The sequence below is a fragment of the Peromyscus maniculatus genome, chromosome 14, assembly GCF_049852395.1.
Source record: "Peromyscus maniculatus bairdii isolate BWxNUB_F1_BW_parent chromosome 14, HU_Pman_BW_mat_3.1, whole genome shotgun sequence".
NCBI classification, from domain to species: Eukaryota; Metazoa; Chordata; class Mammalia; order Rodentia; family Cricetidae; genus Peromyscus; species Peromyscus maniculatus.
Genome location: NC_134865.1, coordinates 87,251,024 through 87,323,112, shown reverse-complemented (window position 1 = coordinate 87,323,112; position 72,089 = coordinate 87,251,024). Strand labels below are relative to the sequence as shown.

At 39.9% G+C, this 72,089-nt stretch overlaps 2 pseudogenes and 1 gene segment (V, D, J or C); all 3 read left to right on the top strand.

Moving 5' to 3' along the window:
• The first annotated feature begins 33,681 nt into the window (after nt 1-33,681).
• LOC102905784 (Ig heavy chain V region 3 pseudogene) lies at nt 33,682-34,089 on the top strand (annotated as a pseudogene).
• Nucleotides 34,090-42,317: 8,228 nt separating this feature from the next.
• On the top strand, nt 42,318-44,060 carry LOC121822276 (Ig heavy chain V-III region ABE-47N pseudogene; annotated as a pseudogene).
• Nucleotides 44,061-68,902: 24,842 nt separating this feature from the next.
• Nucleotides 68,903-69,247, top strand: LOC102906402 (Ig heavy chain V-III region ABE-47N-like). The segment is given in 1 exon segment: nt 68,903-69,247. A coding segment is annotated over 1 exon segment (345 nt).
• Nucleotides 69,248-72,089: the final 2,842 nt, after the last annotated feature.

Below are 72,089 nucleotides of genomic sequence, written 5' to 3'. Positions count from 1 at the left end.
TTGGGTTGGGAGACTTTTAATGACTCTTTAATTTCCTTAGTGGTTATTTGTCTATTTAAATTGTTTATCTGGTCTTGATTTAACTTTGGCATGTGGTGCCTATCCAGAAGATTGTCCATTTCTTTTTAGATTTTTCAATTTTGTGGTGTACAGGTTTTTGAAATATGACCTGAAGATTCTCTGGATTTATTCATTGTCTGTTATTATACTCCTTTTTCATTTCTGATTTTCTTAATTTGGATGCTCTCTCTCTCTCTTTCTCTCTCTCTGCCTTTTGTTTAGTTTGGATAAGGGCTTGTCTATCTTGTTGAGTTTGTCAAAGAACCAAGTCTTTGTTTCATCGATTCTTTGTACTGTTCTCTGTTTCTATTTCATTGATTTCAGCTCTCAATTTGATTATTTCCTGGCATTATTCCTTCTGGGTGACTTTGCTTCTTTTTGTTCTAGAGCTTTCAAGTGTGCTGTTAAGTCACTAGTGTGAGATTTCTCCAACTTCTTTATGTGGGCATTTAGTGCTATGAATTTTTGTAGCGCTGCTTTCATAGCATCCCATAAGTTTGGGTATGTAGTACATTTATTTTCATTGAATTCTAGGAAGCTTTTGATTTCTTTCTTTCTTAACCCACCTATGGTTCAATGGAGCATTATGCAGTTTCCATGAGATTGTAGGCTTTTTGTAATTTTTTTTTTGTTGTTGAAATCTAACTTTAAGCCATGGTGGTTCGATAGAATATGAGAGGTTATTCTAATTTTTTTGTATCTGTTGAGATTTGCTTTGTGACTGAGTATGTGGTCAATTTTAGAGAAAGTTCAATGGGGTTCTGAAAAGAAGGTATATTCTTTTTTGTTAGGGTGGAATGTTCTGTAGATATCTATTTAGTCCAATTGAGTCATATCATCTGTTATGTCCCTTATTTCTCTGTTAAGTTTCAGTCTGGCAGGTCTGTACAGTGGTGAGAATGGGTGTTGAAGTCTACCAATATTAATGTGTGGGGTTTGATGTGTGATTTAAGCTTTAGTAATGTTTCTTTTATATATGTGGGCACCCTTTTATTTGGGACATAAATATTCAGAATTGAAACTTCATCTTGGTGGATCTTTCCTGTAATGAGTATGAAATGTCCTTTTTGATCTCTTTCAGTTCATTTTAGTCTGAAGTCTATTTTGTTTGATATTAGCATAGCTACACCGACTTACTTCTTAAGTCCATTTGATTGGAAAGTCTTTTCCCAGTCTTTTACTCTGAGGTCATGTCTGTCTTTGAAGTTGAGGTGTGTTTCTGGTATGCAGCAGAAGTAGATGTCCTGATTTCATATCCATTCTGTTAGTCTTTGTCTTTTTATAGGTGAATTGAGTCCATTGATATTAAGGGATATTAATGACCAGTGATTGCTAATTCCTGTTATTCTTTTGGTGGTAATGTGTGTGTATTTCTCTTCTTTGGGATTTACTGCTTGTGTGTTATCTATTGCCTGTGTTTTCATGGGTATATCTGTCTTAAGTTCATGTTTTTCTTCTAGTGCTATCTGTAGGGCTGGATTTTTAGATAGGTGAATAGGTATTGTTTAAATCTGGTTTTGCTTTGGAATGTCTTGTTTACTCCATCTATGGTGATTGAAAGTTTTGCTGGGTATAGTATTCTAGGCTGGCATTCATGGTCTCTTAGTATCTGCATTATATCTGTGTAGGACCTTCTGTCTTTCAGAGTCTCCATTGAGATGTCGAGTATTATTCTGATAGGTCTGCCTTTATAAATTACTTGGCCTTTTTCCTTTGCTGCTCTTAATATTCTTTCTTTATTCTGTATATTTATTAATGTAATTTTCATGTGGTGAGGGGACATTTTGGGTGTGGTCTAGTCTATTTGGTATTCTATAAGCTTCTTGTGTTTTCATAGGTATTTTCTTCTTTAAGTTGGGAAAGTTTTCTTCTATAATTTTGTTAAGTATATTTTTTGTGCTTTCAAGTTGGTATTCTTATTCTTCTTCTATCTGAATTATTCTTAGGTTTGGCCTTTTTCATGGCGTCCCAGATTACCTAGACATTTTATATTATAACTGTTTTGGGTTTGGTGATTTCTTTGACTGACAAATCTATTTCCTCTATTCTACACAAGACATTATTTCTTTCATCTCTTGTGTTCTGTTGGTTATGCTTGCATGTGTGTTTCCTGTTCATTTACTCATATTTTCTATTTCCAGCCTTCCCTCTGTTTGTATCTCCTTCATTGTTTCTATGCCACTTGTCATATCTTGAACTGCTTTCTTCACATGTTTAATTGCTTTTTGATGGTTTTCTTGGGTTTCTTTAAGGGATTAATTGATTTTTTCCCAATTTTCTTTTCTTTCTTTCTTTCTTCTTCTTCTTCTTCTTCTTCTTCTTCTTCTTCTTCTTCTTCTTCTTCTTCTTCTCCTTTTTCTTTTTTTTTTTTTTTTGATTTTTCGAGACAGGGTTTCTCTGTGTAGCTTTGCACCTTTCCTGGAACTAACTTGGTATCCCAGGCTGGCCTCGAACTCACAGAGATCCACCTGGTTCTGCCTCCCGAGTGCTGGGATTAATGGCATGTGCCACCACCGCCAGGACTTTTCCTCAATTTCTTTAAGGGAATTTTTCATTTCCTCTTTAAATGCCTCTAACATCTCCTGAAATTTATTTTAAAGTCACTTTCTTCTGCTTCTTCTACATTATGAGGTTTAGGTCTTTCTGTTGTAGAAGGGAGAGTTTCTGGTGATGCCATATGGCTCTTTATGCTGTTGTATGTATTTTTGCACTGGTATCTACCCATCTCTTCCTCCAACAGAGTCAAGAGGTGCCTGTGTCTGAGAAAGCTGCTATTGGTCCAGTCTGTGCTTGCTGTGTCTGGGTCTCAAGGGGCTCCTTTGGGTCATAACTTAGCTCTTGGTCTAAGTGGAGCTGGCATATTCTGTATCTCAGGGAGCTGCTCTTGGTCCAATCCAAGTTGGCGGGTTCTGTGGCTCAGGGAGCTGCTCTTAGTCTTATCAGGGCTCTTGGTCCAGTCAAAGCTGGCAGATTCTGTGTCTCAGGAAGCCACTGGTGTTGCAGGGGGATGGATATTGGGGCAGGACATGGGTCTTGCAAATCAGTATGTCCAATGGAGGGTTTTGATGGGAGAGCCTGCCCCCAGGATTCTTCCCTGCTGGTCAGCAAATCTTGGTCCAATGAGATCAGGGAGATTCTGTCTCAGGAAGCCACTGGGATCACATGGGGATAGGTATTGGTTTTGGACATGGGTCCTGTAGATTACAGTGTCTGACAGGGGGGTTGGTGGAAGAGCCTGCCCACTGGAGTTTTCCCTGCTGGCAGGCAACTGGGGCAGAGATGAGTGGGGGTTCCTGGGTACTGGCTGTATCCCAGGGCCTAGGCCCTTGAAGCAGGACTCTCTGGGTTACAGAAGAGTCACTCAACTTTTGGTCCAATCCACTTCACAGTCTTATGGAGTCTATGTAAACTTTTCAAAAGGACTGCTTGAAGTAAAGTGAGGCTGATTCAGAATGCTCCTAGAGTGCACCATACCTTGACCAGATCTTTCTCACTGACCAAGTATTGACATGACCCTTCATTAATAAAACAAAAAAAGCTGTGGCAACACATTATCATTTATATATGGTAATATATTATATATTATAAAAATCAGATATGTATAATTACATGATATGTGAAATATCAGATATGTAAGACAATAGGAATGTTGCTGGAGTAGTTGTGAATAAACTATAATATTATTTTGGCCAGTAAAATACAAATCAATCAACAATATCAGCACAAACAAAAATCCCCTTTCAAAATTTAGTTTGATTTACTGACATATCAAATACTTTGTTGAAAGTTCTCTCCATAGTTTTGTAAGTGGTCAGTTTTCCTTTCATAATAAATGTCATTTTATAGATTTATTAATAGGTAAGTCTAATCCTGAATTGCTTTTGGTAGTAGCAGTCACATTCCTTATTATTGTAGGGTTAGAGATGGAGCTGGATGTCATGGAGTAGAGTCCTCGGGGTGTGGAAATTGCTGCTTTGGCAACAAGCTGGGCTCCTACTAAGATAACATTAGGGCCAAAGCAGTGTGATTCCAGCTGGGAATGTAAGAGCCTTCTTCATGCCATCAAGAGCACTGGGTGCTCATTCCTCTGTTTTCTAAAATTGTACTGTCTTTGTCACAAGCTCTAGATTGACACTGACTAGACATCAGTATATAGTGCACAAATTCCATCCATATACTTTATTATTTTCTTAGAGGCAGCGAGGGCAACCTAGGATCTACCTTAATTTTTAGTTCTGTTATAACTTTAACATGTCTGAATCCAATCATCTGTCTAAATATGCTTTTTTTGTATTGTTTGATTTTGTTTTCGTTTAGGATAACACACACTTGGGGTATACAAAGTCTGAATGGCAAGAAAAGAAATAATTCTGCCACTGATAGCATGACTACAATTTACTTTGGTTAAAACAACAATAACAAAATAGGATTCTCTGGTTTAAAGTTTTTTTTTTTTCTCAGATCAAACCCAATAAGCTGTGGAAACAAAACCTTGTGATTGCAAATTAGTTTTGCATCTGACTTGGCTCTTCTCAAATACATGAACACCTTCAGTTTGAGATTTGTTTGAGATGTCTGTTTTCCATCCAGTGCATTTAATTTTCTATTTTCTCCTGGTATTTATTCTCACAGTTCTTCATTATCATTCCTTATCTTCTGGACCTTTTCCTGCACATGTTACTCAGGAAATGTTCCCTGCACCAGGTAATGGTGGACAGAACTTTCTTATCTTCCAAGTCCTAGTGCTCTTTCACTGTCCTCTGTGCAATGTAAAGTGTCAATATCATCATAAGCTCTCTTGTTCAAATGAAAACCACAGAGTCAGGATAGGAAGCAAAGAGGGCCTCCCTTATCTGTGAATTTTGGAAAACCATTTATCAAAAGACTAAGAGTGATAATGAATGTTGGGTTGCTGTTAGAATTGAAATAGCCAGACCCATGCATATTTCAAAGGGCTGATTTCCAATGGGACAGGCTGGATTTCTCAAGGAGAGAAAAAGCTTCCATCCTTCATAGAATTCCATGGTTTGGCTGTCCTGATGCATCACAGTAACACAAGGTTCCTAGGACATCCTTCCTGACTTGTACAGAATTGCTGAGAGATTATAAAACTGACTACAAACATTTCAGAGCATTCCCTACATGGGAGTGAGATTAATCAGTTGGAGATCATGTCCTGTTAAAGTAATCACAGAGGTACACAGTCAGAAATTGTATATTATCATTTTCAAATGACATCAAGTTCATGTAATCAATAGTGTTGCTAAATACTTTTGCCATGAGACAGCAAAAAGAGAACACCAAAATGTAGCAGGAATCTTAAAGGTACTTATTAATAAAATCAAACCCAAGGCCAGTTATTGGGGTGAATACTGGAAGGTCAGAGAGACAGAACAAGCCACAGCTATCTCACCTCATCAGTTCCTCAGCTGGTCCTGTTTCCTCAGACTGCAAGCCTCTGAGTCCTCATCCAGAATGAATCCCAGCTGAACTGCGTTGCTTCAAAGCCTTAAAGCTTAACCAGCCGAATGCTTAACGAGCCACATGCTTAACCAGCCAAATGCTTCTAGTTTCTGGTCCTCACGCCTTATATACCTTTCTGCTTTCTGCCATCACTCCCTAGGATTAAAGGCTTGCTTCCTGGGATTAAAGGCGTGAGTCACCATGCCTGGCTGTTTCCAATGTGGCCTTGAACTCACAGAGATCCCATATGGATTTCTGCCTCTGGAATGATAGGATTAAAGGCGTGTGCTATCACTGCCTAACTAGTGGCTTTTCTGTTCTCTGACCCCAGATAAGTTTATTAAGGTACACAATATTTTGGGGAACACAATACCACCACACCAAAATAAATTAGTTATACAGAGTCTGGGGAGTAAGTGCAGAGGGGCCAGAAAGGGTGTTTCCTGACTCCAGTCAAAGCTTTTACTCTCATTTAAATACACATGAGGACTAGGAGACCATCTCTTATGGCAGTTACAAGTCTCCTCTAGAAGGAATCAACATCTGACAGGGAGAAATTCAGGTAAGTCCTAGAATCTAGGTTAATTGCCTGGGAATGCTACAGAAATGGAAATGACATAATTCAAAGGCCTTCTTAAGTCACCATGAAGACAATTTATCTCATAGTAGAACAAATTCCTCAGTTGGGAAACTAGAGCCTAACAATCTTGTATCATGGAGAGGAAATTTGAAATCTTTTCATGCTGATTCTTATTCCAAGTCAGTATGGAGTGTCATGTCCTAGGGAGGATGCAGGACTGGAGAGAAAGAGGACATCAGAGCAAAGCCCTAGAGTGGAGGCTCTACATTTCTCTGCATTTTTTGGAAGTCACAGACATGGTTCCTTTATTGCTCTGAAAATGCTGAAAGATAGTGATCTGACATATAGGAGCACTACACCAAACACTGTCCACACCAGACTGATAATAAATATAAAATTATTCAAATTTTAGAAGTCCTTTTTCCAGAAAAATAATACTCTATAGAATTTACATTGTTTTTCAATACTGGGTATCACACATAAGTCATTTTGTATGAATCTATACTAAGCTACATCCTTGAAATTAATTTCTTCAATTTAATATCAGGATTCAATATTCATAAACTTTGTTAGTCCTTCCAAAATTATCAAAATTTTATCCTAATGAACTCTGTGGAAGAAATAAGACAAGGGTGAGTGTGTGGTAAAAAGCACAATGATATAAAACATTTAATTATACCACAAATATGAACTAAATAATAGGTAATTATTTAATTTTTCCCCAATAACTCAGGTATATCTGTTTTGTTTGCTCTAGGCAATCAGATGTCTAATAATTCCACCACAAAACTCCTTATACAACAGCAGGAGATGCAAACAAAGCCTCCCCCTGAACACTCAGCTCTGGCTGAGGACCCAGCCCTGGATACTGCAGTTTCTCCATTCCGTGTTTAGCACTGAACAAACACCACTTACCAAGGAATTGTGTGTGAGAATAGATTTCCTTGTGGCTTTAAATAAAATATTTTTTGAGAATTTTCTTAACCCTAATACTGTACACATGAATATACCCACTCAAATTCCTCCCATGTCCAACTCTCACCCCCAAATTCACAAGTTGTTCAACTTAATAAATATTTTTACCTCTCTCTCTCTCTCTCTCTCTCTCTCTCTCTCTCTCTCTCTCTCTCTCTCTCTTTCTCTCTCTCCCTCTGTGTGTTTGTGTGTGTGTGTGTGTGTGTGTGTGTGTGTGTGTGTGTGTGTGTAACATACTAAGCCTGGTTATGGTTATGTATTTGCACAAGTGTTTAGAGCAGTAAACTTGGAATTGAATAACCCATAAGGGAGCTTGTCTTTGAAGAAAAAATATTCTCCCTCTCTTAGCAGTCATAGATTACCTGTAGTTCCTCATTTAGGGGTGGGGAACTACAGGTTTTCTCCTATATATGGAGGTCTAGTTTAGGCATCAATATTGTTGAGATTTCATGGGTGCCACATCTCTGTCTTGCACAAAAGATACAATCTCACAGTGGCATCCAGGTCCACTAGACCTTACAATCTTTTTGTCTTCTCCTCAGTACTTTCCCTGAACCGTCAGTGTAGGATTTACATTGAAGATGTATGATGTGTATGTAGTTGGCCATCCCAGAATCACTTGTTCTCTGCATGTTTACCTGATATGGATCTCTGTAATAGTCTCCATCTGCAATTAAAAACAAGAGCTTCATTCATGAGGGAGATAGAGCTTTCTTCTGAGGGTATAAAGATATTTTTTTAAAACACAGTTAGAAAACATATTTGTGTCTTGAAGGAAGGGCACCATTGTAGGTCAAAGTGTTTGTAGCTGGGTTGGTGTTTACCTTTCTGCTTTGATACCATGCAGGCAGAGTACGTTTTGCTGGACTAACAATAATATCTGTTTGTACTTTAGGACTATTCCATGACTGTGTGCCCATTCTACATTGTAGATGGGGAAGATCAGTCCTGATGGAGCTAAATGGTAAACACAGGTCTTCAGAATGAGTTTTATCATTAAGAAAAAAAATAATCTCAGGTGATATGTATATTTATATAATAGTTCTTTTATTGTTTGAGGATAAATCTTCAAACTTTATGTATGATATACTATACCATTGAGTTATGGCCTCAACCACAGTTGGTTAATTACAGTAAATGAATGCATTCATGATTTTCTGAACCTTATACAACATTTCTTTCTTTTTTTTTGAAACAGGTTTCTCTGTGCTTTGGATCCTGTCCTGGAATTCCCTCTGTATACCACACTAGCCTGGAAGCCTGGAACTAACTGAGTTTCATCTGCTTCTGCCTCCTAAGTGCTTGGATTAAAAGTATGGGCCAACACCACCTAACTAATGTAACATTTCTTAAATGTTTATATTTTAGTTTTTCTGATCTTAATTTCCTAAGAATTAATTTAATAATTTATGAAAACACAGCAGAAACTTTTACAACTACACAGCATAATAAAGTAAGGCAAGGAAATACATCATTTGGTATCATGATTAAAAACATCATACTAAATAATTATTAGCGTACACACTGATAATTAATGTTTTTTAAATTGTATTCAAGAAGAATCCAATTCTTATGCAGAAGAGACCTGAAAATTATGCATGCAGATACACCTTCCCCTGCACAAATCGATTTTGGTCTGTGTTGTGTGATGTCTTCCTACAGAGTGTCATAGGAATGGAAATCTAATCCAAGTGTAGATCCTGAAAGACAGTTCCTCAAACATGTGTATTCAAAGTAAAATCAGCAATGTAAGAGGTCTCATATCAAGGAACCTATATTCAGTTAACAAGAGTGACAGTTCCATGATATCTTTAAAAAATTCTAATTGACCATTAAGAAAATTTGAGACAAACCAAAGATGAGGCGTTATGTCTGAACAATATCTCTGAGATTCTCATAGTATCACAAACAAGGTTGCATTGCATGTATAGTGGTGGGAGTCCCTCAGACCCTGCACTGGACAGCTGCCTCCCCATTGCTAAGAAAAGTCTCTACTACAGCTATGCATCGCCCAAAGATCAGACATAAAGGAACAAGGACTCACATATGAGATTTCCAGGGATGAAGAATTGGATGAACATCCAATCATGGCAATCAAGACTGACAGGATTATAATATTCTGGACTTATAGTGTTGTTTGTGGGAGACACTGCTTCTAAATGAGAGTATAATGGCAGTTGCCAGAATGAATACAATGGTATATTCCAGGATACAATGACATTTGCAAGTTTAGAAGGTATAAAAGATGAACGTCTAAGACCAATTGCCCTTTCAATCTTCTATATGCTTTGAAGACTTCTAAGAAACATAGAGAAACAGAGGTAACTTGAAAGCTTCACTGACAGAGGGAATGCCTCAATTTCTCAGGAGCTGAAAGGTGCACAGTGTTCCAGAAACCAAGGACTCTAACCTGGAAACATCTGACATGCCTTACAACGCAGCTAGACCAGGTCAACTCCATAATTTCTTGGGTCTAGGCAAAAGTAATATGCCTATTTTTTCTTGGTGCAGTGATTTGTCATGCTACATTTTTTTCTAATGACTCTAGAATACCAATGTATAGTGTTGGAGCTGGATCCATCTGCCAACATGGAAGACCCTTACATTGTGAGAAATATTAATAACAGAAGAAGCACAATTTATAATCAATCTCGGACACATGTTCAGTATTTCCAGAAAAATAAAAGGCCTTTTCTTTGTAATTGAGTTATCTGAGCACTGAAGTTGCAGGCATACATTACTCTTCAAGAGAGTCAGATAAACTTCAGTATAATGATCACAGACCATGAAGAACCACATCCAGAGAGCCCTGGGTTGGAATTGTCTCTCATGGTTCCCACATGGCTGACTCCAGGTGGAATATGAGTCTGTTTTCAATAGGAAATGGGATAATTATTGAGTAGAATCATTCTTAAAATCAAAGCTATGGAAGAAGTCAACGTGTGGTTATAAAGAAGCCAAAACGATTAGTTTGTGGTGTGATGTATGAATTTATATTTGGCTGGTATATATTCCATCTCTAGATTGATAGTCATAAATCCTATATTCCTTCCTAGAAGAGCACAGTTATGAATATGACTGGCCAATAATAGCTAACCTCCCTGGAACGTGATTGGTTCGGGGAATGGTATATAGTCAGAATGGAACAAATCACAAGCATTTCCTGGGATTGACAGGCTGATGCTTGGAATGAAGAGTTTCATTTATGTTTAATTTGTTAAAAGGAGAATGTGTGGTATAGGCATGAGCTGAGGCCATACACTGAGGAGGGAGTTTTCACAAGGAATGAAGACAGAATCAAAGAAAAGACGTGAGAGGAAGACTCCTGCTGATGAAGCCTCACTGTAAAGTCAAGGATGACCTTTGACTTCTGATGCTCCTGCCTCCACTTCCCCAGTGCTAGGGTTCTGAGACTACAACTCAGGGAATCAGGCTCTGCAGCCAGCATCATCCTAGATATACATACATATAGAGAGAAAGTGGGTGAATTTAATGTAGTCTTCAAAGTCAATAGGTCATGTAGACTTTGAACTAGTGTCCTCCTGTCTCGACCTGCTGGGGTTACAGGTATATGATCCTATACCTAGCCTCTAATTGGTTTAAAGTGAAGGCATAAGGTGCAGATACAGCTCAGTGGTGGGGTGCTTACTTAGCATGTACAAGGAGATAGTTTTAGTTTTCAATACTACAGAAAGAAGGGAGGGTGTCAAATCAAACTGCTTTTTCTATTATTGTCATGCCTACTACATTTTTTCGCACAGCTTTGTGATATTTTGATTAAATTGTGAAAATAAAGCCTGCTTTGAGTCAGAAGGTAGGGGTAGCCAGTAGCTGACCAAAATTAACCATAGAAGTTTGGAGCACCATGGACAGATACGAAACAGGAAGTAATAAGGTGAGGCTGAGAGAGGATCTCAGCCCTTTTGGAACAAGGAACAGAAGTGGTAGGAGGTTACTGTTGGCTGCTCCCCTGCTTCTCTGATCTTTCAGGTTATTACACAGACATCTGAATTCTGATTTTTTATTGGTAAAGAATAACAAAATAAACACTTCAGTTTTCTTTGTTAAAAACAAAACAAAACACAAACAAACAAAAACTGAATAAAATAAGCCATACCAACATGCAGAGGAGGTCATGACCAGCAGGGGGCACACTTGAACCAATAATCAATAGGACAAAATGAGATGAGGCATTGAGGGGACTCCATACCCTCTGTGGAATCCTTTCCTTCCTAAAATCTGTTAGCTGAACACCTGCTGCAGTTGATAGGTGAAGTCTCCATGTTCAAACATAGTAAAAATTCTTTTTTCAACAGTGCACAGATTTATTTTTTCTCATTTATTTTATTAAGATTTATTTATTTATTTTTGATTTTGTGAAAAACATTTTATTCAGTATATTCTAGCCATGGTTTTCCTGTACAACTCCACCCTAATCTTTGCTACCTCCCCACCTCCCTACCACTCAACTCCATAACCTTTTCATCTCTATTCTGAATGTTAACAAATAAACAAGAAAGGATTTAAAACCAAATCCAGGAATTACACACCTGCAACCTGCTAGAAAAGCAAATATTAAAAGGTTGCATATGAAAGAAGATTACAAATGCTCCTAATTTAGGAGTTTTAGAATTTACAGACACTATTATCCTCATCACAATCACCACTTGAAAATCAATTTTGGCCCAAAGTAAACCAAATGTCTCAGGTTGGAATTCTATTTTTTTTTAAATTGAGAGACCAGGCCTTGAAGTTATACAAACAGGGTTTGCACAGGTCTTGGGGAAAGACACTTCCTCAGACAGGATGAGGATTTGGATCTCAGCATCCTGCTGCCTGACCCAGGTTTATTCTGCCAACTTCTCCATCTAGACTAGGTCCTTATATAAGAAGTACCCTGTGTCATTAATATGCAAATCATGTGAGTCAATAGTGGTAAATACAGAGATGTCCACACCAAACACCAACTTATGACCAGTGTCCTCTCCACACTCACTGAGCACACAGGTCCTCACCATGGGATGGAGATGTATCATCCTCTTCCTCCTGTCAGTAACTATAGGTAAGGGGCTTTCCAGTTACAAACCTGAAGAAGGAACAGGGACTGAGGTGACAGTGACATCCACTCTGTCTTTCTCTCCACAGGTGTCCACTGCCAGGTCCAGCTGCAGCAGTCTGGTCCTGGGCTGGGGAAACCTGGGGACACAGTGAAGTTGTCCTGCAAGGCTTCTGGCTATACCTTCACTGACCACTATATTGATTGGGTGAAGCAGAGGCTTGGACAGGGCCTGGAGTTTATTGGAAATATTTATCCTGGAAATGGTGGTACTGACTACAATCAGAAGTTCAAGGACAAGGCCAAACTGACTGCAGACACATCCTCCAGCACAGCCTACATGGAGCTTAGCAGCCTGACATCTGAGGACTCTGCTGTCTATTATTGTGGGAGAGACACAGTGTCACAACCCACATCCTGAATGTGTCAGAAACCCTGGAGGAGCTGAAAGCTGCCCTGGGACTGAGATGACAGAGAAGATGAGCCTGGAGATTTGCCCAAATATCATTATTCTGAAGCTCCCTTTGTCACTTCATAGTCATTTTTTTCTTTTTTCTAATTAAGAAAATATTTCATTCATTTTACACACCAATCAAAGATCCCCATCTTCCCTACTCCTTCTCCCCAGCCTCTCCCTCCTAACCCACCCCACATTCTCACCCACAAGAAGGCAAGGCCCCCCCCATGGGAAGACACATTTAGTAGAGGCAGGTCCAAGCTCCTCCCCCTGCCTCAAGGCTGCACAAGGTAGTTTGCTCCAAAAAGATTGCTCATGTACCGGGGATGCATGCTGATCATGACATCAGGGACCCTCACAAGCAGATCAAGCTATATAACTATCTCCCCATGCAGAGGGCCTAGTCCAGTCCCATGAAGTCTCCACAATTGTTGATCCAAATTTCATGAGTTTTCACTAGTTTGGTTTTGTCTTCTCTGTAGGTTTCCCCGTCATGATCCTGATGCACTTGTTCATAGAATCCCTCGTCTCTCTCTTTGAATAGACTGGAGCTCTGCCTAGTGTTTGGCTGTGGATCTTTGCATCTACTTCTATCAGTCACTGGAGAAAAACTTTGTGATGACAGTTAGGCTATTCACTGATCTGATCACTGGGGTAAGCCAGTTCAGTTCAGGTACCCTTTCCACTACTTCTCGTAGTCAAACCTGGGGTCATCCTTGAGAATTCCTGTCAAATTCCCTAGCACCAGGTTTCTCTCTATCCCCATCGTTTCTTCCTCCATAATGGTATCTCTTTCATTGCTTTCCCATTCCATCCCAGTTCCAACTCCACCCTTTCTATTCCTTATGTTCTCATCTCCTATCACCTACACTCCATTACCCACCCATCATCCCTTGTTTATTCATGAAGATCTCATCTATTTCCCCTTCTCAGGGGGATCCATGCTTCCCACTTGTATCTTCCTTGGTAGCTGGCTACTCTGAGATTGTGGATTATTGTTTAGTTTTCATTTGCTTAACATCTAGTATCCACTTATGAGTGGGTATATAACATGTTAATCCTTCTGAGTCTGTTACCTCACTCAAGATGATATTTTCTAGTTCCATTCACTTCCCTGAAAAATTCATGATGTCATTGTTTTCCGCTGCTGAGTAGTACTCCATTGTTTATATGTACCACATTCTCTTTATACATTCCTCAGTTGAGGTGTATCTAGGTTGTTGCCAGGTTCTGGCTATTACAAATAATGCTGCTATGAACATAGTTGAGCATGTGTCCTTGTGTTATGACTGAGCATTCCTTGGGTATATGCCAAAGAGTGTTGTAGCTGGCTCTTGTGGAACATAGATTCCCAGTTTTCTGAGAAACTGCCACACTGATTTCCAATGTGGCTATACTAGTTTATACTCCTACCAAAGTGGAGGAGTGTTCCCCTTGCTCCCTATCCTCTCCCACATAAGCTCCTATGCCAATGCATTCAAGACTACTTCCTACTTTCTCTTCTAGCAGGTTCAGAGTAGCTGGATTTATGTTGAGGTCTTTGATCGACTTGGACTTAAGTTTTGTGCACGGTGACAGATATGGATCTATTTGCAGCCTTCTACACTTTGATATCCAGTTATGCTAGCACCATTTGTTGAAGATGCTTTCTTTTTTCCATTGTACACTTTTGGCTTCTTTGTCAAAAATTATATGTCCATAGGTGTGTGGGTTAATGTCAGGGTCTTCATTTCGATTCCATTGTTCCACATGTTGGTTTTTATGCCAATACCAAGCTGTTTTTATTACTGTAGCTCTATAGTAGAGCTTGAAGTCAGGGATTGTGATGCCTCCAGAAGTTGTTTTATTGTACAGGTTTCTTTTAGCTATCCTGGGTTTTTTTTTCCATATGAAGTTGAGTATTATTCTTTCCAGGTCTGTGAAGAATTGTGTTGGTATTTTGATGGGGATTGCATTGAATCTGTAAATTGCTTTTGGTAAGATTGCCATTTTTACTATGTTAACCCTGCCTATCCATGAGCATGGGAGATCTTTCCATTTTCTGACATCTTCTTCAATTTCTTTTTTCAGGGACTTAAAGTTCTTGTCATATAGATCCTTCACTTGCTTGGTTAGTGTTACCCTAAGGTATTTTATGTCATTTTTGGCTATTGTAAAGGGTGATGTATCTCTAATTGCCTTCTCAGCTTCTTTGTCCATTGTGTATAGGAGGGCTACTGATTTTTTTGAGTTGATCTTGTATCCTGCTATGTTGCTGAAGGTGTTTATAAGCTTTATCAATTCCTGGGTGGAATCTTTGGGGTCACTCAAGTATATTATCATGTCATCTGCAAATAGAGAAAGCTTGACTTCTTCCTTTCCAATTTGAATCCCTTAATCTCCTTATGTTTTCTTATTGCTCTGGCTAGAACTTCAAGTACTATATTGAATAAGTATGGGGAGAGTGGACAGCCTTGCCTCATTCCTGATTTTAGTGGAATTGCGTTGAGTTTCTCTCCATTTAATTTGATGTTGGCTGTTGGTTTGCTATTTATTGCCTTTATTATGTTTAGGTATGTTCCCTGTATTCCTGATCGCTCTAAGACTTTTATCATGAAGGGGTGTTGGATTTTGTCAAATGCCTTTTCTGCATCTAGTGAGATGATCATGTGGTTTTTTTCTTTGAGTTTGTTTATATGGTGTATTACATTGATGGACTTTCGTATGTTGAACCACCCTTGCATCCCTGGGATGAAGCCTACTTGATCATGGTGGATAATTGTTCTGATGTGTTCTTGGAGTCTGTTTGCCAGTATTTTATTGAGTATTTTTCCATCAATGTTCATTAGGGAGATCGGTCTGTAGTTCTCTTTCTTTGTTGCATCCTTGTTTGGTTTAGGAATCAGGGTAATTGTAGCCTCATAGAAGGAGTTTGGTAATGTTCCTTCTGTTTCTATTATGTGGAACAATTTAGAGAGTATTGGTATTAACTCTTCTTTGAAGATCTGGTAGAATTCTGCCCTGAAACCATCTGGACCTGGGCTTTTTTTTTTTTTGGTTGGGAGACTTTTAATGACTGTTTCTATTTCCTTAGGGGTAATTGGGCTATTTAAATAGTTTATCTGGTCTTGATTTAACTTAGGTATGTGGTACCTATCCAGAAAAATGTCCATTTCTTTTAGGTTTTCCAGTTTTGTGGAGTAGAGGTTTTTGAAATATGACCTTATAGTTCTCTGGATTTCCTCAATGTCTGTTGTTATGTCCCCCTTTTCATTTCTGATTTTGTTGATTTGGATTCTCTCTCTCTGTCTTTTGGTTAGTTTGGATAAGGGCTTGTCAATCTTGTTGATTTTCTCAAAGAACCAACTCTTTGTTTCATTAATTCTTTGTATTATTCTCTTAGTTTCTAATTTATTAATTTCACCTCTCACTTTGATAATTTCCTGGAGTCTATTCTTCCTGGGAGACTTTGCTTCTTCTTGTTCTAGAGCTTCCAGATGTGCTGTTAAGTCACTAGTGTGGGATTTCTCCAACTTCTTTATGTGGGCATTTAGTGCTATGAATTTCCCTCTTAACACTGCTTTCATAGTGTCCCATAAGTTTGGGTATGTGGTGTCTTCATTTTCATTGATCTCTAGGAAGTCTTTAATTTCTTTCTTTATTTCTTCCTTAACCCATTGGCGATTCAGTTGAGCATTATTCGGTTTCCATGAGATTGTAGGTTTTCTGTAGTTTTTGTTGTTGTTGAAATCTAACTTTAAACCATGGTGGTCTGATAGAACACAGGAGGTTATTCCAAATGTTTTGTATCTGTTGAGATTTGCTTTGTGTCCAAGTATGTGGTCGATTTTAGAGAAAGTTCCATGGGGTGCTGAGAAGAAGGTATATTCTTTCTTGTTAGGATGGAATGTTCTGTAGATATCTATTAGGCCCGATTGGGTCATGACATCAGTTAAGTCCTTTATTTCTCTGTTAAGTTTCGATTTGGGAGATCTGTCCAGTGGTGAAAGTGGGGTGTTGAGATCTCCCACTATTAATGTGTGGGTTTTTATATGTGGTTTAAGCTTTAGTTATGTTTCTTTTACATATGTGGGTGCCCTTGTGTTTGGGGCTTAAATGTTCAGAATTGAAACTTCATCTTGGTGGATCTTTCCTGTGATGAGTATGTAATGTCCTTCTTGATCTCTTTTGATTGATTTTAATTTGAAGTCTATTTTGTTGGATATCAGGATGGCTACCCCTGCTTGTTTCTTAAGACCATTTGATTGGAAAGTCTTTTCCCAGCCTTTTATTCTTAGGTAGTGTCTGTCTTTGAATTTGAGATGTGTTTCTTGTATGCAGCAGAAAGATGGGTCCTGCTTTCGTATCCATTCTGTAAATCTATGTCTTTTTATAGGTGAATTAAGTCCGTTGATATTAAGGGATATTAATGACCAGTGATTCTTCATCCCTGTTATTTTTGGTGTGTGTGTACTTCTCTTCTTTGGGGTTTACTGTTGTGGATTTATCTATTGCCTGTGTTTTCAAGTGTGTATCTGACTTCCCTTGGTTGGAATTTTCCTTCTAGTGCTTTCTGTAGGGCTGGGTTTGTGGATAGGTATTGTTTAAATCTGGCTTTGTCTTCGAATGTCTTGTTCCTTCCGTCTATGATGATTGAAAGTTTTGCTGGGTATATTAGTCTGGGCTGACATCCATGGTCTCTTAGTGTCTGCATTACATCTGTCCAGGTCCTTCTGGCATTCAAAGTCTCCATTGAGAAATCGGGTGTTATTCTGATGGGTTTACCTTTATAGGTCACTTGGCCTTTTTCCTTGGCTGCTCTTAATATTCTTTCTTTATTCTGTACATTTATTTGTTTAATTATTATGTGTCAAGGGGACTTTTTTGGGGGGGTCTAGTCTGTTTGGTGTTCTATAGGCTTCTTGTATCTTCATAGGCATTTCCTTCTTTAAGTTGGGAAAGTTTTCTTCTATAATTTTGTTGAATATATTTTCTGTGCCTTTGAGTTGGTATTCTTCACCTTCTTCTATCCCTATAATTCATAGGTTTGGCCTTTTCATGGTGTCCCAAACTTCTTGGACATTTTGGTTCATGACTTTGTTGGCTTTAGTGTTTCCTTCGACTGATGAAACTATTTCTCCTACTTTATCTTCAATGCCAGAAATCCTCTCTTCCATCTCTTGCATTCTGTTGGTTATACTTGCATCTGAAGTTCCTGATCTTTTACTCAGGTTTTCTATTTCCAGCATTCCCTCTGTTTGTGTCTTCTTCATTTTTTCAATTTCCCTTTTCAGTTCTTGGACTGTTTCCTTTGTTTGTTTCATTGCTTTTTCATGATTTTCTTTTAGTGCTTTATTGTTTTCTTCCAGTACTTTATTGTTTTCTTGCAGGACTTTATTGTTTTCTTGCAAGGATTTATTGTTTTCTTCTAATTTGTTTGACCTTTCCTCTAGTTGTTTACAGCATTCTTCCAATTTTCTTGTCTTTTCCTCTATACAAGCCTCTACCTTCTTCATGATGTTATTCATAAGGCTACTTTCTTCTGCTTCTTCCAATTTTTGATGTTCAGGTCTAGATGTTGGAGGCGGGCTAGGTTCTGGTGATGCTGTATTGCTCTTCATTTTGTTTTATGTACTTCTGTCTTGACATCTGCCCATCTCCTTGTGGTTCCTTCTTGGTTTTATCATTGTACTTGTTTCAGAAAGAGCTGACAGATTCAGGAAGTTTCTCTCTCTTGTCCAAAAGGGAGTTCTCTTGTCCAACTCCGGTCCAGAAGGGAAGTCGGGGGCAGGATGGGAGCTGGTGACCGGTCTCTAAATCTCAGGAAGTGGCTGGGGTCTCAGGCAGATGGGCGTGGGGGCAGGGCGCGGAGATTGCAGGGGCTGCTGGGGGGCTTGGAAAAGGGGATCCCTCCCGGTGGGGCTAGAAGGGGACCCTCCCGGTGGCTAGAACCTGTGGCCAAGTTGGGCAGGTCTTCCCGGAGTGGCTGGTGCCCAGGGATGGGGTCCGGGTTGTACCCGGATACTCACCTCTGGTCCAGAAGGGAAGTCGGGGGCTGGCTTTCTGTAATTTTTGTTGTTGAAATCTAACTTTAAGCAATCGTGGTTCAATAGAATATGAGGGGTTATTCTATTTTTTTTTGTATGTGTTGAGATTTGCTTTGTGACTGAGTATGTGGTCAATTTTAGAAAATGTTCAAAGGGGTGCTGAAAAGAAGTTATGTTAGGTATATTCTTTTTTGTTAGGGTGTAATGTTCTGTAGATATATATTTTGGTCCATTTGAGTCATAACATCTACTATTTCCCTTATTTCTCTGTTAAGTTTCAGTCTGGCAGGTCTGTACAGTGGTGAGAGTGGGGTATTGAAGTCTCCCAGTATTAATGTGGGGGCTGTTGTGTGATTTAAGCTTCAGTAATAATTCTTTTACACATGAGGGTGCTTTTGTATTTGGGGCATCCATGTTCAGAATTGAAACTTCATCTTGGTGGATCTTTCGTGATTAATATGTAATGTCCTTCTCAATCTCTATTGACTGATTTTAGTTTGAAGTCTATTTTGTTTGATATTAGGATAGCTACGCCAAATTGCTTCTTAAGTTCATTTGATTGGAAAGTCTTTTCCCAGTCTTTTACTCTGAGATAATATCTGTCTTTGAAGTTGAGGTGTGTTTCTGGTATGTAGCAGAAGGATAGGTCCTGATATCATATCTATTCTGTTAGTCTTTGTCTTTTTATAGGTGAATTGAGTCTATTGATATTAAGGGATACTAATGATTAGTGATTGTTGATTCCTGTTATTTTTTTTTTTTGGTGTTAGTGTGTGTGTATTTCTCTTCTTTGGGGTTTACTGTTGTGGTGTTATCTATTGCCTGTGATTTCATGGGTGTATCTGACTTCCTTAAATTCGTATTTTCCTTCTAGTGCTTTCTGTAGGGCTGCAATTATAGATAGGTTGATAGGTATTGTTTAAATCTGTTTTATCTTGGAATGTCTTGTTTAGTCCATCTATGGTGATTGAAAGTTTTGCTGGTTATATTATTCTAGGCTGGCATTCATGGTCTCTTACTATCTGCATTATATCTGTCCAGGACCTTCTGTCTTTCAGAGTCTCCTTTGAGAAGCTATTTCTATTCTGATAGGTCTGTCTTTATACGATATTTGGCCCTTTTCCTTTGCTGCTATTAATATTCTTTATTCTGTTTATTTATTAGTTTAATTATCATGTGGTGAGGGGACATTTTGGGTGTGGTCTAGTCAATTAGGTATTCTATAAGCTTCTTGTATTTTCATAGGTATTTTCTTCTTTAAGTTGGGAAAGTTTACTTCTATAACATTGTTGAATATATTTTCTGTGCTTTTGAGTGGGTATTCTCCGTCTTCTATCCCTATTATTCTTAGGTTTGGACTTTTCATGGTGTCCCAGATTTCCTGGACATTTTATGTTATGACTGTTTTGGGTTTCGTGTTTTCCTTTTCTTTTTTTTCTTTTCTTTTTTTTCTTTTGGTTTTTTCAAGACAGGGTTTCTCTGTGTAGCTTTGCACCTCTCCTGGAACTCACTCTATAGCCCAGGCTGGCCTCGAACTCACAGAGATCCACCTAGCTCTGCCTCCCGAGTGCTGGGATTAAAGGCGTGAGCTACCACCGCCCGGTGTGTTTGGTGTTTTCTTTGACTGACAAATCTATTTCCTCTATTCTATACTGGACAGCAGAGATTCTCTTCCATCTCTTGTGTTCTGTTGGTTATGCTTGCATGTGTGTTTCCTATTCGTTTACTCATATTTTCTATTTCCAGCCTTCCCTCTGTTTGTGTCTCCTTTATTGTTTCTATGCCACTTTTCACGTTTTGAACTGCTTTCTTCACATGTTTAATTGCTTTTTCACGGCTTTCTTTAAGGGATTTATTGATTTCTTCCAATTTTTTGTTTGTCTTTTCCTCAAGTTCTTTAAGGGAATTTTTCATTTCCTCTTTAAATGCCTCTAACATCTTCATGAAGTTATTTTTAAGGTCACTTTCTTCTGCTTCTTCTACATTATGATGTTCAGGTCTTTCTGTTGCAGAAGGGATAGTTTCTGGTGATGCCATATTGCTCTTTATGCTGTTGTATGTATTTTTGCACTGGTATCTACCCTTCTCTTCCTCCAATAGGTGCAAGAGGTGCCTGTGTCTGAGAAAGCTGCTATTGGTCCAGTCTGTGCTTGCTGTGTCTGTGTCTCAAGGGGACCCTCTGGGTCCAAACTTAGCTCTTGGTTTAATTGGAGCTGGCATTTTCTGTATCTCAGGGAGCTGCTCTTGATCTAGTCCAAGCTGGCTGGTTCTGTGGCTCAGTAAGCCACTGGTGTTGCAGGAGGATGGATATTGGGGCAGGACGTGGGTCTTGCAAATCAGTGTGTCCAATGGAGGGTTTTGGTGGAGAACCTGCTCCCAGGAGTCTTCCCTGCTGGTCAGCAACTCTTGGTCCAATGAGAGCAGGGAGATTCTGTGTCTCGGGAAGCCACTGGGGTCACATGGGGATAGGTATTGGGGTTTTACATGGGTCCTGTAGATTACAGTGTCTGATTGGGGGTTTTGGTGGGGGAGCCTGCCCGCTGGATGTTTCCCTGCTGGCAGGCAACTGGGGCAGAGATGGGTGGGGGTTCCTGGGGACTGGCTGTATCCCAGGGCCTAGGCCTGGGTCGGAGAAGAATCACTCATCTCTTGGTCCAATCCACTTCACAGTCTTATGGAGTCTATGTAAACCTTTCAAAAGGACTGCTGGAAGTAAAGTGAGGCTGATTCAGAATGCTCCTAGAGTGCACCATACCTTGACCAGATCTTTCTCAGTGACCACATATTGACATGACCCTTCATTAATAAAGTAAAAAAAAAAAACAAAAAAAAAAACAAGCTGTGGCACAACACTTTATCATATATGGTAATATATTATAATATAATATATATATATCAGACCTATAATATAGTATATATATATATATATATATATATATATATATATATATATATATATATATATATCAGACCTATATAATTACATGATATATGAAACATAAGATGTAGCTAGGGTTTTCCTGCCTTGCCCACAGTCAGGACAAATCTTTCTCACCTGCTAGTCCCACAGCTGCTCAGACCCACCCAAGTAAACACAGAGAATTATATTGCTTACAACTGTATGGCTGTGGCAGGCTTCTTGCTAACTGTTCTTATAGCTTAAATTAATCCATTTCCATAAATCTATACCTTGCCATGTGGCTCATGGCTTACCAGCATTTTCACATGCTGCTTGTCTTGGTGGTTGCTGGAAGTGACTCCTTCTGCGTTCCTGTTTTTTCTTTTCTCCTCTCTGTTAGTCCCGCCTATACTTCCTGCCTAGCCATGGGCCAATCAGTGTTTTATTTATCGACCAATCAGAGCAACACATTTGCCATACAGAACATCCCACAGCAATCAGATATGCAAGACACTGGGAACGTTGAAGGAGTAGTTGAAAATAAACTATTAATATTATTATTTTGGCCAATAAAATACAAATCAATCAACAATATCAGCACAAACAAAATCCCCTTTCAAAATTCAGTTTGATTTACCTGACATATCAAATACTTTGTTGAAAGTTCTCTCCTCTAGATTTGTAAATGGTCACTTTTCCTTTCACAATAAATGCCATTTTATATATTTATTTATAGTTAAGTGTAATCCTGAATTACTTTTTGTAATAGCAATCAAATTACTTATTATTGTAGAGTTAGAGATGGAGCTGAATGTCATGGAGTGGAGTCCTCAGGGTGTGGAAATTGCTACTTTGGCAACAAGCTTGGCTCCTGCTTAGATAACATTAGGGCCAAAGCAGTGTGATTTCAGCTGGGAATGTCAGAGCCTTCTTCATGTCATCAGGAGCACTGGGTGCTCATTCCTCTGTTTTCTAAAATGGGATTGAATGATGTGAATATTTGGTTTCTGTTAGATTTGAACTAGAGGGACCCATACAAGGTTCAAGGGGCTGACTTCCAATAGGACAGGCTGCATTTTTCAAGGAGAGACCACGCTTCCATCCTTCACAGAATTCCATGGCATGGCTGTCCTGATGCATCACAGTAATACTAGGTTCCCAGGACAACCTTCCTGACCTGTACAGAATTGCTGAGAGATTATAAAACTGACTACAAGCATTTCAGAGTCTTCCATACATGGGAGTGAGATTAATCTGTTGGAGACCATGTCCTGTCAAAGTAAACACAGAGGGACAGAGTCAGAAATCATATATTATCATTTTCAAATGACATCAACTTCATATTATACATAGTGTTGTTACATACTTTTGCCACGAGACAGCAAAAAGAGAACACCAAAATAAATTAGTTATACAGAGTCTGGGGAGTAAGTGCAGAGGAACCAGAAAGGGTGTTTCTTGACTCTACTCAATGTTTTTACTCCCATTTAAACACACATGAGGACTAGAAGACCATCTCCTCTGGCAGTTACAAGTCTCCTCTAGAAGGAATCAACATCTGACAGGGAGAAATTCAGGTAAGTCCTAGAATCTAGGTCAATCGCCTGGGAATGCTACAGAAATCACATAATTCAAAGGCCTTCTTAAGTTATCATGAAGACACTTTACCTCATAGTAGAACAAATTCATCAGTTGGGAAACTAGAGTCTGACAATCTTGTATTATGGAGAGCAATTTCATGTCTTTTTATGCTGAGTTTTAGCCCCATCAGTATGGAGTGTCATGTCCAAGGGAGGATGCAGGACTAGAGACATGGAATTACACAAAGCAAAGAACCTAGGGTGAAGACACTATATTTCCCTCCACTTTTTGGAACTCACAGACTTGGTTCCTTTATTACTTTGAAAATGTTGAAAAATAGTGACCTGATATACAGGAGTGCTACAACTCAACACATCCCACACCAGGCTAATAATAAAATTAGAGTACAAATTTTAGAATTTTTTCACAGAAAAATAATACTCTAAGGAATTTACATATAATTGTTTTTAAATACTGGGTATCACATACAAGTCATTTTGCATGAATCTACAATAAGTTACATACTTGAAACAAATGTCTTCAATTTATTGTCTTTATTCAACATTCATAAACTTTGCTAGTCTTTGTAAAATTATCAAAATTTTATCATAATGACCTCTGTGGAGAAAATAAGGCAGAGGTGTGTCTTGCAAAATACACAATGAAATAAAACATTGAGCTTTGTAACCAATATGTAATAGGTAATAGGTAATTATTTATTTTTTTTCCCAATAACTCAGGTTTGACTGTTTTGTTTGCTCTAGGCAATCAGATGTCTAATACTTCCACCACAAAACTACTTATACAGCAGCAGCAAATGCAAACAAAGCCTCCCCCTGACCACCCAGGTCTGGCTGAGGAGCCCAGCCCTGGATACTGTAGTTTCACCATTCAGTGTTTAACACTGAACACACACCACTTACCAAGGAGTTGTGTGTGAGAATAGATTTCCTTGTGGCATTTAAAATTAAATATTTTTTGAGAATTGTCTTAACCCTAGTATTGTACACATCAATATACCCACTCAAATTCTTCCCATGTCCAACTTTCACTTCTTCACAAATTCACAAGTTCTTCAACTTAATACAAATATTTCCCGTGTGTGTGTGTGTGTGTGTGTGTGTGTGTGTGTGTGTGTGTGTGTGTGTGTAACATACAGAGCCCAGTTATGGTTATGTATATGCACATATGTTTAGAGCAGTAAACATGGAATTGAATATCCTATAGAGAAGTTTGTCCTTGAAGAAAAGCGATTCTTCTTCCCACAGCAGTCATTGTTTACCTGTAATTCCTCACTGAGGGGCGGGGAACTGACAGGTTTCCTCCTGTGCTAAGGAGGTCTAGTTTAGGCATCAATATTGTAGAGATTTCAATGGTACAGCAGCCGTGTCTTGCACAGAAGAGACCAGCTCACAGTGGCATTCTGGTCCACTAGACCTTTAAATCTTTCTGTCTTCTCCTCAGGTCTTTCCCTGGGCCTTCATATAGAATTTACATTGAAAATGTATCATGTGTACTTGGCCATCCCAGGGTCATTTATTCTGTGCATATTTACCCGATTTGGATCTCTGTAATAGTTTTTATCTGCAATTAAAAACAAGAGCCTCGTTAATGAGAGAGTTAGAACTCTCATGGAGGGTATAATAATATGTTTTTAAAACACAGTTAGAAAACATATTTGTTCCAGCTAGGATCTCCCGCTCTCTTTACCTCGACCCTTGCCCTTCATTGCTCCCACTCATGTCCAGGCTGTTCATGAAGATCTCAGCCATTTCTCCGTGTCTTTCTTGGGGTCCTGTTTTCCAGGTAGCCTCACTGGTGATGTGAGTAGCAATCCAGTCATCCTTGTTCCACATTTAGTATCCTCCTATGAGTGAGTACATGCCATATTTTTCTTTCTGAGTCTGGGTTACCTCACTCAGGATGATTTTTTCTAGATCCATCCATTTGCCTGCAAACCTCATGATGTCATTGTTTTTCTTTGCTGAGTAGTATTCCATTGTGTATATGTGCCACAATTTATTTATCCATTCTTCAGTTGAAGGGCATCTAGGTTGTTTCCAGGTTTTGGCTATTACAAACAATGCTGATATGAACATAGCTGAGCAAGTGCTCTTGTGGTATGATTGAGCATTTCTGGGGTATATGCATTCCCACCAGCAGTGGGAGGAGAGTTCACCTACTTCCACATCCTCTCCAGCATAAAGTGTCTTCAGTGTTTTTGATCTTAGCCATTCTGACAGGCGTAAGGTGGTATCTCAGAGTTGTTTGGATTTGCATTTCCCTGATGATTAGGGATGCTGAGCATTTCCTTAAATGTCTTTCAGCCATTTGAGTTTCCTCTGTTGAGAATTCTCTGTTTAGTTCTAAAGCCCATTTCAAGAAAAGAGAGGGAGAACAAGGAATAGGAGACAATGGTAAATGAAGACCACATGAGAAAAGGAAGAAACAAAGAGCTAAAGAGGCCCACAGAAATCCACAAAGATACCCCCACAAAAGACTGCTGGCAATGGTTGAGAGACAGCCGGGACTGACCTACTCTGGTGATGGGATGGCCACACACCCTAATAGTTGTGCCAGAAACCCCACCCAAGGACTGAGGAATCTGAATGCAGACATCCACAGCTAGGCCCCGGGTGGAGCACTGGGAGTCTAATTAGTGAGAAAGAGGAGGGTTTATATGAGCGAGAATTGTTGAAACCAAGGTTGGATAAAGCACAGGGACAAATAACCAAATGAATGGAAACACATGAACTATGAACCAAAGGCTGAGGGGCCCCCAGCTGGATCAGGCCCTCTGAATAGGTGAGACAGTCGATTGTCTTGATCTGTTTGGGAGGCATCTAGGCAGTGGTACCAGGTCCTGGGCTAGTTGCATGAGTTGGCTGTTTGAAACCTGGAACTTATGCAGGGAAGCTTGGCTCAATCTGGGAGGAGGGGACTGGACCTGCCTGAACTGGGTCTATCAGGTCGATTCAAGTCCTCAGGGCAGACCTTGATCTGGAGAATGTGGAAATGGGGGGTGGGCTGGGGGGAAGCAGAGGGGGGCAGGAAGGGAGAAAACAAGGGAATCTGTGGCTGTTATATAGAACTGAATAGTATTGTAAAATAAAAAAAATAAAAAATAAATAAAAAAAGAAAACATGTTTGTGTCTTGAAGGAAGGACTCCATTGTAGGTCACAGTGTTTATAGCTGGGTTGCTGTTTACCTTTCTGCTTGGATACCATGCAGTCAGAGAACATTGTGTTGGAGGAGCAATAATATCTGTTTGTACTTTAGGACTACTCCATGAGCTTGTGCCCACTCTTGACACTGCTCAGGTAACTGAGAAGCTGATACTAGATAGCCCTGGGAATGTGGAGAAAACCCAAACCACTCTTCTGCTAAAGAAGGCATAGGGTGGAAAGATTCTGAAAAGGCTCTGTAGTCTAGCATACCGAGAAGCAAAAACAATGAGGAGAAGGAGGCCTACGTGCTAAGTAAAAACAATGTCTAAACAGAACTTCAGACAAACAAGACCATAGTGAAGACTGCCTAAGATGTGGGAAAGAGCAACGATAACATGATGGCATGAGGAGGAAGATCACAGGAAGAGAGTAGATTGTAGGAGAGGAAGGTGATGGATTACCTGGTGGTCCAGGGCAGACAACTCTCTCAAGGTCCAGGTGGATCTTTGCTATAGAAAACAGTAGACTTGGCTAGTAATGAGAGAAAGGCAAGTTCTTGAAGATCTGGAGAGCAGATGGATATGGCATGGAAAGAAATTTGCCTACTGGGTGTCTCGGGAAGGGCACAGAAGAGCTGGCAGTTCCTTTGTGATGGGGAAGAGCAGGTCTATATGGTAGATGGGGAAGATCAGCCCTGATGGAGCTAAATGGTAAACTCAGGTCTTCAAATGTGTTTTTATCATTATTAAAAAATTATCTCAGATGATAATTATATTTATATAATAGTTCTTTCATTGTTTGAGGATCAAGCTTCAAGCTCTATGTATGAAATACTGTACCACTTATCTATGGCCTAAAGCGCACTTGGTTGATTCCAATTAATGAACAAATTCATTAATTACTGAATTGACAGGGTTTCTCTGTGTAGCTTTGGACGCTGTCCTGGAATTCTCTCTATATACCTGGTTGGCCTGGAACTCACAGAGAACTTCCTGCCTCTATTTCCTAAGCACTGGGATTAAAGGTGTGGGAAAAAACCACCTGACTAATATAACATTACCTAAATGTTTATATTTTAGTTTTTTATCTTAACTTCATATGAATAAATTTAATAATTGTGAAAACACAGCAGAAACTTTTACAACTACAGAGCACAGTAAAGAATAGCTGAATACTTATATTTCTATGCAAAATCACAAATTCATACTAAATAACTGTCTTCTTTTCATCCCTTCTTTCTTCTCTTTTCTCAGTTGGCACACACTTTCATACAGACCAAGCAGAACTCAAACCTATGATTCTCCTGCTCCAACCTCTTGCCTACCATGCAATGATGGGAACGAACACAGGTCTTCAAGAATGCAAAAAATACTCTACCAACTAGGCTACATGCCTCAGAAAATAATTGATACTTTGATGTTATAAATGCCACTTAGATTCTTACTTCACCTCAGACAACTGAAGCATTATTCATCTTCTCTAAGGCTCCTGCCCCTAAGTTCATGATATAGCAGGAAGACATGCAAATAATTTTCTCCTCTGCTCATGAAAACCAGCCCTGACCCTACAGCTCTGACAGAGGAACCCAACTCAGGGTTGACAAGTTCTCTCATTCAGTGTTTACCACTGAACACAGAACTTCCAGCATGGAGTTGAGACTGAGCTGGGTTTTCCTTCTTGCTCTTTTAAAAGGTAATTTACAGATAAGGAGAGATACTGGGTGTGTTAGTGGACATGAGTGTGAGGGTCAGTGGATATCTGTGAGAACTTATTGACAGGATTTTCTGCTTTTTTAGGTATCCAGTGTGAGGTGCAGCTGGTGGAATCTGGGGGAGGCTTAGTGCAGCCTGGACAGTCCCTGAAACTCTCCTGTGCAGCCTCTGGATTCACATTCAGTAATGCTTGGATGAACTGGGTCCGCCAGGCTCCAGGAAAGGGGCTGGAGTGGGTTGCACAAATTAGAAACAAAGCTAGTAATTATGCAACACACTATGTGGAGTCTGTGAAAGGCAGATTCACCATCTCAAGAGATGATTCCAAAAGCAGCCTCTACCTGCAAATGAACAACTTAAGAGCCGAATACACTGCCATTTATTACTGTACTACAGACACACAGTGAGGGATCTTCAGTGAGAACCCAGACACAAACCTCCCTGCAGCAGTGCTCAGAACCAGCAGGGGGCGCAGAGCGCACATGGAAAGTAGGAGCAGTTCAGATCAGGAGGAGGAACAGCTGATTGCTGTTAATGTGGTCACAATAGTCGCTCCATCTCTTCACTTCTCAGAATGTTCTCTACATTTATGGTTTGTGAAAACGGTTCTGCTTTTCTGAAGTTTTAAATATATACACCACACTGTCTAATATGAACTATATGTGGAAAATCACCTCTGATTGCAGAAATGACTGTGCTCAGGTCACCAGATGAAATTCTTAGAAGGTCCACAGCATTCGTGATTTTTCTCCCTCAGGACATTCAGGGCATGGCCTCAGTGTTGTTCTGATTAGGACAGCATTTAACATTGGGGGAGCCATGAGGGAGGTGAGGCCACACACCCCAAAAGATTTCAGGTCTTTCTGATTCCCCTGATAACTGTGCACATCAGGCACAGAGCTGACCTGTTTGTATTTATAGTTGATTCTGTTACTAAATCTGTAACTTTCATCATCATATCTTTCATTACATTTTGTTCGTGAATTCTGGCCATTTTTCTAAACAAGGACACAAGCCACTGATAGTAAACTCAGGTGAGGCCTAGGGTGTAACTCTGTGGGAAGGGAGGGTGACTGGGAAAGTTGGTGAATGAAAAAAAAAGAAATAAGAATTAAAGAAACATGACTGCTCCCAGGTAAGGTGGAGGAGAAAGTTTATTATATACATGTGGAGAGCATAGCCAGAGGCAGGGCATCTGGAGAGTCCAGAATAAAGATTACATTGACCAGTGTCAGGAGAGAGGATGGAAAGGAGGGTGGAGAGAGGGGAACAGGGTGCAGCAGCCAGGGAACCCAAAGGAGAGAAGAGAAGGAACAGGTAACTAAAATAGTTGGATTATATAGGGCAGGGCAGCTGGGGAAGGGAAGCCCAACTGCTTGACTGGAGACATTTAGGGTAGAGGAGGGTTTCCCTGCAAGGATGGCCCTGTAACAGCTAAGGACTGAGGGAGGCAGGGAGAACCTGGCAGCTGGTGTCTGCTTTGATATGTTAAATAGAAACCTCTGACATTTTTACCAGGGTGAAATCTAACACTCCAGCCTTTTTGTTGATACTAAATAAGTTTTAAGGTTGACATGTAATCTTATCTATGACTAACTATTTCATGCTGTCACAGGAATGCCACTGGTGAGTGGGGCCCAAGGAAGCTGGGGTGCTGGCCCAGTCTGGGAAGAGCAGACTGTTTCACTTGCTGACCAGTCTCTACAGCACCTTCTGGGTTAGGGACATTGCAGACAGCATTTGGAGCAGTTTGTAAGACTGGACCGCCTTGGGCTAGCCACCTTGAAGCTTTCTGGGATGCAGATTTTGAGGGAACACCTAGACCTGGCTAGTTGCTAGAGCAGTCAGCAATTAATTTGAAATCTGTTGGGGCCAATTGCTAAGGGACCAGCCCTCAGCAGGTCATGTACTGAAGAATTGTGGGGTCAGCACAACTGCATACACACAGGAGATTTCTCTGAGGGTCAAATCTTAGTTCTTCATTTTATTTTTGTCTTTCTGTCATTCCTACTGTGCTATCTCTCTGTTCTGTTCTTTTACCCTGTTGCTTGTCTTCTTCTTGGACTTGTTATACTCTTATAAGAATCAGAATATAATGATTATTTCCAGGATCAATGAAATGGTCTATTCCAGATGCAATGACTTTTGCCAGTTTGCAGGTTATGAATAGATTGATGTCTAAGACCAGTTGCCCTTTCCATCTTCTATATGCTTTGTAGTCTTCTAGGGAAAATAGAGAAACAGATGTGAAATGAAAGGTTCACTAATGAGGGATGCCTCAGTTTTTCTGAAAGGCACACAGTGCCCTAGGAGCCAAGGACTATAAGTGAAAACTTCTGACACGTGCCTTTCAAAGCAATAAGGCCAGGTCAACTCCATTATTTCCTGCAAAACATGATGGTTCTAGGCCAAAGCAATATGCTTATTTTTTCTAGGCACAGTGATTTGCATGCTGTAATCCTTTAGTGACTCAGTAGTACCAGCGGGTAGTGCTGGAGCTGGATCCATCTGACACCATGGAAGACTCTTCACTGTGAGAAATACTAATGACCATAGAAGCACAAATAAAATGAATCTCTGACACATGGTCAGTATCTCCAGAAAACCAAAAGTAATTTTGCCTGCAGTTGATTTATGTGCACTGAAGTTTCAGGCATATATTACTGTTCAAGAGAGACAGTTAAACTTCACTATAATGATCACAGATCATAAAGAATCACTCACTACCAGAGATCCCTGGGTTGGAATTGGCAATCATGGTTTCTGTATGGCTGCCTCTAGGGAGAAGATGAGTCTGTTTTCAGTAGTAAATGGGATAATTATTGGGGAGAGGCATTCTTAAAAATCATAGCCACAGGGGACGCCCAAGCAGTGTGTACAGGACCTGTCCCTTGTGCATGAACCGGCTTTTTGGACCCTAGTGCCTGTGGTGAGACTTTGCACAGCCTTGATGCAGGGAGAAGGAGCTTGGACCTACCTCAACTGAATGTAGCAGGCTCTGCTAACTGTCCATGGGAGACCTTCCCTTGGAGAAGGTGGGAATGAGGGGTGGTTTGGGGGAGGGGAAACTGGGGATCAGAGCAGGAAGGACAGGGGAATGAATCTGTGGTTGATATGGAAAATGAATACATAATCTCTTAATAAAAATAAGGAACAGAAATCATGGCTATAGAAGAAGGCAATGTATGGTTATAAAGAAGCCAAAGATTAGTTTGTGGTGTGATGTGTGATTTTTATATTGGGATGTTAAATATTCCATCTCTAGTTTGATAGTCATAAATCCTATCTTCCTTCCTAGAAGAGCATTGATGTAACCATGACTGGCCAATAGTAGCTAATTTCCCTGGAACTCAATTGGTTCATGGAATGGTGTATGGTCAGAGTAGAAGAACTCATAAGCTTTCCTTGGAATTGACAGACAGATGCTGAATGGGACGTTCCATTTTTGTTTACATTGTTAAAATGAGAGTGTGTGACATGGGTATGAGGGCAGGGTATGCACTGGGGACAGAGGTTCCCAAGGAATGAAGATGGAAGCAGAGACGTGAGAGGAAGACTCACACTGATGAAGCCTCACTGTAAAGTCAAGGATGACCTTTGACTTCTGATGCTCCTGCCTCCACTTCCCCAGTGCTAGGGTTTCTACACTTTATGTGGAGTGAGAGATTTAAAGCAGGGCTTCATGTATTCTAGTCAGCATACCACCAACTGAACTTTATCCCAGACCCTAATATATTTTTTCAAATTTTAATAGAGATATTTATTTGTCTTTGTTTATGTGCTCATATACACATGTAATGATTCATAGGTGAAAATCAGAGGACAACCTTTCTCTCCTATCTTGTGGATTCTGGGGATAGAACTCAGGGAATCAGGCTCTGCAGCCAGCATCTTCCTAGGTATACATACATATAGAGAGAAAGGGGGTGAATTTAATGTAGTCTTCAAAGTCACTAGGTCATAGAGGTAGACCTTGAACTCCTGTCCTCCTGTCCTGACCTGCTGGGGTTACAGGTATATAATACTATACCTAGCCTCTATTTGGTTTAAAGTGAAGACATGAGATGCAGATCCAGCTCAGTGGTAGAGTGCTGGCTTAGCATGTACAAGGCAATAATTTTAGTTTTCAATACTACAGAAAGGAGGGAGGGTGCCAAATCAAGCTGCTTTTTCTATTATTGCCATGTCTACTGCTTTTTTGCCATATAATAAAGAAATATATTTTCTGTCGTGTGATAATTGTGAAAGTAAAGCTTGCTTTGAGTCAGAGGGCAGAGCTAGCCAGTAGCTGACTAAAACTGACCATAGAAGTTTGGAGCTCCGTGGACCGATAGGAGACAGGAAGTAATAAGGTGAGGCTAAGAGAGGATCTCAGCCCTTTTGGAACAAGGAAGAGAAGAGGTAGGAAGTTACTGTAGGCTGTTCCCCTGCTTGTTGGATCTTTCTTATAACAACATTTGACCTCTGATTTTTTTCGATAATTAGAAAAACCCTTCAGATTTCTTTGTTAAACAAACACAAACAACCATAAAAACTTCAGTATAAACCAAGCCATACAACATGTAGAGGAGTTCAGGACCAAAAGGGGGCACAGTGGAGCCAATAGTCAATAGGATGAACTGAGATGAGGAGTGGAGGGGACTCTGCAGCCTCTGTGGAGGCCCTTCCAAAGTCTGTTAGCTGAACAACACCTGCTGCAGTTGATATGGGAAGTCTCCATGCTCAAACACAGTAAAAGTTCTTTGTTAAATAATGCACAGATTTTTATTTTCTCAAGATTTAGTTATTTATTTTTGATTTTGTAAAAAACATTTTTTTTTTTTTGGTTTTCCGAGACAGAGTTTCTTTGTGTAGCTTTGCGCCTTTCCTGGAACTCACTTTGGAGACCAGGCTGGCCTTGAACTCACAGTGATCCGCCTGGCTCTGCCTCCCGAGTGCTGGGATTAAAGGCATGCGCCAGCACTGCCTGGCTGTAAAAAACATTTTTATACAATATATTCTGGCCATGGTTATCCTACCCAACTCCTCCCTAATCTTTCCTACCTCCCCACCTCCCTACCACTCTACTCCATAACATTTTTTCTCTATACAAAATGTAAACAAATGACAAAAAGGGATTTAAAAACAAATCCAAGAGTTACACACCTGCAATCTACTGGAAAAGAAATATTAATAGGTTGCATATGAAAGAAGATTACAAATGCTCCTAATTTAAGAGTTTTGCAATTTCCAGACACTGTTATCCTCATAACAACTACCATCTATAAATCAATTTTGGTACAAAGTGGAACAAAGGTCTCAGATACAAATTCTACTTTTAAATTCAGAGATTAGGCCTTGATGTTATACCAACATGGACTCCACAGGTCTTGGGGAAGGATACTTCCTCAGACAGGATAAGGATTTTGATCTCAGCATCCTGTTGCCTGACCCAGGTTTACTCTGCCACCTTCTCCAGCTGGAATAGGTCCTTATATAAGAAGTACCCTGCCTCATGAATATGCAAATCATGTGAGTCTACAGTGGTAAATACAGAGATATCCACACCAAAAACAAACATATGATCAGTGTCCTCTCCACAGTCACTGAGCACAGAGGTCCTCACCATGGGATGGAGCTGGATCATCCTCTTCCTCCTGTCAGTAACTACAGGTAAGGGGCTTTCCAGTTGAAACCTGAAGAAGGAACTGGGAATAAAGTGACAATGACATCCACTCTGTCTTTTCTCCAAGGTGTCTACTCCCAGGTCCAGCTGCAGCAGTCTGGGCCTGAGCTGGTGAGGCCTGGTGCCTCAGTGAAGCTGTCCTGCAAGGCTTCTGGCTTCACCTTTACCAGCTACCATATGAACTGGGTGAAGCAGAGGCCTGGACAGGACCTGGAGTGGATTGGAAACATATATCCTGGAAATGGTAATACATACTACATTCAGACGTTCCAGGGCAAGGCCAAACTGACTGTAGATAAATCCTCCAGCACAGCCTACATGGAGCTCAGCAGCCTGACATCTGAGGACTCTGCGGTCTATTACTGTGCAACACACAGTGTTACAACCCACATCCTGAATGTGTCAGAGTCCCTGGAGGAGCAGGAAGCTGCCCTGGGACTGAGATGACAGAGAAGATTAGAATGGAGACTTGTTCAAATATCATCATTCTGAAATCCTTTTGCCATTTCACAGACTTTTTTTTAATTAAGAAAAAATTTTCATTCATTTTACACACCCATCCAAGTTTTCCCTTTTCCTTCCTCCCAACTCCCCAAGCCTCCCCTTCCCAATCCACCATCCTCTCTCCCCCACAAGAAGACAAGGCTTCCATGGGAAGGCACATTCCATATAGGCAAGTCGAAGCTCCTCCCATTGCCTCAAGTCTGCACAAGGTGTCCCATCATAGGTAGCGGGCTCCACAAACCCTGGTCAAGCACCAGAGATGGATTCTGATCCTACTGCCAGGGGCTCCCCAAGCAGATCAAGCTACACAACTGTTTAACCATGCAGAGGGCCTAGTCCAGTCCCATGCAGGCTCCACAACTCTTGATCCAACTTTCATGAGTTCCCACTAGTTTGGTTTGGTCATCTCTGCAGGTTTCCACATTATGTTCTTGATGAACTTGCTCATAGAATCCTTCTTCTCTCTCTTTGGCTGGAGTCCTGGAGCTCTGCCTGGTGTATGGCAGTGGATCTCTGCATCTGCTTCCATCAGTCACTGGAGAAAAGCTCCATGATGATAATTTGAGTATTCACAGTTCACTAAGGTAAGCCAGTTCATTTCTGGCACACTCTCCACTATTTCTAGTATTCCAAGCTGGGGTCATCCTTGGGAATTCCTGGCAAATTCCCTAGCAATGTGTTTCTCTCTATCCCCATGGTTTCTCTCTCCATCATGGTATCTCTTTCATTGTTTTCTCACTCCATCCCTGTTCCAGCTCAACCATCCCATCCCCTACCCCCTACACTCTAATGCCTACCCCTCATCCCTAGTTTATTCATGGAGATCTCATCTATTTTCCCTTCCCAGGGTGATCCATGCTTCCCTCTTTGAGTCTTCCTTATTAGCTAGCTTCTCTAGAATTGTGAGTTGTTTAGTTATCATTTGCTTTACATCTAGTATCCACTTCTGAGTGGGTACACACCATGTTTATCCTCTTGAGTCTGGGTTACCTCGCCCAGGATGATATTTTCTATTTCCATCCTCTTCCCTGCAAATTTCATGATGTCATTTTTTTCTCTACTGAGTAGTACTCCATTGTGTATACATACCACAATTTCTTAATCCATTCTTCAGTTGAATGGAATCTAGTTTTTTTTCCAGGTTCTGGCTATTACAAATAGTACTTCTATGATTATAGTTGAGCATGTGTCCTTGTGGTGTGACTGAGCATTCCTTGGGTATATGCCCAAGAGTGGTATAGATGGATCTTGAGGAAGATTGATTCCCAGTTTTCTGTGAAACTACCACACTGATTTCCAAGTTTGCACTCCCATTAACAGTAGATGAGCATACCCATTACTCTACATCCTCTCCAACATAAGCTCTCTTCAGTGTTTTTGATCTTAGCCATTCGGACAGGTGTAAGATGGTATCTCAGAATCATTTTGATTTGTATCTGGCTGATGACATAGCATGGTGAGCAATTCCTTATAAGTCTTTCGACCATTTGAAATTCTTCCTTGGAGAATTCTCTGTTTAGCTCTATAGCTCTTTTTAAGGTTGGATTGTTCATGATTTGATGTATAGTTTTTTTTAGTTTGTTATATATTCTGGAGATGATCCCTCTGTGAGTTGTGGGGTTGGTGAACATCTTTTCATATTATGCAGGCTGTTGTTTTGTCTTATTGACTGTGTCCTTTGCCTTATAGAAGTCTTTCAGTATCAGGAGGTCCCATTTATTAATTTTTGTTCCCAGTGTCTATGCTACTGGTGTTATATTTAGAAAGTGGTCTCCTGTGCCAATTTATTCAAGACTACTTCCTACTTCCTACTGTCTCTTCTTTCAGGTTCAGTGTAACTGGTTTTATATTGAGGTCATTGATCCACTTGGGCTTGAGTTTTGTGCATGGTGATATATATATATATATATATATATATATATATATATATATATATATATATATATATATATATATATATCAGTGTCTGCAGTGTCTGTGGCCATGGTTGACACTAAGCTGTTTGTATGACGTTTGCTTTGTGACTGAGCCATACAGTGCTTTGTGCAATTTGAATCTTGAAAGATTTTTGCTTATAATTCTGTATTTTATCAGATCTGCCACTGTGCAGGTGGCAAGCCAGATTTTATGTAGTTTTTATATGTTGTAATATTTCTTCAAATAAAGCGCTTTTATAAAGCATATATATTCTGCAAGTTCATGTCCAGTTATGCCAGCACCATTTGTTGAAGATGCTTTCTTTTTGTTGAAGATGCTTTCTATTTTCTGTTGTACAGTTTTGGCTTCCTTGTCAAAAATCAGATGTTCATAGGTGTATGGGTTAATGTCAGGATCTTCAGTTCTTTTCCATTGGTCCACATATCAGTTTTTATGGTAATTCCAAGCGTTTTTTATTACTATAGCTCATAGTAGAGCTTGATATCAGTGATGGCGTTGCCTCCAGTGGTGGCTTTGTTGTACAGAATTCTTTTAGCTATCCTGGGTTTTCTGATTTTCCAAATGAGGTTTTGTGTTGTTCTTTCCAGGTCTGTGAAGAATTGTGTTGGGATTTTGATGGAGATTGCATTGAATCTGTAGATTTCTTTTGGTAAGATTGCCATTTTTACCATTACCCATCCATGAACATGGGAGATCTTTTCCAAATCTTCAATTTCTTTCTTCAGAGACTTAAAGTTATTGTCATACAGGTCTTTCACTTGCTTAGTCAGAGTTACCCCAAGATATTTTATATTAGGTGTGACTATTGTAAAGGGTGATGTTTGTCTAATTTCTTTCTTAGTCTGATTATAATTTGTATATAGGAGGACTACTGATTTTTTTAAGTTATTCTTGTATCCTGCCACATTACTGAATGTGATTATCAGGTATAGGGGTATCCTGGTAGAATTTTTGAGGTCACTTATGTATACAACCATATCATCCGCAAATAGTGAAAGTTTGACTTCTTCCTTTCCAATTTGTATCCCCTCGATCTCCTTTTGTTGTCTTCTTACTCTAGCTAGAACTTCAAGTACTATATTGAATAAATATGGAGAGAGTAGACAGCCTTGTCTTGATCCCGATTTTATTGGAATGGCTTTTAATTTTTCTCCATTTAATTTAATGTTGGATGTTGACTTGCTGTAAATTGCCTTTATTAGGTTTAGTTGTGTTCCTTGTATTTCTAATCTCTCCTAGACCTTTATCATGAAGGTGTGTTGGATTTTGTGAAAGGTATTTTCAGCATCTAATGAAATGATCATGTAGTTTTCTTTCTTTCAGTTTGTTTATATGGTGGATTACATTGACAGATTGTCATATGTTGAACTATTCTTGCATCTCTGGGATGAAGCCTTACTTGATCATGATGGATAATTTTTTGATGTGTTCTTGGATTATGTTTGGCAATATTTTATTGAGTAGTTTTGCATCAATGTTTATGAGGGAGATTGATCTGTAATTCCCTTTGTTGCATCTTTGTGTGGTTTAAGAATCTGAATAACTTAGGCCTCATAAAAGGAGTTTGATAATGTTCCTTCTGCTTCTATTGTGTGGAATAATGTGAAGAGTGTTGGTATTAACTCTTCTTTGAAAATCTGGTAGAACTCTGTATTGAAACCATCTGGTCCTGGGCCTTTTTTCTTTCTTTCTTTTCTTTCTTTTTTTTTTTTGGTTGGGAGAATTTTAATGACTGTTTCTATTTCCTTAGGGGTTATTTGTCTATTTAAATTGTTTATCTGGTCTTGATTTAACTTACGTATGTGGTACTTATCCAGATAATTATCCATTTCTTTTAGATTTTTCAATTTTGTAGAGTAATGGTGTGACCTGATGATTCTCTGGATTTCCTCATTGCCTGTTGTTATGACTCACTTCTGAATTTGTTGATTTGTATCCTCTCTCTCTCTCTCTCTCTCTCTCTCTCTCTCTCTCTCTCTCTCTCTCTCTCTTTCTCTCTCTCTCTGCCTTTTGGTTTGTTTGGATAAGGGCTTGTCTATCTTGTTGATTTTCTCAAAGAACCAACTCTTTGTTTCATTGGTGCAATGTATTATTCTCTTTGTTTCCATTTTATTGATTTCAGCTCTCAATTTGATTACTTCCTGACATCTCTTCATCTAAAGTGACTTTGCTTCTTTTTGTTCTAGAGCTTTTATTTGTGCGGTTAAGTCACTTATGTGAGATATCTCCAACTTCTTTATGTGGTCATTTAGTGCTATGAATCTTCCTCTTCGCACTGCTTTCATAGAGTCCCATAAGTTTTGGTGTGTAGTAACTTTCATTTTTATTGAATTCTGGGAAGACTTTAATTTCTTTCTTTATTTCTTCCTTTACCCTTTGGTTCTTCAGTTGAATATTATGCAGCTTCCATGAGATTGTAGCCTTTCTGTAATTTTTGTTGTTGTTGAAATCTAACTTTAAGCCATGGTGGTCCAATAGAATACAGGAAGTTATTCTAATTTTTTGTATCTGTTGAGATTTGCTTTGTTACTGAGTATGGGGTCAATTTTAGAGAAGGTTCTATGGGATTCTGAGAAAAGGATATATTCTTTTCTGTTAAGGTAGAATGTTTTGTAAATATCTATTAAGTCCATTTGAGTCATAACATCTGTTAGGCTCCTTATTTCTCTGTTTAGTTTCAGTCTGACAGATCTGTACAGTGGTGAGAGTGGGGTGTTGAAGTCTCCCAATATTAATGTATGGGGTTTGATGTGTGTCTTAGAAAGTCACTGGTGTTGCAGGGGGAAGAACATTGGGGCAGGACATGGGTCTTATAGTTTGGTGGTTCCAATGGGGAGTTTTGGTGGGGGACCCTGTCCCCAGGTGTTTTTCCTGCTGGTCAGCACATCTCGGACCAATGAGAACAGGCAGATTCTTTTTCTCAGGAAGCCACTGTGGTCACAGAGGGATGGGTATTGTGGTAGGGCATGGGTGCTGTAGATATCAGGGTCTGATGCGGGTATTTTGGTGAGGAGGTTGCCTGCAGTTTTCCCCCAGGCAAGCAAATGGGGCAGAGATGGGTGGAGGTTCCTGGGGACTGCCTGTGTCCCACAGTCTAGGTCCTTGAGGCAGGACTCTCTGGGTTGGAGAAGAGTCACTCTGCTCTTGGTCCAATCCACGTCACAGTCTTATATAGTCTATGTAAACTTTTCAAAAGGACTGCTTGAAATAAAGTGGGGCTGATTCACAATGCCCTAGAGTACACCATACTTTGACCAGATCTTTCTTAGTGACCAGCACTATTGACATAATTCTTCATAAATAAAACAAAAAAAACAAGCTGTGGCAACACATTATCATATATATATTATATATATATATATATATAATATATATATATTATATATATCAGATATGTATAATTATATGATACATAATATTTCAGACATGTTAGAGACCGGGAATTTTGCTGGAGTAGTTGTGAATAAACTATAATATTATTTTGGCCAGTAAAATACAAATTAATCAACAATACCAGCACAAACAAAATCCCCTTTCAAAATTCAATTGGATTTACCTGACACATCAAATATTTTGTTGTAATTTGTCCCCATAGATTTGTAAGTGGTCACTTTGCCTTTCATAATAAATGTCATTTTACATATTTATTTATAGTTAAGTCTAATTCTGAATTGCTTTTGGTATTAGCAATCAAATTCCTTATTTTATTGTAAGAGATGTAGCTGGATGTCATGGTGTAGAGTCCTCAAGGTGTAGAAATTGCTACTTTGGCAACAAGCTGGACTGCTACTTAGTTAACATTGAGGCCAAAGCAGTGTGATTCCAGCTGGAAATATAAGAGCCTTCTTCATGTCATCAAGAGCACTTGGTGATCATTCCTCTGTTTCTAAAAATTGTATCATCTTTGTGTGTATGTGTCTTTGTGTCCTACAGCAGTCATAAGACTTCTCTAGAAGGAATCAAGATCTGACAGGGAGAAATTCAGGTAATTCCTAAAATGTATGTCAATTGCCTGGGAATGCTACAGAAGCAGAAATGACATAATTCAATGGGCTTCTTAAGTCACCATGAAGACACTTTATCTCACAGAAGGACAATTTCATCAGTTGGAAAACTGGAGTCTGACAATCTTTTACAATGGAGAGGCAATTTCAAGTCTTTTCATGCTGAGTTTTACCCCCATCAGTATGGAGTGTCATGTCCTAGGGAGAATGCAGGACTGGAGACATGGAACAACATCAGAGCACAGACCTAGGGTGGAGGCTCTATATTTCTCTCCACATTTTGGAACTCACAGACTTGGTTCCATTATTACTTTGAAAATGTTGAAAAATAGTGACCTGATATACAGGAGTGCTACACTCAACACAGCCCACATCAGACTGATGATAAATATAAAATTGTTCAAATTTTAGATTTTTTTCATAGGAAAATAATACTCTAGAGAATTTACATATCATGGTTTTTCAATACTGGGTATCACAAGTCATTTTATATGAAAGTACACTAAGCTACACACTTGAAACAAATATCTTCAATTTAATATGAGGATTCAACATTCAAAGATTGTTAGTCCTGATATTATGAAAAATTTATCATAATGACCTCTGTGGAGTAAATAATGCACAGAGTTGTGTGTGGTAAAAAGCACAATGAAATAAGACATTGAATTATATAACAAATATGTAATAATTAATAGGTAATTATTTAATCTTTTCCCAATAACTCAGGTTTTCCTCTTTTGTTTGCTCTAGGCAATCTGCTGTGTAGTGCTTTCATGACAAAACTCATTATACAGCGGCAGGAAATGCAAACAAAGCCTGTCCCTGCCCAGCTCCGGTATACTCCAGTTTGCCCATTCAATGTTTAGCACTGAACACACACCACTTACCAAGGTGTTGTGTATGAGAATAGATTTCCTTGTGGGTTTTAGATAAATAATTTTTGAGAATTTTCTTAACCCAAGTACTGTACACATTCAAGATACCCACTCAAATTCCTCCTATGTCCAATACTCACTCCCTCCCAAATTCATGAGTTCTTCAACTTAATAAATATTTTTACCTCTGTGAGTGTGTGTGTGTGTGTGTTTGTGTGTGTGTGTGTGTGTTTGTGTGTGTGTGTGTTTGTGTGTGTGTGTGTGTTTGTGTGTGTGATATACTGAGCCAGGTTATTGTTATGTATATGCACATGTGTTTAGAGCAGTGAACCTGGAATTGAATATCCCGTAAGGGAGCTTGTCCTTGATGAAAAAAGATTCTCCCTCCCTCAGCAGTCATTGATTACCTGTAGTTCCTCATTGAGGAGTGGGGAACTGACAGGTTTCCTCCTGTACTCGGGAGGTCTAATTTAGGCATCAATATTGTTGAAATTTCAGGGGTGCAACCTCCCAGTCTTGCACAGAAGATACAATCTCACAGTGGCATCCTGTCCTCTAGACCTTACAATCTTTCTGTCTTCTCCTCAGGTCTTTCCCTGAGCCTTCAGTATAGAATTTACATTGAAGAGGTATCAAGTGTAGTTGGCCATCCCAGGGTCACTTGTTCTCTGCATGTTTACCTGATATGGATCTCTGTAATAGTCTTCATCTACAATTAAAAACAAGAGCCTCATTAATGAGAGAGTAAGAGCTTTCATCTGAAGGTATAAAGATATGTTTTTAAAACACAGTCAGAAAACATATTTGTGTCTTGAAGGAGGGACACCATTGTAAGTCACAGTGTTTGTAGCTGGGTTGGTGTTTACCTTTCTGCTTGGATATTGTGCAGGCAGAGTACATTGTGTTGGAGTAACAAAAAAATCTGTTTGTACTTTAGGACTACTCCATGAGCTTGTGCCCATTCTTGACACTGCTCAGGTGTCTGAGAAGCTGATACTAGATAGCCCTGGGAATGTGGCGAAAACCCAAACCACTCTTCTGCTAAAGAAGGCATAGGGATGAAAAATTCTGAAAAGGCTGGGCAGTCTGGGATCAATGGAAAGCAAGAACTTTGAGGAGTAGGAGACCTATGTGCTAAGTAAGAGCAATGTCTAAATAGCACTTCGGAAAAAAAAAGACCATGGTGAACACTGCCTAAGACATGGGAAAGAGCAATGATAACAAGATGGCATGAGGAGGGAGGTCACAGGAAGGGAGTAGCCTGTAGGAGGGGAAGGAGGTAGATTACCTGGTGGTCCAGGGCAGGCAAATCTCTCAAGGTCCAGGTGGACCTTTGCTATGGAAAACAGTAGACATGACTGGTAGTGAGAGAAACGCAAGTTCTTGAATATCTGGAGAGCAGAAGGATATGGCATGGGAGGAAATAGGGTTACTAGGTGTTTCAGAGGGGTCACAGAAATACCGGCAGTACCTTTGTGATGGGGAAGAGCAGGTCTATATCGTAGATGGGGAAGATCAGCCCTGATGGAGCTAAATGGTAAACTCAGGTCTTCGAAGTGTGCTTTTATCATTATTAAAAAAATAATCTCAGATTGTACTTATATTTATATAATAGTTATTTTATTTTTTGTGGATCAGTCTTTGAGCTTTATGTGTGATATACTATACCATTGAGCTATGGCCTCAACCAATGTTGGTTAATTCCAGTTAATGAATGCATTTTTTTTTTAATTTACTGAACCTTATACAACAGTTCTTTCTTTTTTTGAGACGGGTTTCTCTGTGTAGCTTTGGATGATGCCTGGATCTCAGTCTGTAGACCAGGCTGGCCTTGAACTCCTAGTAATCTACCTGCCTCTGCCTCCCATGTGCTGGGATTAAAGGTGTGGGCCAACACTGCCTGACTAATATAAAATATAATATTTTCTAAATGTTTATATATTAGTTTTTCTGATCTTTATTTCCTATTAATTTAATAATTTATGAAAACACAGCGGTAATTTTTATAACTACACAGTACAATAAAGTAAGGCTGAAAACTTATATTTCTATGTAAAACCATAAATTCATACTAATAACTGTCATTTTTATGTGCCTTCTTTCTTTCATTTTCTCTGTTGACACACAGTTTCATATAGACCAAGTATAACTCAAACCTATGATTCTCCTGCTCCAACCTCTTGCATTGCATGAAATGATGGGAATGAACATGGGGCTTCAGGCATGACAAATATACTCTACCAACTAAACTACATGACTGGGGAAATAATTGATACTTTGATGTTATAAATGCCACTTAGATTCTGACTTCACCTCAGACAACTGAAGCATTATTCATCTTCTCTAAGGTTCCTGCCCCTAAGTTCATGATATAGCAGGAAAACATGCAAATAATTTTCTCCTCTGCTCATGAAAACCAGCCCTGACCCTACAACCCTGACAGAGGAACCCAACTCGGGGTTGACAAGTTCTCTCATTCAGTGTTAATCACTGAACACAGAACTTCCAGCATGGAGTTGAGACTGAGCTGGGTTTTCCTTCTTGCTCTTTTAAAAGGTGATTTACAGATAAGGAGAGATACTGGGTGTGTGAGTGGACATGAGTGTGAGGGTCAGTGGATATCTGTGAGAGCTTATTAACAGGATTTTCTGTTTTTTCAGGTATCCAGTGTGAGGTGCAGCTGGTGGAATCTGGGGGAGGCTTAGTGCGCCCTGGACAGTCCCTGAAACTCTCCTGTGCAGCCTCTGGATTCACATTCAGTAACTATTGGATGAACTGGGTCCGCCAGGCTCCAGGAGAGGGGCTGGAGTGGGTTGCACAAATTAGAAACAAAGCTTATAATTATGCAACACACTATGCGGAGTCTGTGAAAGGCAGATTCACCATCTCAAGAGATGATTCCAAAAGCAGCCTCTACCTGCAAATGAACAGCTTAAGAGCCGAAGACACCGCCATTTATTTCTGTACTAGTCACAGTGAGGGATCTTCAGTGAGAACCCAGACACAAACCTCCCTGCAGCGGTGCTCAGAACCAGCAGGGGGCGCAAAGCGCACACAGAGAGGAGGAGCAGTTCAGATCAGGAGCAGGAACACTTGATTGCTGTTTATGTGGTCACTGCTGTCGTTTTTTTCTACTCATTTCTCAGAATGTTCTCTACATTTATGGTTTGTGAAATCAGTTCTGCGTTTCTGAAGTTTTAAATATGTACATCACACAGTCTAACATGAACTATGTGTGGAAAATCACCTCTGATTGCAGAAATGACTGTGCTCAGGTCACCAGGATGAACTTCTTAGAAGGTCCTTAGCCTTTGTGAATTTTCTCCATCAGGACTTTCAGGGCAAAACCTCAGTGTTGTTCTGATTAGGACAGCGTTTCATACTGGGGGAGCCATGAGGGAGGTGAGGCCACACACACCAAAAGTTCTCAAGTCTTTCTGATTTCCCTGATATCCATACACATCAGGCACAGATCTGACCTGTTTGTATTCACAGTTGATTTTGTTACTAAATCTGTAACTTTCATCATCATATCTTTCATTGCATTTTGTTCATAACTTCTGGCCTTTGTTCAAAACATAGAAGGAAGCTACTGATTGTAAACTCAGCTGGTGCCTAAGGTGTAATTCTGTGGGAGGAGGGTGACTGGGGAAGGTTTTTGGTGAGTGAAAAATAAATAACAAAAATAAAATAAACAAAGAAACGTGACTGCTTCCAGGTATGGTGGAGGAGAAAGTTTATTATATACACGTGGAGAGCATAGCCAGAGGCAGGGCTTCTGGAGAGTCCAGAATGAAGATTACACTGTTCAGTGTCAGGAGGGAGGATGGAAAGGAGGGTGGAGAGAGGGGAACAGGATGCAGCAGCCAAGGAACACAAAGGAGAGAAAATAAGGAGCAGGTAACTAAAATAGTTGGATTACATAAGGAAGGGCAGCTGGGGAAGGGAAGCCCATCTCCTTTACTGGAGACATTTAGGGTAGAGTAGGATATGCCTGCAAGGATGACCCTGTAACAGCTAGGGACTGAGGGATGTAGGGAGAACTTGGCTGCTGGTGTCTGCTTTGATATGTTAAATAGAAACATCTGCCATTTTCCCAGGTTGATATCTAACACCCCAGCCTTTTTTTTCTTATAAATAAACGATAGTAATGACATGTAATCTTATCTATGACTAACTATTTCATGCTGTCACAGGAATGTCACTGGTGAGTGGGGCCCAAGGAAGCTGGAGTGCTGGCCCAGTCTGGGAAGAGCAGACTGTTTCACTTGCTGACCAGTCTCTACAGCATCTTCTGGATCAGGGGCATTGCAGACAGCATTTGGAGCAGTTTGTAAGGCTGGACCACCTGGTGCTGGCTACCTTGAAGCTTTCTGGAATGCAGATTTTGAGGGAACACCTAGAGCTGGCTAGTTGCTGGAGCAGTCAGCAATTAATTTGAAATCTGGTGTGGCCAATTGCCAAGGGACCAGCCCTCAGCAGGTCATGTACTGAAGAACTGTGGGGTCAGCACAACTGCACACACACCCGAGATTTTCCTGAGGGCCAAATCTTAGTTCTTCATTTTATTTTTGTCTTTCTGCCATTCCTACACTGTTCTCTCTGTTCTGTTCTTTACCCTGCTCTTTTGCTCTACTTCTTACTAATTGATCTCCTTCTACAAGTTCTCTGAAGTTTTCCTTCTACATCTTCCTTTCTTGATGTTTCCCTCCTATTAGTATTATTTATTCTTATCTGGGACATCTGCCACGTGCACTGCACTGATGTTCCCCAGGTCTCAGCTGCCAATGTCTGATTGTTGCCACTTGCACTGGCTCTGGTGTCCCCTGTTGTTGGTGGCTCCTGTATCTTCTGAAGCTGCTCAGAATGCCAAACTCACAGTGACTTCTAAGTTCTGGATGTGAACCCCAGGTCCTGTCCAAGCTTGAGGGAATACTCTATTATAACTTTCTATTTTACCTAAGTCTTATTTTACCCTAATATAGCTAAGACTACAAAAATGTTTTTATGCTTGAAACTTATTCTATCCTTATATATGTAAGCCTACACAATATCCTTATGCCTAAAACTCATTCTACCTTAATATACCTAAGCCTACATCACTGTGTGTTGTCAGCAGTAAGTTTGCTGCCTTAATTTTAAATGCCCTTTTTTGTCCCATCCCAGTTAAGTTGTTTGTGTGAAATGTGCAGTTGGGTTCACGAGGGTGCTGGGCATCAGTTCCCCTGTGGTTTATCCTGTTTGGAAAACAGTGTCCGGCTTGCCTCCAGATACAGAGTAACCATTCCTTGACTCCTGCTGTTGGAGGGGTATATAAGCCCATGTTGGTAGTAATAAAGAGAGCTGCTTCCCTGACTAACTGAAACTGGGTGTCTAGAGTGCTGTTTAACCTCTGTGACCCTCGCCAGATTTCGTGCTCCAGCTGGGGGGCCCACGGCAGCTGTGACTTACTTCTACTATCATTTTTAAACCTAAATTTAGGAGAGATTTGAGAGAGCAGATAAAAAGAGAGAAACGTAGAAAGAGATACAAGCTGCAACCTCACTTGGACATAATTCAGCCACTTTACTTTCACTCCTGAGAATAAAATATTGTCATTTTTATTTTTCAGTTCCTCGCCAGCAGGCCTCCTTGTTCCCATGATGCCCCCTCTTTCCTTTTGCCACATTCCTGGTCCCTGATTGGGTGCCATTTGTGGAGGGCCCACCCCCACCTTTTACCCCAGGGTACGTTTGAGGAGTGAGGGACAAGAGATTTATATAGAAATATAGAGGGGATAGAGAAAGACAGAAACACAGGATAACTTTGGGTGGGCCTGGATCCTTATTTACCAGTAAAGAAATTTATTCAAAGGGGCTTTTTATAACAATTCCAAGGAGTGAGGAAAGGAGCCCCCCTTGCTAGATACAATCAAGTGCAGAAGACCCTTCCAATCACCTGGTACCCAGGCCCGTGGTGCAATCATTCACTTATGGAGTCCTGCTGGGTAAAGAAATCTCAGATATCACTAGGAAACCTCTGTGGGCAAAAACTGGCATAAGAAATATTTCATCACTAACCTGTTCTAGCAAGAAAGGCACATCAGCTAGTAATCACCAGCCTATCTTTGTGATTATCCCTTGACCTCAATGAGTCCCTTGCTCAACTATTGAAAGTGTGCCTTTCTAAACTTTAAATTGTCCAACAAGATTTTTTACATCAAAACCATTCATTAAAAACATCATGACCATCCACACCTCTAAATTCTTTCTAAGGGTAGTGGTTGAATCATTATTCTGCTCTAGCAGAATTATGCTTGAAAAAGTGAATCACAGTTATTGTAAGTACCAGTAACACTGCTTCATGACGAGTTAGAAAACCCCTTAGAGTTTTGATACCACTCGTAGATTGTGAGAGACTTAGTGTCCACAAGGGCAATAAGCAGAACTATGATTAATAACAGCAAGAGTTCCTCAGAGATCTCAGTTTTTGGAACTCTACCTCCCCAAGGTAAACTCAATCTGATTATGCTAACTGCTGAGCCATTTTCCTTGAGTTCCAAAGCTCCTTGCTATTCCTCTCACATGGCCCCTGACAGTACATAGACTAGGGAGAAAAGGTAAAGTTAAGGAGTTTAGGGGAAACTTTTATCTGGGATAACAATTGAATCTTTTAGGTCCATGGTCCTGGTTTGAGGGAGGGGAGTTCCAAGACTTGGGGAGAGGAGGAAGAGATTCCACCCTCAGGAATAATGAAAACATGCAGGTGGAGAAAAGGTTGTTGATTGACAGAATTTAGCTGGAGCTCATTTGGCGTGCTAGAGATGGATCCAAATTAATAAACTCAAGGTTACAGTATTTTTTAAGTTCATAAAAAGAGAAAAAAGTTTTAAATATGTTAGCATTACCACTGTTTGTAATATGTATTGAAATCCACATTGTGCAAAAGTCAATAGACTCACACTTTTGAGTCATAGTAAAGGATTGGCAACATAAAAGTAACTCTATATTAAAAGCATGAACACTCTTTACTCTATCCAGAGACGGGGTTTCTATAGAATGAACAGATGTTTTTAACACAATCAGAAGTAACGAGGCACTGAATTTCTGTCTCCATCTATTCTTGTCTCTGTTTTTCCTCAGCCTCATGCCCTACTCAGCTTCCCCAGTAGGCACGTTGGCTGGCTCCAACATTAGAGTATACAATATATTGGGTACACAATATATCACCACACATAGGCCATGGACCTACAGGAAAACCAAAATCTATTGTTCTGCTAAGGGTGATTAGCAGTAAAAATGAGTCCTAAGTACAATCTGCTATATCCACAGACCAGTGTCTAGCTCAGCTATCATCAGAGAAAACAGAAATAAATATACAGACAACATACACATACAGACAATGTAAAGAGAGTAAGAGACCTTAGAACCCTCAATCCTAAATGGGATGTTTTCATCAAATCTTTCCCCTCAGGGCTCCAAGATCTATGCAGAAGAGGTGTCAGAAAAATTGTGAAAGTAAGTGGGGATGGAAAACATCATCAAAAGAGTGTTTTGCACACAAAACAGAAGACACAGGTACAAGCTGTATGAGGGCTACTTCAGAAAAGAGGAGGGAACAAAAGCCCCAATCCCTAATACAAGCTATCTCTAAATGCTGCTAACCAAGGAAAAATAATTACTTCCAATAAACTCACAGTGAGTATACAAACCACACTAAGTGCAGGCCCCATGCCCAGCAGTAAATTGCCAGTTCAGAACAAACTCATTGATATTACTGGAGATGTTTTGTCTTATAATGCTTTATTGAGGATTTTTTGAACCTTATTTGTCTCTTTCTTATCTATTATGGTTTCTGATTTTGTGTTTTCATGGGTTTTGGTTGTATGTGTATGTATTTGTGTGTGTGTGTGTGTGTGTGTGTGTGTGTGTGTGTGTGTTTGATTGAACAAATATCCATGTTCTAGCCCTAGCAAGCAGCAGAACTTGGCACTATTTGTTACCTGGTTCTGACTTTAGAATCAAGGACAGAAGAAAGCTATTATGGAACCTTTCTCAGAGACTAAGGAAAGCTGCTAAGGCCAGACCTGTGCCAGACACTGAGGGAAGCTGTGAAGTTGAAGCCTGGATTCCTGTGGAGACCCCCAGATGTTGGAGGTGTGAGAAATGTGGGATACTGCTTTCTGAGGAAAACTGCTAACAGGGAGTGTAAACAGCCCAAGAGAAAGAAGTGTGTTGCATTCAAGAGAGCTGAAAAGAGGTGGAGATCTGAAGAGTGCTTTGCCATCAAACATGGAGATGCAGAGTTTAGAGTTTACAAACTGGTTATTATCTTGCTTTGGTTCAGGATTTCTTCACTATGCTCCATTCCTTACATTTTTTGAATGGAAATGAATATCCCACACTATTATATGTTGGAAGTATATGATCTGTACTTTTTATTTTGAATTTATTGGGAATTACAGATAAGAGATTGCATGAATCTCCCAAGAGACTTTGAACTTTGGATTATTCAACATTGTTGAGACTATGGTAGACTACAGGGACTTTTGAAGTTGGACTGAACACATTTTTGCATTATGATATGCTTATAGGCCTTTGGGAGCTGGGGAGTGGAATGTGTTGGTTTAAAATACAATGGCCCCCAAAGAGAGTAGTGACACTATTATGAGGTGTGCTCTTGTTGGAATAGTTGTTGAAGAAAGTATGTCACTCTGCAGGAGAGCTTTGAGGTCTCATATATGCTCAATATACTGCCTAGTCCACTTCCTGTTGCTTTCTGATGAAGATGTAGCCTACACCATGTCTGCTTACATGCCACTAGGTTCCCCACCATGACAATAATGGACTGAACCTCTGAACTGGAATCAAATCACCACAGTTAACTGTTTTCTTTGTAAGAGTTGCCATGGCCATGCTGTCTCTTAACAGCAATAGATTCCCCAACTAAGACATCAATGTTTTGACAATATATGACTTTGAGCCCCCAGAAGTGTTGCAGGGAAAACTTAAAGTAATGAAATTGATGATATGAGTGATTTAATAGCAAACTTTCATAGGAAATACTAAGTTACATAAAGTAGAATTTAGCTAAAGGAACACTGGATGACTGTACAGTAAGTAATAGAGTGACTGGCTGGTTAGCAAAGTTTGTAGCAAAACTCAAGTTTGTAGTTGTTTGAAAACTACCTCTGTAAATGTTTTTTTAAACCCTTACTGACCTCCAATTAGGCTCCATTTGCACAACAAAAGGATGTAACTTTGATTTATAAACAGCTATTGCACTCTTTCCTTAATTAAAGAATATCCTCTATAGTGTGGTTCTAGAGACCACTGTGGATGACACCATCATTAAGTTCTTTTCAGTATAATTCCAGGTGGGCAATACAATACTAGGTAACAGTTATTGGAAAGGAATAATACAGGTGTACTTAAATAAGGATTCTGGCCATATCTCTGCTGTGTAAATCTCCAATATTCCCAGGTGGCCAGACTTACTATGTCTGTTTAAATTGTTCAAAGTGTAACCTGGGACTTGAGAGAGATTTAAGGATGGCTTTATGTATGGATTGTATAAGCTTCAGGTCTATATAAGGTGGTCAATGTTCCTGTCTGAGAGCCTGGAATTCTTTTGTGCATTAGCCAGAACTAGGTATGTGGTATTATTAAAATGAGTTTCCCTTCATTATTCTCTAAGTGAGGAGTGATTTCTTGGTTGAAAGTCAGGAGCTAGACAGTGAGATATTGCAAGACTAAAGTTTATTAATGGCCAGGCCATATTTTCAGTCTTGCATAGTGGGAGAATAAAAACAATCCAAAGTCAAGACAGAGTTGTATCTCTGTACTATGCAAGCAAGTGATTAAAAGTGGAATTTTCCAGTTATTTTTATGATCATGGGAAAGGTACATTGTTGTGTGAGTTTATTCCATTCAGCCAATGACTTTTGGTGTGTCTGGCCTGATGGGTGTGGTTTTCTCTGAGTACATAACTGGTTAAAACTGAGGAGGGGGCATACACTCTCTCACTCAGGTGGTGAGGACCAGATCAGGTGGCATGGAGCAGCTTATGGTTGGTTCCCATCTCCCCTGGGTAGAACGGCTGGATTCAGCAAATGGATCAGTGGCAGCATCTATCTGTGAGTCTGTATCCCCATTGAATCTGCTCAATAAATTAATATTAGAGCTCAGTGATTTGTCACATTAGGAAATTTTATGGGTTTATGGCCAGACAATTAACATACTGCAATATTTTATGGTCAGTAAATTCTCAGAACAAGGAAAACAATTTATAATGTGTAACTCACAAGATTATTGAGGAAGAACTAGGCAAAAAGTTGACTTCTAGCTAAGAACTTGATTAAAAGCTAACATTGTTTAACTGAAAAGAAAACGGAGTCAGTTGTCCTTTAACATTTCTCACTCCTGTTAGGGGATCTCTAAATCATTAGAGATAATCATCTCCAATAGGAATTGGTCCCAAGTGTTTTTAGTGGCTCCTCAGGACCAATTGTTTAACATTATTGAGTCACTGATTTACACATTTTATATTTGCTTTCAGAAGACATGGTCCACAAATGAAGGTCAGGAAAATAAGTAATGTGCAGCCCAGGAAAATGTGTTAGGTAGGGCAATTAACCAATAAGGACACATACCAATTTTGACTGTTTGAATGTTACTATTTTCTGTCCTTAATTTTTAACTAGACTTAAACTTTTTCTGACTATTTCCAAATGATTAGCATAAAGACAATATTGTTTTCCAAGAGCTATGTAAAGTCTCCTGTTGCATGAGGAGGACATGTTCCCTTGTGTTCTGCAGTTAAAGCTCTGCCAGGGAGTCCATGGAGGAAGCCAGATGACCAACAGGTGTTTACAGCTCTGATCGATTCTGATCAACCTATTGACTCAGTTTGATAACTAGTACCAAATGTAGCATTGTTCAGCTCTACGAAGCCTCCTATCCCAGACCTTATCACTCAGGGAAACACTTGGCCTGCTCTGGCTGAACAAGTTTAGTGAAGAAGTCTCAACTGTCTTCAGCCTCCTTATGAATGGTGATACATTTTAGCAATCATATGAACTAGGATGCTGAAAGGAGAAGGCTCCTTAAATATGAAGGGATCCTAAAATCCTCAAATTGATGGCACCCAGATAGGTCTTGTCATCTAGGTAAGGCATGAATGATGCAAGAGCCAACAGTAATTAGCAGAAGCAAGAGGACCAAAGGCACTGTAATGGCTGACATCAGTTACTATCTAGGTGGAGCCTGGAAATGGACAGAGCATCAGTCAATTATTTCAGGTCCCCAATTCTCATGTCTCTTTGAGTACAGCCAGATTATATTCCTGAATGATCTGCATAGAAATAATAATTTTCTCTTAAAGCCATATAGCACTTCTTTGGTTTTGCATAAATCCAGGCCAAGTATCTTATATTGTAGAACTATTTTTGTTAATGGATCTACCAGGTGTAAAATCTGGGCCAATATTCCTTGTATTCTAGAGGGCATTAGAGGTAGCCATTTGTTCCCTGTGTGAGGGAGTTTCCATTCAACTTAGCAATTAAGCCTGTTAAGGGTGGGGGCCAAAGAGCAACATATTCTCCCCTATAACTCCGCCAGCTGAAAATGGGGCATCAGTTTTCAGGACCAAGGAAGGTGAAGAGGCTACAAAGACTGGAATTTCTGCTATGATGTGAGGAGGTCACCATCAGTTTTGCATTTGTGAAGTGCTCAAGTAGTGTAAGATTTTCAGGAATATGGGTTATTACAGAGGCTTCTATTGAAGATCACAATGGCCATGCCTTGCTGTGAAGACCATGCTGCCCACACCTGGAGACTTTGGAGGGGACAACGGAGGATAGTTTTAGAGTGCTGCTTGTACTGTGAGCCACATTCACTGAATTTTCAGAGAGACTCGAGGCAAAGGGAAGCAGCACACAATGGGGACAATTCACAGCAAACCCACCACTGAAACTGCATTAATTATCCATCTCTACCTTTATGTCTTGTAGTGTGGTCTGGCTCTTCCTGTTTCTGCCACTGCTAAGTCATCTGCCTGAGAATACGCCACAGCTTTTGGAAGACTGAATATGGTATTTTGCTTCACCAACTGTGTGGAATGAACAACCCCTTTCACTTTAACATGAGTCAGCTTGGGAAGCCCTCTTTGGAAGTGACTCAGAGATGACACCTAAGTCAGAGCCAACTCTGTATTCCATTAGTCACCTTTAGCCATGTTTATAAATTACAGCAGAAACTTAGGTAATACAACACTGCAGCATGGGCTGCTGCATTAGTCTTAAAGAAGAGATGAGTATCTGGGGCCGGGAAGGGCAGACCAAAGCATCCTGACTTCTGTTCCTGTCATTGTGTAAGAATAAAATATCTTCATAGATTTTTTTTTACCCAGTTCCACAGGAAATAATTCCTCTTGAACAGTAGAAGCCAAGTCTCTGCTCTGGTAGGTTGTGTCCTCTGGGATGCCTATAATCTTTTGTGAAAAATGTGATTATTAAATCCTCCTAATTGGCTGATGACAGTACCCAAATACCAATATTCCTGTTTTCACTTTGAGTTTGGGGGTTGGCTTTGTCTGCAGATGACTTACAGGGTCTGATCATTCTTAACCATGTGCACACTAACCCCTGATTCAGGTACAGTGGCAGAATTAAGCCCAGGTACATGCATAGGCAGTGTTTCTTTTTGTGCTGTGTTTGTATTTTAAACAGCAATAGTACTTACTGGTCACTTAGGGAGGTTATATCATCTACTGGGAAAAAGATCAAATGAACATATTAGGATGGGAGTACAATATTTAGTTTAATTCTCAAAAACATTTACCATTAGCATTTACTGTTTAGCATCACGTCCAAGAACCTGTTCTCTTCACCTTATCTCTGAGTGCTGAAGACATGCTAATATTATGGTGAGAGACACAGTGAAAGAATGTCAGTAGAAGCTGATACAAAAGACTTCCATGCTCTCTGAGCTTAAGGCCTGTTATGTTACTTCACAGCTACTATTTATGACGTTTATAGCAAATGCATCAAGGTCTCTGAAAATCTTTGGTTGCCATTATGTGCCCTGAGATCATAAGAACACTGAGCTTGGGGAAATTATATTCAGAAGGAGAAGAGAGCTGTCTGAGTACACAGCCAGCATCTTCCATCAACAAAGATGCATGACAAAGGGAACATCCTGTCCATGTTAAGACTTTACATGTAAATATGCAATGTGTCCATGATACAAAAGATGGATTGGTAAACATATGGAATTACAGCTCAAACTGTTTTCAATTCTGGCTCCTTCTCAACTCTGAAAATATTTTCAAGAAATGTGAACTGATCTCTAAGTAGTAGATTGTGGTTCCACATTTTACCCAGTGATGTGCATATTCTGTCCAAAGTGCAGCTACAGCGAGTGTGAAATGGTGTAGTAGAGTGCTAGAAGACAGTGTTGATCACTTGTACTGTCTATGGTTACTTACCAGATTCATGGTTACTCCTATAGCTAGATCCTGCAACATCTAGAGAAACGTCTCAGGTTTGTGGAGACATTGGGAACAATTGAGACATAGCTCATCATCCATCATTGAAAAGTCTTGTCAATATCACCAGGTAGAAGATTAATAAGTTAAACTTTTTCAAATTGAGGATTATTGGTGAAATTATTATTAAGGCCACTCCATGTAGCTAAAAGAATATTTATTTAATGGCGTAACTTACAAATTATGGGATAGGTAGGTTGCGGGGACTGGGGAAGGTGTATTGCAGTCCAGCGGTGTTCTCTGGAGCTTTGCTCGGTCTACCTCCACTGGAACAGAGAGCGCTGGCCCATCCAGATCTCTGGTCTCCAGGCACCTCCCCTGGCCCTGCCTCATAGGTGTGACAGTTGCCAGAGTCTCAATGGGGGTTGGAACTTTCAGATCAAAGCTGGAATGGCTACCTACTACATCTCCCTCTTTTTGTCTAAATAAGAAGGTTCTAAACTAATACAAGACTATATACAAAGGAATGACTATCAAATATTGTCCAGGAATAATGAGGGATAATGACCTAGATAAGATGGAATTACAACCAATGCAAACAATATCAAGCAAGAAACACATACTAAAATCCAGATAAGTATAGAGCATAGGTAAATGGCATGTTATAAAGATCATTCAAAGGTGTCCTATCCTAAAGAACCTGAATCTAATACTTAACATGTTCTATCTAAGATATTATATATATACTAAGTTGTAACTGTAGCTGCTTGTCTTCAATCCCATCAAAGGCCTGAGAAGGAACATAATGGTACCTGAGAAATGGTAGATGGATGCAAGCAACTTTCAGGAATCTTGCAAGAGTAGACCAAGACAGCTGGCAGCCTGGACAGTCACCTAATGTTTCTCAGCATTGTTGGTGCATTCAAATTGGCTACAGGCCTAGAGTATCTTACAGACCATTTTCAGAAGCAGGAATTCTGAAAGACCATCTTACCCTGTCTTGGCAGAGTCCAGTGGTCGCTTTCCTTGTGTCCCGCTTGTCCAGAAAGGACAGCATTGCATTTGTACTGTCAGCCGTCAAGGCAAGGGCAGTTCTTTGCCCGGTAGGCCATTTTGTGCCAAGAAGACAAACTTCCAAATGGAAATGTCTTAGAAGCCCAACATTGTCTCAGGATCAAATTGGTGCAGCCAGAAGCAATTGTGTCTCACTTCAACAGAGTTCTAAGTTATTTAAATGCCATATTCTCTAGGTCTATGAAGTGTTTGAAGATTACCTGTCCATCTGACCTATGTATCTGTAAATCTGGATAACCTAACTAATGTAACTATAGAGATGACAGGCATAGGCGACTATAAATCTATAAGTCTTCTCTACCAAAATAACCTAAGGACTAAGGTTTCATGTAAACAAGGTAAACAGTCTATAAGCAAATGTATGGTGAAGAACGATGACTTCAAAATTTTGACAATACACAAGATATTTATAACAGAGGTAGGAATATATAGTGCGATATGCAATATGACAATAATCTTAAATATATATCAATATACCAAATATCCTAAACAGAAGTCAAACATACATAAAGTATGACAGATATAAATTTACATTTGTATCAATATAAAAATATTTCAAATAAGAGTAGAAATATATGTACATTATAACAAATATAGTTCTGTATTTTTATCAATATACAAATTATCTTAAACAGGAATATAAAAATAATTTACATTTGTATCAACATATAAGAATACATAACAGTACAAATTACAGTAGAAATTATCTAAGGTTGCTATTTTACTAAATTTGTTTACTAGTATGTACAATGATCTACCATAATATCTTATACCTATCCATTTCATTACTTCTCGGTCCACCTCCACCATTCAGGGTCCTGGAACAGAGATTGCTGGCCCATCCAGATCTTGGGTCTCCAGGCGCCTCCCCTGGCCCCGCCTCAAAGGCGTGACAGTTGCCAGAGTCTCAATGGGGGTTGGAACTTCCAGATCAAAGCTGGAATGGTTACCCACTACAGAGGATATTCAAGTTTTTAATGGATAAAGCTCATACTGAGGGGACAGAGTGTTGGACTATGGAGATATTTACATAAGGAGGTTCTGATGACCAGCAGGGCACAGTGTAGACTCACCAACCCTTACAAGTAAGGGGCTGTTCTTCTGGGTTCTGTTTCTTTCAGTCAGCTGGTCTGGTCTCAACCTCTTCTTCCAAGCTTGCTTTTGCCCCTCAAGGGACTCTCAGCTTTTATTGTCTACTCTGGCAGGGAGGAACCTAGAGAATCTGGTCACTTCTGGGGCCTTCCTGGATACATTTGAGTTGTTTGCCTGCTTGCTTTAGGAGCTTCCCTGCTGGATGGAATAATTCTGTCTCAGAGGAAACTGTTATTTAACAGAGGGGTGGACTTGGGAGTGGTAGGTAAACACTCAGTTGTTGAGCCCAATGCAAATATATTTATTTTGTAATATAAATTATATTTTGTCTCAGTTGTAAAGATTGAAATGGCTCATGTAATTAGTGTATGCACAGGTGCTTGTTTTTTCTTCTTTGAGACTGGATTTCAAGCTGGCTTTAATTTTTTCTATCATGCTGAGGTGGGTTTGGGTGATGCAGCCGTCTTTGAGTCATTCCTGCTCCTGTAAGTAACCCCTTACCCATATTCCTGTAATAACCCCAATATAACTCACTGGTTTACAAAGTTGGAAAAAAAAAAAAGTAAAGGGCCGCAAAAGCAGAAAAGGAAATTGTGCATGAGTGTGTTCCAACAGCCTCTATGGATTTCATTCTTGACATAATTACCTTCAGAGTCCATGGTGTTGTTGACACGTGAGGTCTTCATGATAAAACACTGCAGATGTTCTTTGATAAATAGGATCAACATATGAGTTCACTGAGAGTGAACCTGGATCTTTATTGCCACCAGATAACGAACTCTGTTACAAATCACTTACCTCTATTCATTAAGTATATTTAGGACTCAGGCCCACAGAAATATGGGTGGGGGTGGATGTCTCTGGAGTTCCCAGGTGATTGTAAAGGAGTCCATTCTCCTGCTATGCCTGACGAAATTTTAAATGGCCTTTTCTTCTGCTCTCATAGCAAAATCAGTGATTACTGCTGGGGCTGGATCCTCCTGTCACAGGGAAGATCCTGGCTTTGAAAGGGTCATTAATAATAATACAGGCATAACTTCAGAGCCATCTCGGATACTTCCAGTCAGTAGCTCCAGGAAAGCAAGTCATTAATCCCTGCAGCTCAGTTCTGTAAACACTGAAGTAGGGATAATGTAGACAGAGACAAATCTACCCACAGGGGAGCTCAGGACCAGCAGGGGGCACCATGGAGCCAATAATCCCCAGGAAAGAGAAGAGGTAAGGGGTGCGAGGACTCTCTAGCCTCTGTGAACTCCTGTTTTACAGTCTGTTAGCTACAGTTGATATGTGCGGTCTCCGTGGTCAAACACAGTAAAAATTCTTGGTTGAATGTTTCAAAGATTTATAATTTCTTGTTTATTTTATTCTGTTTTATTTATTAATTTTGTTTTTTAAAAACATGTTTTCCATATAATATATCTGATCTCAATTTCCCCTCACGTTACTCCTTGCTGATCTATCCCACCTCCCCACCCACTCAACTCCACTCCCTTTCTTTCTCTTCTATGGAAAGCAAACAAATAGGAAAAAAAGAAATCTTTTTATTCACAGGAAACACACACAAAGGAAAGACAAATATACAATCACAAGATCATAAACCATTATATGTATGCAAAAGACCATTATTACCAAGTCTTGAACCTGTGCAGGCCCTGTGCATGATGTCACAGACTCTGTGAGTTCATATGTGAATTATCAATTCTGATGTGTACAGAAGACACTGTGTCACTGGATTCATCTACCCCTCTGACTTTTACAACCTATTCAGCTTTTAAATTCTTTCTTGAAATAAGGCAAAACTATGGAATTATTTTGTGTAACCAAAAACAGTGGCAACACCCACCACATATTATTTTCAGCATGTTTGGGGCCTCTGTGACCATTAACTCATAGGGATGTATGATGTGGCCAGCAGTGAGATGAGCAATAACTTGTGTCTTTGGGGAGCAGCACTGTTCACCCATCCAGGTACCTTTGTTCAAGTATTCATAAATTAGAACAAAATACAGAGCTCATCCATGTGCTTTCTACCCAGCTTTCTTCAAGCACGTATCTCACAAATCCACAAAGCATGATCAGAACCAGACTACTAAGACAATACTAATAGCTAACCTACAAGCTTTATTTTGACATTTTTAGTTTTGCATATGCTTTTATTAATTTTTTTGATAAAAATACTTTAACGGCATATCTATAAAACAACACCATAATCTGAGGACATAATTAAGCCATGAACACAAATACCCCAAATGTAAAACTAGCCATCTATGAACCATTAATTATTTCCAGACTTTTTATTATAGACAAAAATTGCAGTTTCTTTGCCTTTTCATACCACACATTGCTTTGTTATGCTTTCGGTATCCATGCCATCCACTTTTGTCATGCCACAAGCATTTGACCTTTTCTATAATTATATTTTCACTTACACTGCAAGATTATAGATTTCAATATTGCTTTCTTATAACTGTAATTTTTTAATCCTATTCCAAACCATCATTTCTGCATTTCCCAACATCATTTTATGTTTTAAACTCTGTGTCTCCAGGAGATTCCACCATTTTAATTTTATTTATATTTTACTATATCCTATCTCCTAATACTTTACAGCCCAATGGAACTTTTCTAGTCTCTTTGCTTTTACAAATTAAACACAGAAGACAAAACATTCAAATCTTGGAACCACATGTAAGATAAAACATGCACCATTTGTTTTTCTGTGTTTGAGTGACCTCATTCAGTGTATTTTTTCCAATTTCATCCACTTACCTGTAGTTTCCATATTTTATGTTTTGCCACTGAATAATATTCCAATGTCTGTGTGTCCCACATTTTCATTATCTATTTCTCAGTTGTTGGAAATCTAGGTTGATTCTGTTTTCTCAGCTGTTGTGAATAGAGCAGTAATAAACATGGATGTGCAGGTGTCTCTGTAATAAGACATAGAGTCCTTTTTGCATGTGTGTGGGAGGGATATATCAGGGAGATATCACACTTCTAGTTCTTCTTTTTTGGTGAAATCTCTAAATTGATTTCCGAAGTCATTACACTAGTTTACAATCCCATCAGCAATGGCTCAGGATTAGCCTGTCCTCTTATCCATGTCTGCATTTGCTGTCATTTGTTTTCTGGATCATGGTTACTTTAACTGAGGTAAAAATGTAACATTAAAGTTGTTTTAATCTGCAGTTCATTATCAGCTAAGGACTTTTGTTGCAGGACATAGAGAAAACAACATGGAACTGAACAGGAAATTCTTCCTGTTGGCTAGGTTTCCTAGTTCAGAAATATTTGTGCAATTTTCAGGGAGAGAAAAGTCACCAATGAGCTTATGAAGTGCCAGACCTTGCAGTCTATAACATCAGCCTCCAGGTAAGATGTGTCCACTAGTGCTGACTGTCATGTAGTGACCCATTGCTTTCTATTTGGATTAGTGTCCTGCTCCACAAGAAAGACTTCATTCTAAGTAAGTATGTTCAAAAGACCATGGCTGCATTATTCATAGGTCTTCATAGACTCTAATTCTATTGCTGCCAATCAGTTATCAGAGTGCTTTATAAATACTTATGTTTATATTCCAAAAATGCCGCTGCTCTCGGCCTTGATAATAGAATCTTCTGTTTGTGTATAATGATTAATGCAAACATTTATAACTGGTCAAAGTGCTGAAAATGAGTGCCTGAGTTCTCAGCCACAGATGAGTCATCTATATCAACCTTCCAACCAAAAGCTCAAGGACTGTCACAAATCAGAGAAAAGATATAATTTAAGATCCAGAGACTGAGGTTGAAAGACACAAAATTCTATCTCCAGAGACTGACGTATTCTCTATTCTCATTGCACAAATGAACTCTCAGTAGCCATATTTACCAGCACAAGCCCTGCTCAAAATCAAACCAGTCAAATTACAATACAAGAGCCTGTGAAATGGTGAGCAGATAAAGATGCCTGATGGCAAATCTGATGATATTAGTTAGATTTCTGAGACTCACATCTTAGAAGAGAACTGAATTTCATGAGGTGTCCTATAGGTATCACATCCAGACTTTGGCACAGGGGTGCTCTAATCCAATCTCACACTAAACAAAGTGTAAAGTTATTTTTTAAAAGATTACAAGACCAATTGGGGAGAGCCAAGGCCAAGAGGAGGAGCTATAGGAATTGGAAGATTGTTGAGGAATTTATTATCACATTTGTTTGGAGTGAGTCCACTTGAAGGTTGCCTAAGAGCTATTGGATGACTCCCACTCTACGCATATGGATAGCACTAATTAGAAATAGTGAGTTATTCATTAATAAAACAGAAGAGATGAAAATGTTGTTTTAGGAGTATTGATGAAATTATTAAGGACACTCCACATAGTTAAAAGGGAGGTTTATTTTGTAGGGTAACTTACAAGTCAAGGGATAGGTTGTAGGGTCTGGGAAAGATGTAGCACAGTTCTCTGGAGAACTCTGCTCAGTCTACCTTCGGCGTCCTGGATCCAGGTACCAAGAGAGTTGGCCCATCCGGTTCTCGGGTCTTCAGGGTCCTCTCTCAGCCCTGCTTTTTAGGTGTGACAGTTTCCAAAGCCTCAATGGGGGTTGGAACTTCCAGATCAAAGCTGGAATGGCTACCCACTACATAGGAGGTTCCAAGGAGAGCCAGAGATAGATAGTAAGGAAGGATATGAGCATAAAATATTGCATTTCTGAATGAAAATTTCAAGGAATAAGCAAAAATATTATTTTAAAAAAGCAATTTTACATGTTTTAGAATTTTTACACAGATGTATAATGTACACTGTATTTCCTCCATGAACTCAACCTATCTTTTCTTGCTCCTACCATTCCAATTTGCCACTTTTATTCTATTAGACAGTATCATTTCTGCATCATTATATATGTGTATACATAATTATATCTCACTATGCAACATCTAAAGACTACAAATGAAATATTTATACAATATCTGTTTTTCTAAGATGATCTTAATTTATTCAATAAAGTTAACAATTTCTTCCATTTTTCTAAAAATAAGGTAAGTCCTTCATAGTATACTGAGGAATAAATTCTGTTGTAAATATATAGTATGTTTTCTTGATGCAATCATTTGCTGAGAAGACATGTTTGTTTCTATAGTTTATTTACTGTAGATAGTGCTGCAGTAACATTTATGTGAATGTATTTTTGAGACATTTTCACTTTTGTTTATTTGGATAAGTTTTTTTTTTTTTAGTATGCAGCCTGGGGAAAAGCATCGATTATTGCATGTATATGGAAGAAACTTTCAAATTCTCATAATTTAGGAGTTTAGGAAATTCCCATTCACAATATCTTCATCCCAGTCACCACCTATAAATCAATTTTGTCATCAAAAGGACCAACTGCCTCAGGCTGAAGTCTATTTGTGAACTGAGCACTTAGGCCTTAATGCTGCATCTAAAAAGTAATGTTACACCCACAAGGCTCAGGGAATTCGTATGGGATAGATGTCCTCAGACTAGATTAAAACTTGGACTTCTGCATCGTAAAGCCTGATGCAGGTTGTCCAGATCCCTCTACCAGCTACAGTAGGTCTTTATCTAAGAAGGACACTGCCTCATGAATATGCAAATCATGTGAATCTATGGTGGTAAATACAGGGATGTCCCCACCAAATAACAACATACAATGAGTGTCTCCTCCACAATCACTGAGGTCCTCACCATGGGATGGAGCTGGATTATCCTCTTCCTGGTGGCAGCAACTATAGATAAGGAACTCCTAAGTTCCAGACTAAAGGAGGGTCCATAGACTCAGGTGTAAGTGACATCTACTCTGCCTTTCTCCCCACAGATGTCCACTCCCAGATTCAGCTGCAGCAGCCTGGGGCTGAGCTGGTGAGGCCTGGGTCCTCAGTGAAGTTGTCCTGCAAGGCTTCAGGCTATAGTTTCACTGGCTACTATATGCACTGGGTGGTGCAGAGGCCTGGACAGGGCCTGGGGTGGATTGGAAGGATAAATCCTGCAAATGGTAATACTAAGAATAATCAGAAGTTCCAGAGCAAGGCCACACTGACTGTAGATAAATCATCTAGCACAGCCTACATGGAGCTCAGCAGCCTGATCTCTGAGAACTCTGCGGTCTATTATTGTACCAGACACAGTGGTGCAGCCACATCCTGAGTGTGTCAGAAACCCTGGAGGAGCAGGAAGCTGCCCTGGGACTGAGATGACAGAGAAGATCAGCCTGGAGACTTACACAGAAATGATCGTTCTGAGTGTCCATTAGTCTGCTTTCTTCTCACAGTCCTATACTGCCTTTATCGCTTTTCAAAAGGACCACTGAGAATAAAGTGATGTTGATTGATGATGTTCTTATACTGCATCACCCTTTGATCAGCTCTTAATCAGTGACCACTATTGACATGCTTTTTCTCTTATAAAACAAGATTGGGCAAACTGTGGTAATACATGACGATATAGATATCTCTTAAATCTAAGGAACTGGAACTATTGCTGGAGAAGATGGGAATAAGCTATAACATATATTAGGACATTAAAAGTCAAATCACCAATCCATGGGCAAACAAAAGCCCCTTTCATAATCCAGCTCGGTTTGCCTAAACAATCAGAGGTAGTTGGAAGGAGTCTCCAAAGGTTTGTAGGGAGCTATTTTACCTCTCACATTAAATTTAATCTTATATATTTAGTTATAGGTTATCTAATTGTGAGTTGCTTATTATTATTATTATTATTATTATTATTATTATAAATATATTATTACTTTAGGGTTAGGAATGGAGCTAAATGTCATGATGTGGAGTCTTCATGGTGTGGAGTCTGCTGCTTTGGCAACAAGCTGGGCTCCTGCTCAGACAGCACTGGGAAAGAGCAATTGGATTTCAACAAGCTGGGACTTAGAGACCTGGTCCTGTCAGCAGCCCTGAGTGCTCAGTTCCCTGTTTCCTGAAACTGGATTCTTTTTGTCACTCCTATTCTCATAGACTGGACCTGTGAAAATGCATCTTACACTGTGCAGGTGTTTTAGAGGGAGGTTTACTATACTGAGGATGATTAGAAAGTTTTGGCCTTTAATATTTTCAGAAATGGCTTTTCCCCCCATGTAAACATGAAGGAGGCCATGAGGCCACTGACAGAATCTGAGCCTCATACTCCTCTATACCAACATTTTGGAATGCTTTAATCAAATCAGCAATAGTAGGAGTAGAATTAGCAACTACAGAATGAAGCTTTTTGCAGTTAGGTTTTGCATTTCATAAGCTGATTAGGAGACAAGGTGGAAACAGCTTCTTTATTGTCTGCTATTTTTTAGCTTGTTGTAGATATCAATGCTTTGTAGATTTTTATCTGATGGTGGAAAAAAGCATAAGGATTTGTTAATTTCAGGAATTTTATTCCAAGTACTTATGGCAACTTGGCTGCTTTGACTGTGAACCACTTGAGGGTTGGCAAGCAGTTGGGCCACTGTTTGGAAGATTCCTTGTCTGATAAACTGATGATAAGTAATGTTTTTAGGGCAATCCTGTATTTTGTTATGAGAATCAGTGGACAGCCATTTGTCAATCTGAAGTGAAGTGAAGCCACAGAGTAAACTGAGGGGTGGTGAGAACTGTTTTCAGTCTTACAGTATTATTTCATTTATAAATGCCATAACGTCCATCATTCCTGTATTGAAATGTCTCTCAACCCTAGTCTCTGTAACATTTTCCTGAGACCTTCATATATGGTGAATGGGGAGAGGGCCTTCATGGCAGGATTTTGAAATAGTTCTCTAATGGCTGAAAATATTTCTGCCTGAGAAGCTTTTTAAAGATATTTTAGTGGACATTGATCACATAATTAACATTTGGCAGGGAATCATGCGGAGATGGTGTATGAGAAGAAACATTTCTAGGACTTCCTTCTTTGATGAGATTGCATGGTTAGCCTAACTTGGTTCCAGAGGATTCAATGGTTTAATTTAACTGTTTTGCAGTTTGAATAAAAATATCACCAATAGGCCTATAGAGAATGGCACTAGCCACCTACTGGTTCCACTGATGGAAGAAGTCCACATTTCTCTTTACTTAAGACCGTGCAACAATCCAGGCAGATGAGGGAGGAGCTTTTGGGAGATGTCTAGGCTACTGTTGTTTTTGATGACAGGGATGGCCACAATTAACATCCTCACCAAGGGATCTATAAATATTTCATAGCAACCCCAATGTGGGAGTGAGAATCATCAAATAGAGACCATGATTCATCAAGGTAAACACAGCAACAAAATCTGTTTCTCCATATTTTTTTGAAATGACATCAGTTTCATATCATCAATAACATTGCTAAATATTTGTTGCCATGTGACAGCAAAAGGAAAAACCAAAATAAATTAATTGTGCAGAGCCTGAGAAGCAGGTGTGGAGAGAGGCCAGCAAGGGAGTTTCCTGACTACATAGGATTTCTTCCTCTCAGTTAACTTCAGACAATCCCCAGGAAACCATCTCCTATGGCACTTAGAACCTTGCCTAGATGGATACAAAATCTGACACAGATAAATACACTTAGTTCCTAAAATATATGTTACTCTCTTAGGAAACTACAGAAACAGAAACAACACTATTCAAAGGCCCTCTCAGTCACCGTGAAAACAGTATACCTCACAGTAGAATGAATTCCTCAACTGAAAACCAGAACTTGACAGTCTTTTTCCACAGAGAAGCAGTTTCAAGGCTCTTCATGCTAAGTCTTACCTACAGTCAGTAGAAGTGTCATGTTTGTGTGAAACATTTGGAAGACATCTATGAGATTCATTTCATTACATCCCACTGAACTTTCATTACATTTACCTCACAATCAATGTTTCTGTGTGTAATTTGTTCAGATGAACTGTGTATTGGTGAAAATAGTGTATAGAGGGAGGGAGAATGCAATAAAAGAGATGCCATGATAGAGAGAGACACCATGGGGATAGAGAGAAACCCGGTGCTAGAGAAGTTACTAGGAATCCCCAAGGATGACCCCAGCCTGGGCTGCTAGCAATAGTGGAGAGGGTGCGTGAACAGAACTGGCTTGCACCAGAGATCAGACATGTGAATACTCTGTCATCACAGAACTTTTCTGCAATGACTGATGGAAGCAGATGTAGAGATCCACAGCCAATCACTAGACAGAGCTCCAAGAGTCCAGTCAAAGAGAGAGAAGAGGGATTCTTTGAGCAAGTACATTAGGATCATGATGGGGAAACATGACCAAACCAAACTAGAGGGAACTCATGAAAGTTGGATCAATGGCTGTGAAGTCTACATGGGACAGGAGGAGGCCCTTTGCATGGCCAGACAGCTGTGTAGCTTGATCTGCTTGGAGGCCCTCTGGTTGTAAGATCAGAATCCATCTGGTGCATGAGCAGGCTTTTTGGAGCCCACTACCTATGATGGGACACCTCCTGCAGCCTTGAGGCAGGGGGAAGGGCTTGGACTTGCCTCTACTCAATGTGCCTCCCCATGGGAGGCCTTGCCTTCTTGTGGGTGGGATTGGGGGGTAGTTTGGAAGGGGAGGCTGGAGGGAGCCGGAGCAGGGGTAGGGAAGAGGGGGATCTTTGATTGGTGTATAAAATGAATAAAAAAATTTTCTTAATTAAAAAAAAGAAAATAGTGTATTGAATTTACCCAAAGTCATTATGTTGGGTTTCATCTGTGCTGTTATTAATTTTTATTAACTTTCGGCAACTTTTGCTGCATATATATTCGTGTTTGTGTATATATATATATGATCTATCTGTATACATACATAATTGTAATAGTCTTTTGTTGGACTCTGATTAACGAGTATCAAGCTATCTTTTTTTAAATCTTCTAACTAGTTTTATATTGACATGAATTCTATCACATACGATAGTAGCTATGGCTGTTTGTTTCTTAGTTCCATTTGCTTGGAGGAGCTTTTTCCAACCTTTAACCTAAGGTGTTGTGTGCTATGATGGTGAGGTTTGTTTATCAAGGCAGAAACAAATATGGTCCTTTTTCTAATCCAATCTGATAGTCTGAATCATTTTGTTGTGATATTGAGACCATCAACACTGAGTTATTATTGGAAGAAGTGTAATAACTCCTGTCATGTTGTTGTTTTGGGTATTTTCTTAGAACTCTGGATTAACTATTCAGTAATTATTTATTCATTTCCTGCAACCATGAATATGTTTAGTCTCTTCTGACTAAATATCCCATTCATTATTCTTTGTGGGTATGGATTAGTGATCATAAGTTTCTCTAACTATTTTTATTGTGAATATTTTTATTTTTCCTTTAATTTTTACAAATAGTTTTCCTATATATAATTATTATAAGAGAATACATATTCATACTAATTTCTGATGTTGTCCTGAATTTCAGTTGTAATTACAGCTTTTGATTTGAGACTTATCATTTGAAATTTTTGAGTTTCTTGCCAGGCGGTGGTGGCTCACAACTTTAATTTCAGCACTTGGGAGTCAGAGCCTGGCAGATCTTTGTGAGTTAGAGGCCAGCCTGGTCTACAGAGCAAGAACCAGGAGAGGCAACAAAACTACACAGAAAAACCCTGTCTCAAAAAACAAACAAAACGGCAACAAAAGAGAAGTTTCTGAGTTGCTCTTTTTGTTCAAATGATCTTTATTCCTTCATTGTAGGTGTGTTCAGTGTTCAGGAGAAGGTTGAGTCATGAGAGGGCTGAGATAATATTTTCTTTCGAGGAACTGTTGTCCTGTATTAACTGGATTACAAGAACAGTCACCATAAAGGAACATAACACCACTTAACTGTCCTTTTCTGCCTTGTCTTCTTGTGATCTCTTCATGTCTGATTGTTGTACTTTGAGAAAGATCTCCTGAGCATGTATTCGTGAGGCTTATAGGTTCAGGAGGCACAGGGCAGTGAGTTGGAAGAGAACTCATTTTCAAGCATGAGAAGTTTCAAAAACTGTTGGAGGCATGGGGATGAATAATTACAGAAAAGCCATGCAGTCTGGAATCATTCTAGAGGAAAAAACTTGGAGGCATCAGAAACTTGTTGAGTTAGAGAAATGTTTACTTAGAAGTTCAGAGAAGACAATGAAGAAGCCCACCTAAGATGTTGGAAAGGTCGATGACATCATGATTGAAAGGGGAGGTAGGTCACAGAAAAAGAGTAGGCTGTGGGACAGGAAGGAGATGGACTACCTGGTGGTGCAGGGAAGGCAGGTCTCTAAGTGCCAGGTGAATCGTTTCTGTGAGGAAAAAGACATAAATGATGGTGAAGCAAAAATAAGTACTTGAGGATCTGCAGGCTAGAAGAATATGGTGTAGTAATAAATCAGCCCACTGCTGCCTTAAGGAGGTCACAGGAGAATTGGGAAGGCCTTTGGAGAGAGCAGGTCTACATTGGTCGGTGGGGGATGTCAGTCGTGGGGGAGCTGAGGGTGAAACATAGGTCTTGAATGTGTTTTAAATTTAATCAAAGTGTAAACTCAAATTGTATTTGTATTCATGTAATGAAGACCTTTTCTTTTTTAGGATCAAACTTTGAGCTTTATGCATGGTATGTTATAATGTTGCTCTATTGCCTCAGACACTTTTGGTTAATTCAGTAAACACAAGCATTCGTTATTCACTAAACCTTATACAATGCCCACTAAATTATCATATTTGAGTTTGGCATACTTTCCTAAGAATTTATTTAATAACTTCTGCTAAGACATTAGGTGGGTTTATATGTACAAAGTATAGTAGAGTAAGTAGCAAAGTTATATTTCTATTTATAACTATAACTCATACTAAATAATGTTTCCTTTCTTCATTCCTTCTCTTTTCTTTTTTGAGACACAAATTCATATTGCCCAAGCATAACTCAAACAGATAGTCCTCCTGCCCTACCTCTTTTCTGGGAACTAACACAGGGCTAGAGCATATGAAAAATTTCTTGACGAGCTGAGTTATGTCCCCAGGTCAATAAGTGACACTTTGACGCTATAAATGTCACTTAGGTCCTTATTTCATCTCAGACATCTGCACTATTCATTGTCTCCTTCAAGGCGCCCATTCCTGAGCTCATGTTATAGCAGGAAGACATGCAAATAATGTTCCCCTCTGCTCATGAAAACCAGCCCTGACCCTACAGTTCTGACAGAGGCACCCAGATCTGAACTCACAGGTCCTCCTCCAATTCTGTGATCATCACAGAACACAGAACATTGAGAATGGAGTTGAGACTGAGCTGGGTTTTTCTTGTTGTTCTTTTAAAAGGTGATTTTATAGATATGGAGATATACTAAGTGTGTGAATGGACATGAGTGTGAGGGACAGTGGATATTTGTTGCAGTTTACTGAGAAGATTCTATGTTTGCAGGTGTCCAGTGTGAAGTGCAGCTGGTGGAGTCTGGGGGAGGCCTTATGCAGCCTGGAAAGTCCCTGAAACTCTCCTGTACAGCCTCTGGATTCACATTCAGTAATGCTTGGATGAGCTGGGTCCGCCAGGCTCCAGGAAAGGGGCTGGAGTGGGTTGCACAAATTGAACCCAAAAGTTATAATTATGCAACACACTATGTGGAGTCTGTGAAAGGCAGATTCACCATTTCAAGAGATGATTCCAAAAGCAGCCTCTACCTGCAAATGAACAACTTAAGAGCTGAAGACACCGCCATTTATTACTGTACTGCAGACACAGTGAGGAATCTTCAGTGAGGACCCAGACACAAACCTCCCTGCAGCAGTGCTCAGAACCAGCAGGGGGCGCAGAGCGCAGACGGAGAGGAGGAGCAGTTCAGATCAGGAGCAGGAACAGTTGATTGCTGTTTATGTGGTCACAGCTGTCGCTCCATCTACCCACTTCTCAGAATGTTCTTTACATTTACCGTTTGTAAAAACTGTTCTGCTTTTCTGAAGCTTTAAATATGTACATCACACAGTCTAACATGAACTATGTGTGGAAATTCACCTCTGATTGCAGAAATGACTGTGCTCAGGTAACCAGGATGAACTTCTTAGAAGGTCCGCAGCATTCATGATTTTTCTCCCTCAGGACTTTCAGGGCAAAGCCTCAGTGTTGTTCTGATTAGGACAGCGTTTCACATTGGGGGAACCATGAGGGAGGTGAGGCCACACACCCCAAAAGTTCTCAAGTCTTTCTGATTCCCCTGAAAACTGTGCACATCAGGCTCAGATCTGACCTGTTTGTATTCATAGTTCATTCTGTTACAAAATCTGTAACTTTCATCATCATATCTTTCATTACATTTTGTTCATAGCTCCTGGCGTTTGTTCTAAATACAGACAGGAGCTACTGATTGTAAACTCAGCTGGTGTCTAGGGTGTAACTCTGTGGAAGGAGGGGTGACTGGGGAAGGTTGTTTCTGAATGAAAATGTGTGTGTGTGTGTGTGTGTGTGTGTGTGTGTGTGTGTGTGTGTGTGTGTGTGTGTGTGTTAAAGAAACGTGACTGGTCCAAGGTAAGGTGGAGGAGAAAGTTTATTATATACATGTAGAGAGCATAGCCAGAGGCAGGGCTTCTGGAGAGTCCAGAATGAAGATGACACTGTTCAGTGTCAGGAGGGAGGATGGAAAGGAGGGTGGAGAGAGGGGAACAGGGTGCAGCAGCCAGGGAACACAAAGGCGAGAAGAGAAGGAGCAGGTAACTGAAATAGTTGGATTATATAGGGGAGGGCAACTGGGGAAGGGAAGCCCAACTCCTTGACTGGAGACATTTAGGGTAGAGGAGGGTTTACCTGCAAGGATGGCCCTGTAACCGCTAGAGACTGAGGGATGTAGGGAGAACCTGGCAGCTGGTGTCTGCTTTGATATGTTAAATAGAAACCTCTGCCATTTTTCCTGGGTTGATATCTAACACTCACTCCTTTTTGTTGATAGTAAATAAGTTTTAGGGATGACATGTAATCTAATCCATGGCTAGCTATTTTATGCTGTCACTGGAATGTCACTGGTGAGTGGGGCCCAAGGAAGTTAGGGTGCTGGACCAGTCTGGAAGAGCAGACTGTTTCCCTTGCAGACCAGGTTCTAGAGCACCTTCTGGGTTAGGTGCTTGCAGACAACATTTGGACCACCCCATGCGAGCCCATTTGAAGCTTTCTGGGATGCAGATTTTGAGGGAACACCTAGAGCTGGCTAGTTGCTGGAGCAGTCAGCAATTAATTTGAAATCTGGTGGGGCCAATTGCCAAGGGACCAGCCCTCAGCAGTTTTGACACTGAAGTGGTCTGGAAACTGCTTGCACACACAGGAGATTTCTCTGGGCCCAAATCTTAGTTCTTCATTTTAGTTTTGTCTTTCTGCTATTCCTACTGTGTAATCTCTCTGTTCTGTTCTTTTACCCTGCTGTTTGTCTTCTTCTTGGACTTGCTATACTCTTATCAGAATCAGAATATGATTGTTTCCAGGATCAATGCAATGGTGTATTCCAGATGCAATGACTTTTGCCAGTTTGCAGGTTATGAAAGATTGATGTCTAAGACCAGTTGCCCTTTCCATCTTCTATATGCTTTGTAGTCTTCTGGGGAAAATAGAGAAACAGAGGTGACTGGAAAGCTTCGCTAATGAGGGAATGCCTCAGTTACTCTGAAAGGCACATAGTGCCCCAGAAGCCAAGGATTCTAACTAAAAACTTCTGACATGTGCCTTTCAAAGCAGCAAGGCCAGATCAACTCCATTATTCCCTGCAAAACATGATGGCTCCAGGCAAAAGCAATATGCTTATTTTTCCAAGGCACAGTGATTTGCATGCTGTAATCTTTAGTGACTCAGTAGTAACAGCAGGTAGTGCTGGAGCTGGATCCATCTGACACCATGGAAGACTCTTCACTATGAGAAACACTAATGACCATAGAAGCACAAGTAAAATGAATCTCTGACACATGTTCAGTATCTCCAGAAAACCAAGTTATTTTGCCTACCATTGAGTTATGTGAGCACTGAAGTTTCAGGCATACATTACTGTTCAAGATAGACAGTTAAACTTCACTATAATGATCACAGACCATGAAAAACCACTTCCAGAGATCCCTGGGTTAGAATTGGCGATTATAGTTTCTGTATGGCTGCCTCTAGGGAGAAGATGAGTCTGTTTTCAGTAGTAAATGGAATAATTATTGGGTAGAGGCAGGCTTAAAAATCACAGCCACAGGGACCCCTCAGGCAGTGTGATTGGAAGATGTCACTAGTGAATGAGCCACCTTTTAGGAACTTAGTGCCTATGGTGAGACACTTTGCACAGTCTTGGTACAGGGAGGAGGGGTTTGGACCTACCTCAACTGAATATACCAGGCTCTGCGGACTGTCCATGGGTGACTGTCCATGGAGCCTTGGAGGAGGTGGGAGTGAGGGGTGTGTTGGGGGGCAAGGCTGGGGGCAGGAGGAAGAAGGACAAGGAAATCTGTGGTTGATATGTAAAATGAAAAGAAAATTTCTTAATAAAAAATAAGAAACAAACATCACAGCAACAGAAGAAGGCAATGTGTGGTTATAAAGAAGCCAAAGATTATTTTATCGTGTGATGTGTGATTTTTATATTTGGCT